The sequence below is a fragment of the Ammospiza nelsoni genome, chromosome 13 (genome assembly GCF_027579445.1).
Source record: "Ammospiza nelsoni isolate bAmmNel1 chromosome 13, bAmmNel1.pri, whole genome shotgun sequence".
Classification (NCBI taxonomy): Eukaryota; Metazoa; Chordata; class Aves; order Passeriformes; family Passerellidae; genus Ammospiza; species Ammospiza nelsoni.
The window spans coordinates 20,820,700-20,878,030 of NC_080645.1; the positions used below are offsets into that span (position 1 = coordinate 20,820,700).

The 57,331-nt window shown below is 61.6% G+C and overlaps 7 protein-coding genes across 7 annotated transcripts; 3 read left to right on the plus strand and 4 right to left on the minus strand.

Annotated features, from left to right (window-relative positions):
• Positions 1-2,565: 2,565 nt before the first annotated feature.
• On the plus strand, positions 2,566-4,305 carry IL17C (interleukin 17C). The gene is made up of 3 exons (XM_059481222.1): positions 2,566-2,571; positions 3,640-3,962; positions 4,056-4,305. Exons 1-3 carry the CDS (start codon positions 2,566-2,568, stop codon positions 4,303-4,305), a joined length of 579 nt encoding a protein of 192 aa, XP_059337205.1.
• Positions 4,306-5,479: 1,174 nt separating this feature from the next.
• Positions 5,480-9,310, minus strand: LOC132079172 (cytochrome b-245 light chain). The gene is made up of 6 exons (XM_059481655.1): positions 8,858-9,310; positions 7,587-7,656; positions 7,312-7,386; positions 7,123-7,206; positions 6,967-7,048; positions 5,480-6,728 (listed from the first exon to the last, which is right to left on the minus strand). Exons 1-6 carry the CDS (start codon positions 8,913-8,915, stop codon positions 6,549-6,551), a joined length of 549 nt encoding a protein of 182 aa, XP_059337638.1. The 5' UTR covers positions 8,916-9,310; the 3' UTR covers positions 5,480-6,548.
• A 182-nt stretch (positions 9,311-9,492) lies between these two features.
• Positions 9,493-13,060, minus strand: MVD (mevalonate diphosphate decarboxylase). The gene is made up of 10 exons (XM_059481654.1): positions 12,980-13,060; positions 12,513-12,583; positions 12,320-12,434; positions 11,704-11,847; positions 11,219-11,418; positions 11,060-11,134; positions 10,498-10,716; positions 10,294-10,409; positions 10,094-10,202; positions 9,493-9,749 (listed from the first exon to the last, which is right to left on the minus strand). The coding sequence occupies exons 1-10, from the start codon at positions 13,047-13,049 to the stop codon at positions 9,669-9,671; spliced, it is 1,200 nt and encodes a 399-aa protein (XP_059337637.1). The 5' UTR covers positions 13,050-13,060; the 3' UTR covers positions 9,493-9,668.
• Positions 13,061-13,631: 571 nt separating this feature from the next.
• RNF166 (ring finger protein 166) lies at positions 13,632-20,076 on the minus strand. The gene is made up of 6 exons (XM_059481712.1): positions 19,899-20,076; positions 18,636-18,792; positions 17,779-17,891; positions 17,013-17,127; positions 16,209-16,316; positions 13,632-15,513 (listed from the first exon to the last, which is right to left on the minus strand). Exons 1-6 carry the CDS (start codon positions 20,069-20,071, stop codon positions 15,448-15,450), a joined length of 732 nt encoding a protein of 243 aa, XP_059337695.1. The 5' UTR covers positions 20,072-20,076; the 3' UTR covers positions 13,632-15,447.
• Positions 20,077-20,162: 86 nt separating this feature from the next.
• Positions 20,163-24,606, plus strand: CTU2 (cytosolic thiouridylase subunit 2). Its single transcript, XM_059481479.1, has 15 exons — positions 20,163-20,459; positions 20,834-20,908; positions 21,548-21,626; positions 21,706-21,765; positions 21,860-21,920; positions 22,424-22,533; positions 22,615-22,883; positions 22,961-23,096; positions 23,196-23,327; positions 23,423-23,514; positions 23,591-23,682; positions 23,827-23,878; positions 23,978-24,044; positions 24,118-24,176; positions 24,268-24,606. The coding sequence occupies exons 1-15, from the start codon at positions 20,380-20,382 to the stop codon at positions 24,314-24,316; spliced, it is 1,413 nt and encodes a 470-aa protein (XP_059337462.1). The 5' UTR covers positions 20,163-20,379; the 3' UTR covers positions 24,317-24,606.
• Positions 24,553-49,610, minus strand: PIEZO1 (piezo type mechanosensitive ion channel component 1). The gene is made up of 50 exons (XM_059481478.1): positions 49,455-49,610; positions 43,737-43,832; positions 42,672-42,794; positions 42,374-42,416; positions 42,136-42,292; positions 41,281-41,416; positions 40,157-40,370; positions 39,773-39,938; positions 39,478-39,570; positions 39,316-39,388; positions 38,579-38,664; positions 38,217-38,477; positions 38,053-38,146; positions 37,792-37,970; positions 37,570-37,718; positions 37,239-37,418; positions 37,056-37,144; positions 36,277-36,434; positions 36,029-36,205; positions 35,813-35,938; positions 35,367-35,567; positions 35,081-35,285; positions 34,899-35,003; positions 34,132-34,285; positions 33,337-33,580; positions 32,769-32,865; positions 32,513-32,681; positions 32,349-32,438; positions 32,162-32,241; positions 31,899-31,970; positions 31,127-31,224; positions 30,955-31,045; positions 30,388-30,560; positions 30,188-30,309; positions 29,970-30,101; positions 29,634-29,892; positions 29,368-29,556; positions 28,895-29,168; positions 28,665-28,767; positions 28,428-28,575; positions 28,125-28,339; positions 27,844-28,002; positions 27,619-27,766; positions 27,324-27,512; positions 27,144-27,236; positions 26,869-27,041; positions 26,670-26,792; positions 26,507-26,586; positions 26,068-26,263; positions 24,553-25,388 (listed from the first exon to the last, which is right to left on the minus strand). The coding sequence occupies exons 1-50, from the start codon at positions 49,516-49,518 to the stop codon at positions 25,139-25,141; spliced, it is 7,296 nt and encodes a 2,431-aa protein (XP_059337461.1). The 5' UTR covers positions 49,519-49,610; the 3' UTR covers positions 24,553-25,138.
• A 2,589-nt stretch (positions 49,611-52,199) lies between these two features.
• Positions 52,200-56,557, plus strand: CDT1 (chromatin licensing and DNA replication factor 1). Its single transcript, XM_059481553.1, has 10 exons — positions 52,200-52,595; positions 52,998-53,162; positions 53,249-53,463; positions 53,679-53,873; positions 53,986-54,134; positions 54,368-54,471; positions 54,664-54,852; positions 55,295-55,429; positions 55,601-55,802; positions 55,887-56,557. The coding sequence occupies exons 1-10, from the start codon at positions 52,236-52,238 to the stop codon at positions 56,048-56,050; spliced, it is 1,878 nt and encodes a 625-aa protein (XP_059337536.1). The 5' UTR covers positions 52,200-52,235; the 3' UTR covers positions 56,051-56,557.
• The last annotated feature ends 774 nt before the right edge of the window (positions 56,558-57,331 follow it).

Sequence of the window (57,331 nt, forward strand, 5' to 3'; positions counted from 1 at the left end):
ATGTAAATAATATTATGTAATATGTATATAATATAATATAATATAATATAATATAATATAATATAATATAATATAATATAATATAATATATTTTACCTTAATATTTAATATACATTAACATTAATGTATTAATATTATATAAATATATTAATATAACATTTTAATACATAATATATTAAATTTCTAATATATAAATAATATATAATATATTATAATATATTAGTATACTTTATAATTATTTTTTAATAATTCTATATAGATATATATTATATATTTCTATCTTTTTTTTACCTAAGTGCTTATCTGTATTTCTATCCGTGTGTGTGCTGAGTGTGGGAGCTCAGCCCACACTCCTGTGCAGCCCTGCACACACAGAGGGATCCAGGGGTGTTTTTGGCAGCCCTGAACACAGGGGCTGCTGGATGCTGTCCCTGTCCCTGTGTGTGTGCACTGCCAGCACGCACAGATTTATATTTATTACTGCAGGGATGATATTTAATATGCAGTTATATTCAAATTTATGTTATCTATATCCCATTCTATGATATTTTTGTTATTTTAATTTTCTATTTTATTCTCATTTTCTATGTCTATGTATACTCTTCATTTCTTTACTTTATCCTTTTCTTTATATTACCTATTCCCTTATTTATTTATTTACTTATTTATACTTATTTTTATTTTATATATTTACATTTAAAAGTATTTAAGTATATAAATTTATATCTTGCTATTATGTTTGTTTCTAATTTATTTAAATCCATTATTTTTTTCCATTATTTATTTTCATTCGAGGGGTTGTTTATCCTTGATTTAATATTTCATTCACACACACAAACAGATGATTTCTGTGTCTGTGTGGGTGTGAGTGCACAGGATTAGCTGCAGGTGTGTGCACAGATATTTCCTACTCCTGTAGGGGCAGGGTGTGCAGACTCTGCTAGATGTATGTATGTAAATATAGACATATATTTTTACATAAATATAAAATATAGAAATAAATATAAACCTATATATAAACATATATACATGTATATAAATATAGACATATATTTTTACATAAATATAAAATATAGAAATAAATATAAACCAATATATAACCATATATATGTGTATATAAATATAAAAGTATATAAATAAATAAAAATAAATAATATAAAATATATGTGTGTGTATATATATAAATTTATTTGTACACTGATCTATACGTACATATGAAAATATATAAATCAAAAATATATAAATAAATATAAAAATATACACATATATAACATATATATAATGTATATTCTGCTTTATATTAATATCTATACACGTATACATATATAATTTACAATACATAAGATTTTTAATATATTAATATATCCATGTGCGAGACAGTATGTTTATGTTAGTATATATTATATGTTATGTTATGTTATATTATATTTTATATTATATATTATATATTATATATTATATATTATATATTATATATTATATATTATATATTATATATTATATATTATATATTATATATTATATATTATATATTATATATTATAAAATATATAATATATAATATATAATATACAATATACAATATATAATATATAGTATATAGTATATAATATATAGTATATAATATATAGTATATAGTATATTGTAAATTTAAGTATATATATTATAGTTCATGTATATTATGTATATACTATGTAGATTTTATGAGACATAAACCATATGAGACGTTGTGTATATTATATTTACTTTACCATAATACATTACATATATTATACATTATGTAGGACACATTAGGCTGAGGGTCTATAGGTGTGTGCTCACCCTCTGCCTGTAAACACCTTCCCTTGGCCTTTAAATAAAAATTTAATATATATCTTTTTATATATTTTATATATCTAAATATATTTTTATATTTTTCTATAAATATATATACGTTTTATATATATTTGTGTATGTGCACTTATAATTTAGGTTTTATTTTTATTTATTTTTATATATTTATATAAAATATATATTTACTTTTCTATAAATATATCTCAAAAATTATGTATACATTTTATATATATATCAAATATTTTTACTATACATATATATATACTTTAATATATTTTATATAAATATACATTTTTATAGATACATTTGCGTGTGTGTATTTATAGTTGTATTTTTTTGTTGTTTATTTTATATACTTACATAAAATATTTTTCTACAAATATAAAAATGTTATATATCTTTTTATATATATTTTTATATATAAACATATATTTTGTGTGTGCATAGTTTTATATTTTTGTTTATATTTCTCTTATATATTTATATAATATATTTATTATATAGATATAAAAATTATATCTATTTTATATATAATATCTTTTTATATATATAAAATAGATGTATTTTAATAGAAATATATAAAAAATTAATATATTTTTGTGCATATGTATTTATAGTTTTCTATTTTTATTTCTCTTTCTTTTTCTATATTTATATAAAATACATATTTATATATGTGTGTGTGCGCGTGTGCAGTGTGTGAGTGTGGATATTGAGCATATCCAAGCACGTATGCACGTGGGTGTGCTAAGTTTTTAGGGATGGGATACATATACATATAAATATATAGATCCTGTATATATATATATATAAATATAGATAGATATAGATCGATACAGATAGAAGTAGAAATATATACATAGCTAGCTATATCGATATATTGATATATAGATATAGATAGCTATAGATACAGATGGCTATAGATAGAAATAGCTAGCTATATTGATATATTGATATATAGCTATAGATATACTGATAGAGACAGAGATACAGATATAGATAAAGACAGATACAGATAAAGACAGAAATAGAAACAGAAATATCGAGATAGAGACAGAGATACAGAGATGCTCTAGAGACATCTATGTACAGATAAAAATGTACAGATGCTCTGTAGACAGAGATATGGAGACATCTATAGATATAGAGATTATACGGATAGAGAGACGTGTGGAAATAGATAAATATATAATGGCAGGAAATAGATAGATAACGGATGGATTATGGATAGATAATGGATGGATAACAGATCGATACACGGGCACACACCTGCCCAGGCCCCGGGGCTGCGCGCTCACATTTTGGGGAGGGCTCTGCTGGTCCCTGCCTGTCCAACCCCCCTGTGTGTGTGTGCCTGTCCCTTTGGTGTCGCTGTCACTGTGCTGTGCGTCCCTGTCCCTTTGGGTGTCCCTGTCATTTTGGCTTGTGTGCCGGTCCCTTTGGGTGTCTCTGAGCCCCCTGGTGCGTGTGGCTGTCCCTTTGGGTGTCCCTGTCACTCTGTCCGTGTGTCCCTGTCCCTTAGTGTGTCCCTGACGCTGTGCTGTCCCCGCAGGGCTGGCTGTGCGTCCTGGCCGTGTGTCCCTGTCCCTGTGTGTCCCTGACACTGTACTGTCCCCGCAGGGCTGTCTGTCTGTCCTGGCCGTGTGTCCCTGTGTGTCCCTGACACTGTGCTGTCCCCGCAGGGCTGGCTGTGTGTCCTGGCCGTGTGTCCCTGTGTGTCCCTGACACTGTGCTGTCCCCGCAGGGCTGTGTGTCTGTCCTGGCCGTGTGTCCCTGTGTGTCCCTGACACTGTGCTGTCCCCGCAGGGCTGGCTGTGCGTCCTGGCCGTGCTGGCGGCGCTGGGGCAGTGCCGGGGGCTGCGGCGCGCCGGGGCCGGCTCCGCTCACTCCGCCGTGCGCTGCTTCAGCGGGGCCGAGCTGGGGGACGAGGCTCCGGCGCAGCTGCTGGGCCGCAGCCTGCGCTGGGACCGGCACCTGTCGGTGCAGCTGGTGCCGCAGCTGGAGCGCCTGGAGGCGGCCGGGGCCCGGCGGCGGCGGCGGCAGCGCCCGCCCGCCTGTCCCGCGCCGTCGCTGCGCACCGGGCTCCGCAGCGAGCCCCACGAGCGCTCCATCTCGCCCTGGCGATACCGGTGAGTGCCCCGCTCCCCGACGGCCCCCGCGTATCCCCTTCCCAGCCGGTTAGAGCTGCTGGCACAAGCGAAAGCGTCGCCGTGTCCCCGCAGCATCGACGAGGACGAGAACCGCTATCCCCGCAAGCTGGCCTTCGCCGAGTGCCTGTGCAGCGGCTGCGTGGACGTGAAAACCGGCCGGGAGACCACGGCGCTCAACTCGGTGACCATCCAGCAGACCATGCTGGTGCTGCGGCGCAAGCCGTGCCCGCGGCCCGCGGGGCTGGGGCTGGTGGCGCTGGAGGTGGATTACATCCGAGTGCCCGTGGGCTGCACCTGCGTCCTGCCCCGCACGGCGCACTGAGCCCACGCCGTGTCGCCCCCGGGACCGTGTCACCTCCGTGACCGTGCCACCTCCGGGACCGTGTCACCTCCGGGACCCTGTCACCCCCGGGACCGTGTAACTCCGGGGACCGTGTCACCCTGATGACCGTGTCACCCCACCCGTGCTTGTTTTAGAGCACCCGACCCCGCCAGGGTGGCCCCTCCCTGGTTATTTATCAGTTATTTATAAGTTTTGCTGCCGGGGGGGTTTTGTACCCTCTGTTATTTATTGCTGACCCCCCCCGGCCACGGCTGTGCCTCCAGGGCCAGCATCGCCCCACGGCCAGACCCTGTGAGTGCTGCACTCACTGGTTATTTATTCCCCCAAAAATGTATTTATTGTCTCCTTCCTAGTGCTATTTAATGCTGCAAATAAAAGCCAACAACTCCTGGTAAGGTCCTTGCTCTGTTCCCAGCCAGGGCATTGGGATGTGGGGAATTGGGGCACAGGGACAGAGGGACAAAGGGACAGAGGGACATCGTGGGACAGCCCTCAGCCCCTGCACGGCGGGCAGAGCACCAGAGCAGCAGGGCAGGATGAACTGGGAGGTGACAGGGAGGGCACAGGGTGCCCCACACCCCCAGCCTGGGGGGGACCCAGCCCTGGCACCCCGACACCCACACCTTTCCCACGGCTCTGCCCCCGGGCACCGCGTCCCACGGGCCTGGTGCCACCTGCCAGGGCCACCCCACCTGTGCTGGCAGCACCTGGGGACCCTGGGCCACCTGCAGCCCGCGAGGGGCAGGGTCTGTGTGGGGAGGGGGCAGAGGGGGCCTGGAGCAGCTGCTGATCCCAGTGGGATCAAGGATTTGGCACCCACGTCACACTTGCAGCAGCCACCAGTGGGATGGGCAGGGAAATGCTCCCCACATTCCCTGATGGGGGTGCCCCAGGTTTTGGGGGCTCCTTTGGGACCCCCTCTGCAGCTCCAGGGTGGGGCCCTCCCAGTTCCTCCCAGTCCCACCCCACTGTGGGCTCCACAAGGATTTTGGGAGGGGACCCTGCCCTGGCCATACTCTGCACATCCACATCCTGGATTTGCCCATAACGGCACTGTTTGTCCCCAAAACACCTCCCCAGTCCTGTGCCAGCCCCCCAGGAGTAGGGCAGGGCTGGGAGGATTCCCCTGGAGCAGGAGGCAGGGGCAGCCAGGGCCTTTCCCACTTTTTATTGCAACAGCAACTGCAGAAATGACAAAAATGACAAAAACCAGGGAGAGCGGGAGCAGAGCTGCCTGATCCCCCTGGGAGCTGGGGATTCCCCCTGAGAGCTGCACTTCCACAGGGATTTGGGGATCCCCCAGGGAACTGGGGGTGCCTGGAGAGCTGGGACCCTCAGGGAGCTGAGCATGCCCAGGGATTTGGGGTTTCCCAGGAGCTGAGGAGCCCCTGGAAGAAGGAGACACAGGGAGCTGAGAATCCCCAGGGATTTGGGGGATCCTTAGGAGCTGGGAAGGCCTTGGGGGCTGCAGACCCCACAGGAAGCTGAACGTTCTTGGGATTTGGGGAGCCCAGGAGCTGGGGAGTGCCTGGGAGCTGGAGACCCCACAGGGAGCTGAGCAGGCCCAGGGATTTGGGAATCCCCAGAAGCTGGGAAGCCTCCGAGGACTGGGAACCCCACAGGGAGCATCACATCGCTGGGAAATTGGGAGCTGAGCATCTTAGGGGATTTGGGGATCCCCAGAGGATGGAGATGTTAGAGGGAGATGGAAATCCTTCAAGCAGCTGAGCATCTTAGGGGATTTGGGGATCCCCAGGAGATGAAGATCCTACAAAGAGCTGAGCATTGCTGAGGATTTGGGGATCCCCAGGAGATCCTACAGAGAAATGGAAATCCTACAAGGAGCTGAGCATTGCTGGAGATTTGGGGATCCCCAGGAGACGAAGATCCTACAGGGAGATGGAGATCCTACAAGCTGAGCATCTTAGAGGAGCTGAGCATCTTAGAGGATTTGGGGATCCCCAGAGGATGGAAATCCTACAAAGAGCTGAGCATTGCTGGGGATTTGGGGATCTCCAGGAGAGCTGGGGACCCCAGAGCATCACTGGGGTTTTGGGGATCCCCTGGGGAGCCCAGGGGAACTGATGATCCCAGGAGCTGGGGACTCTCAGCAAGGCGCTCCCAAGCCCCAGGGTTTTGGGGACCCCAGGAGCCCAGTGGATGGCTGCAGCGGATCCAGGAGCAGCTGGGGAGCAGGAGCAGAGCAGGGCAGGGGATCCCCATTACTCCACCTCCACGGGGATGGGGTTCACCTGCCCCCCCAGCTCCGGCTGCTTCCTGCGGGCGTCGGGGGGCGGCCGGGGCGGGGGGTTGCTGGGGGGCGCCTTCATGGTGCCCCCGCCTTGGGGCCTCTCCCGGGGCTTCTGCTCGATGGGTCTCCACTCCTCCCCTCGCACCGCGGCCTGCGGGGTCAGAGCAGGGCCGAGCATCAACCCCCACCCCAAAAAGGGGCAGGGAAAGCACAGTGGGACCGGAGGGGAGGATGCGACGTGACCCCTGCCCACCCCGTTTGGGACAGGCTGTTCCTGCAGCCCCATCTGGGAATGCTGCTGGAATTCCCATGCAGACACTGGTGCATGGGTTGAGGGGTGGCCTCCCTCTCCCAGCCCCCCAAAACCCCCAAAACCCCTGTGCTCTCACCAGCAGGTAGATGCCGCTGGCAATGCCCAGGCAGACAGTGCCCAGGATGGTGGAGAGGAGGAATCCAGCAGGGACAGCCAGGCTGTGACAGAGATTTGGGGTTCAGAGGGAGCTGGGGGGGCTCAGCCCCCATTCTCAACCCTGCACCCCACTCACGCAGCGTGGAGGATGGCTCGGATGTAATAATTCCTGGTGAGGGGCCCCAGCAGCTTCACCACGGCTGTCAGGTACTTCTGGCCACTGCAGGGTGACAGCAGGGGGGTCACTGGGGGTGTCCCCACCCTCGGGGGACAGCCAGCCCCCAGGGACCCCCATGGCTGCAGGGTGGGGGGACCCAGCACTCACCACCTCTCCATGGTGGAGCCCTTTTTCCGTTTGCTCCTGGGATACTCCAGCAGGCACACCAGGACGCCTGCAGCGCTGCCGGGGCGTCAAGGAAAGGCGGGATGGGACGGGAATGGCCCCAAGGACACCCCAAAAGGGCTGTGTGGGGCAGGGAACGCACAGCCGGGAGCAGGGTGAGGAGATGAGGATGTGACCCCTGCCCGGTCATGCCTCCCACCCGTTCGGGACGAGGTTTTCCCGCAGCCCAGCCCCGGGAATGCTGTCGGGAAGGATACATGGAGTACGCCGCGAAGTACCAGCCCTTGAACTGCCCCGCCACGGCCACGATGCCGCCCGTCAGCAGGACTGCGGGAACGGAGGGGATGGAGCGGTCACAGCGGGCCGGGATAGCGACCCCAAACAGGGATACCGAGCCCAAACCGGGATACCCACCCCAAACAGGGATACCGAGCCCAATCCGGGATAGCGACCCCAAACAGGGATACCGAGCCCAAACCGGGATACCCACCCCAAACAGGGATACCGAGCCCAATCCGGGATACCGACCCCAAACAGGGACACCGAGCCCAATCCGGGATACCGACCCCCAAACCGGGATACCCACCCCAAACAGGGATACCGAGCCCAATCCGGGATACCGACCCCCAAACCGGGATACCGAGCACAATCCGGGATACCGAGCACAATCCGGGATACCCACCCCAAACAGGGATATCATCCCCTAAACCGGGATAGCGACCCCAAAACAGGATACTGAGCCCAAACAGGGATACCGACCCCAATCCGGGATACAACCCCTAAACCGGGATACAAACCCCAAACCTGGATACAGTCTCCCCAACCCGGGATACCACCCTCCAAACCAGGATACAAACCCCAAACCTGGATACAAATCCCCAAACCGGGATAAAACCCCCAACCCGAGATACACCCCCCCCAAACCGGGATACAAACCCCAACTCGGGATATAAACTCCCCAACCCGGGATACAAACTCCCAAACCCGGGATGCAGCTCCCAAATCCCCAGTTACAGCCCCGAGATCAGGATATGCCCTCCCAAACTCGGGATCCAGCCCGGGTCATGGCCCTGGGGACACACGGGACCCCCAGCCCGGGGTTACGGCCCTGGGGGTCCCCGGCCCCGAGCGCTCCCAGAGCGGACGCGGGGGCGATGCTGGCGCGGGACCCCCGAGCTGGGGAGCTCCGGGGCCCTGGGGGAGGTTTTTGGCCTCGGGAACGGCCTCGGGGGAGGTTTTTGGCCTCGCGGCCGGAGCAAGAGGAGAGCGGAGGAGGAGAGAACGGAACCGAAGAAGAGAGGGCAGAGGAGGAAGAGAAAAGGAGGAAGCGGAGCCTCCAGCCCCGCCGGGCCGGGACTTCCCGGCCGTCTCCCGCCCTCACCCTCAGCCCGGTGGGACCGGGACCCTCCCAAATCCCATCCCAGCCCATTCCCGGGGCTCGGCATCCCCAGCCCGCGGGGCGCTCACTCCTTCAGAGCCCGGGGACTTCCCGGAGTGCCCCAAACCCCCCAAACCCCCTCACACTCACTGAGCCCGGCGGCCAGCGCCTGCTCGTTCGCCCACATGGCCCACTCGATCTGCCCCATGGCCCGACGGAACCGGCCCGAGCGGGTTCGGCTGCTCCGCTCGGCTCGCTCCGAACGGGTTCGGCTGCTCCCGGCTCCGCTCGGCTCGGGCCGAACGGGTTCGGCTGCTCCCGGCTGCTCCCGGCTGCTCCCGAGCGCCTTCGGCCGCTCTCGGTTCCGCTCGGCTCGCTCCGAGCGGGTTCAGCTGCTCCCGGCCCGGTCCGGTTCGGCTCTGCTCAGTCGGGTTCGGCTCGGCCCGCTGGAGTTCGGCTGCTCCCGGTGGGCCCGGCCCGGCCCGTCCCGGTTCGGCTCCGCTCGGACGGTCCCGACCCGGAAGGCGGGTGCGGCGCTACCCGCACAGGCCACGCCCCATTCGTATTGACCACACCCTTTTTAGAATGCCACACCCATCCGTATTAACCACGCCCCTTTGGAACAGGCCACGCCCCCGAGGGGACACGGCACCGGCCCGGGGCCACACCGGGGACACGGCGGTGACACGGATGAGGCGGAGGGACAGGGACAGCTCCAGGGACTGTCCCCATCCTCTGTTCCTCCCCCAGCCCCACACACAGAACGCGACACCCCAAAACAGCACTGGAGACGGGAACCCTCTATTTCCTTACAAAAGATTAAAAACCAGCCCCGGGTTGACATCCTGCCCCAGGGCTGGGGACAGCTCTGCAGCAGGGCTGGCTCAGGGTCCCAAGGCCCGCTGGTGGCACCGGCAGAGTTCCCTTGGTGTGTCACGGCTGTCCCAGAGTGTCACCAGGGTCAGGCACGGCTCCGGGGCAGCCCATCCGGGCCCAGCAGGTGCTGGCTGGGGTCATCCACGAGCTGGGGACCAGGGCCAGGCTGTGGGACAGGACACAGGTCAGGGACACCAAGGAGCTCCCACTGCCACCCCACCCACTGTGGGTGGGGGCAGCTCTGGGCCCCACGGACCCCAAAAGGGAATGTGTCGAGAAATGGGGTCCTGCACCCCCACCTGGGGATGGGGACAGGGATGGGGTCCCATGCAAAGCCCCTGGGGATGGGGACAGGGCCTTACACACCCACCTGGGACTGAGGACAGGGATGGGATCCTGGACACCCCTGGGAATTGGGACAAGGATGGGGTCCCACACACAGCCCTGGGGATGGGGACAGGGATGGGGTCAGAGCCCCCCCTCCCCAGGCCGTGTCCCCCCCCAGCTCACCTTGGTGTGCAGGATGTACTGGACAGCCCCGGGCACGGGCTCGCTGAGCACGGCAGCCTCCAGCTCCGGCGGCAGCACGGCCGAGCCCGCCGGCAGCCCCCGCACAAACCTGTGACACAGAGAGCGCTCAGTCCCCGTGTCCCCAGTGTCCCCAGCACCCTCACCCTCCCCAGTAAGCAGGGGTTCCGGGGTTCCCTTACTGGTCCCCGTTGGTGGCGGGGGGGAAGCTGCGCCTCACCACCTCCACAAACTCAGCCACGGTGTCGGCCAGCGCGAAGATGACGGCGTTGGGGCCGGCGTCGAAGGAGTAGGCGACCTGTGGTGGCATCGTGGGGACATGGGGACGGATGTGGGGACCCAGTGAGTGCCACAGTGCCATGGCAGCTCCGAGGCCCCGCGGGTACCTTGGTGTGGCCGTGGTGGGCGTTGTAGCGGTGCGCCAGCGCGATGATGCGGCGCGACACGTCCGTCAGGTAGAAGATGGGCGGGAAGGTGTCCAGGCAGGTGGCGTGGAACTGGTTGCTGTCCCTCATGGCCAGCTGGCCAAAGCCCTCGAAGTCACGGTCACGGATGTGCCGCATCATCTGGGCAAGGCGCTCGGGGACCACCACCTCTGCCCGGTGCTGCCACAGCAGGGTCACCATCAGCCCGGTGACACCCACGGCAGGAGGGTCATGGTCACCCCGCATCAGTGACAACCACAGCAGGCAGGTTGTGGCCACCCCAGTTTAGTGACATCCATAGCAGGAGGGTCATGGTTACCCAAATTTGGTGACCACCACAGCAGGTGGGTTGTGGTCACCCCCAATTTGGGGATACCCACAGGAGGAAGGTCACTGTCCCCGCAGTTTGGTGACACCCACAGCACCATGCCCCTCTGGGTGCCACTGCACACTGTCCAGCCCCATTCCAAGTGAAAGGGGATCCTGTCCCTGCCCAGGCAGGACGAGTCCCGTGTCCCCCTACCTTCAGCAGGGGACTGGTCTCCACGCTGGTCTGCATGCCCGCCGTGCTGCCCACCGGCTTCTTCTCCCCACTGACCTGTGGGGACACAGACGCTGGGACACGGCCCCTCCTGACGCCCCCGGGTCCCAAATCCCACCCAAATCCCTGCCAGCCCCTCACCACCAGGACGAGGACGCGCAGCTCCGGCCAGTGCGTCTCGGGGGCCACCTGCAGGGCCAGGCTGTCGGTGCCATCGGGGCGCTCCCCGCGCTGCCACTGCACGAAGCCACCGAACATGCTGCGACAGGCGCTGCCCGAGCCCCGCCGCGCCACCTCGGACAGCTCCTCCTCCAGCCCATAGAGCCGGGCCAGCGCCGACACTGCGGGGACAGGCACAGGGGACAGCCCTGTCACTCCTCCTGCTGCCACCATAGAGCCGGGCCAGCGCCGACACTGCGGGGACAGGCACAGGGACAGCCCTGTCACCCCTCCTGCTGCCACCACAGAGTCAGACCAGCGCTGACACTGCAGGGACAGGCACAGGGACAGCCCTGTCACTCCTCCTGCTGCCACCATAGAGTCAGACCAGCGCTGACACTGCAGGGACAGGCACAGGGACAGCCCTGGCACCCCTGCCAGCCCCGAGGGGACAGCCCCACACGCACCCAGGCAGGCGTAGCCGGCGGCAGACGAGGCCAGCCCCGCGGCCGTGGGGAAGTTGTTCTCGGAGGCGATGTGGATCTTGTAGGACAGGCTGAGAGCGGCCGCGTCCTCACCGCCCCCGCGGCGCTTCCGTGCCAGGCGCCGCACTGCGGGGACAGCGGGACAGGGGGTCAGCGGGGACAGGGACAGAGGGGTCAGTGGGGACAGTGGGGACAGGGACAGTGGGGATAGCAGGGACAGCGGGGTCAGAGGGGGCAGGGACAGGGGGGACAGAGGGGTCAGGGGGGACAGGGACGGCAGGGACAGTGGGGACAGGGACAGAGGGGTCAGAGGGGACAGTGGGGATAGGGGACAGCAGGGACAGAGGGGACAGTGGGGTCAGGGACAGAGGGGACAGGGAGTTAAGGGACAGCGGGGACAATGGGGACAGCAGGTCAGGGGTCTGGGACAGTAGGCTCAGGGACAACAGGAGCAGTGGGGACAGCAGGGTCAGGGATAGAGGGGACAGGGACAGTGGGGACAGCAGGGACAGAGGGGTCAGCGGGATCAGGGACAGCAGGGACACTGGGGTAAGGGACAGAGGGGACAGCAGGGACAGCCCCAGCAGGGGACACGCACCCTCGCGCAGACAGGCCTGCACCCGCGGGTGCCCCACGTCCGCCTCCTTCCCATTGAGCCACAGCCGGTCCTCCGTGAAATCCCGGCTGGCGGCCGCCGTCGTGGTGGTCTTGAGCTGTGGGGAGAGAGGGAGGGGGGTCAGCACCCCTGGGGGCTGGTCCTAAACCTGGTCCTGGTCCTCATGCTGACCCACCTGGTCCTGGTGCAGTGTCACGCTCAGGGAGGAGTTGATGGGCAGGATGAGGTCGGTGTCTCGCTTGCCCCCTGCAAGAGAGCACGGCATGGCACGGCTTGGAATGGCATGGGATGGGTAGGAATGGCATGAAAGTTTGAAGGCACTGAAGGACCAGAAAAGCATGGCACGGCACAGCCAGGAATGGCATGGCATGGCATGGCATGGCATGGCATGGCATGGCATGGCATGGCATGGCATGGCATGGCATGGCTAGGAGCGGCATGGAACAGCTCCGAATGGCACTGAGAGACACAAAGCAGAGCATGGCATAGCAGCGCTTGGCACGGCTTGGAATGGCACGGAACAGCACGGTCAGCAGGGACACAGCGCAGCCCAGCCCGGCCCGGTCCGACCGGACACGGCACACCCAGCCCAGCCCGGAGCCCGTGTCCCCGTGCCCGCCCCGGCCGTATCCCGGCACTCACAGTACTTGATCACGGCGATGTTCACCGGGGCCGTGCAGGTCGCCATCGCCAGCGCTCGCTCCGCCGCCATCGCTGCCGGCCGCACTCAGGCCCCGCCCCCGCGCCACGCACATCACTGTGGGCTGCGGCCGGTCCCGCCTCGCTATTGGTGGAGACCGCAGCGCCCGGTTCCCAACAGCCAATGGCAGCGATCAGACCACGGGCGGCCCCGCCCCCTGAGCGCGCTGGGCGGGGCCTGCGGGGCGCCATTTTTGAATTGGGCAAGGCCTGCGCATGCGCAGATGCTCCCGGTACCTTCCCGGTTCTCCGGGTACCGCTCCCGGTTCCGTTCCCGGTACCGCTCCCAGTGCTCCCCGCACCGCTCAGTGTCCAGCACCCCGCTGCCCCAGCACCGCCCCAGTGCTCCCAGTACACCTCCAGTGCTCCCGCACTCCCTGTCACCTTCACACCCCAAATATCCAAATATCCCCGGTATAAAAGCACCGGATCCCTGCAAGTGTCCGGGGACCCACGGATCCGAATGTCCCCAGGACATTCTGAGTGCCCCCACAGCCTTCAGGGCCACTGTATCCCAGTGCCCCGGCATCCCAGTGCCCCAGTATCCCAGTGTTCCCAGTATCCCTCCAGTGCTCCCCCCCCCAGAGGCCACGCGTGGATGAAACTGCCTTTATTGAGAAAAATGGTCTGCTACAAATACGTCATCGAGTTAATTCCTTTTCAAAAAACAGGACGGCTCGTTAAAAGTTCTAATTATGCAAAAAAGTGGTGGGTGATGCACTGGTGGGCACGGCCAGTGGGGTATCCATGGACCCCTGGCACAGAGGGGACCCCTGGCACAGCCCGGTGTGGCCCCTCACACCCAGGGCCTTAAAGTGCTTTACAAAAGCAGCTCTTGCTGCCCCTGCTCTGTCTCTGTGGGGCAAAAAGGAGGAGGAAAAGGAGGAGAGAGGGAAGGAGCCCGAGGTGAACAGAGCTGGATCTCTCATGGAGGCTGCTCCACGAGAGCTGAGCACAGCACAGGGAAACGCTCCTGGGTCCCTCCTGGAAGATTGCAGCGCTCTCCATCCCACAGGAACGTCCCCCAGCACTGCTGGGCAGCTCAGAGAAGGTCCCATCCCTTTCCCTGCCCTGCCAGGGGAGCTCAGGGCTCCTCACAGGGCTGCAGGTCCCAAAGTCATCCAGCACTATGAAAACCAGAACAAACCCCAAGGCAGTATTGCTAGAGCAGAGCTGGAGCCAGGTTTTGGATAAAGCTCAGGAACTCCTCGAGCAGAGGGGGCCTCTCCCAGCCCTTCCCTGCAGGAGGGCTCTCAGGAACCACCCCGTGGCTGGTGCCATCTCCCTGCCAGCCCCTCCCAGCCCTCCAGAGCCAAGCCCAGCAGCAGCAGCAGCAGGGCTGAGAGGCAGGGGCCGGGGGAAGGGGGCTCCAGGATGCTGTGGATGGAGCACCTTGGATGAACAGTGCCCCATTCCCCGGGAGGGATTCCCACAGGGAAATGCAGTCCCTGACTGCTGGGGGGATCAGCAGCTCGGGGCTGGGATCCTGCAGGGACAGCCATTCCATGGGCATCCAACCCAAGCATCCTGCCTGCTCCCTCACAGGCAGAGGATTCTGCTGAGGGAAGGGAAAGGCCCAGAAATATCCAGGGATCTCCCAGAAATATGCAGGCATGTGCCAGAAAGATCCCTGCACCTCCCCCTACCTCAGAGTCCGACCTGCTCCAGGATCCAGCTCCTGCCCCACTCCCAAGCCACGTGCTCGTTTGCTTGGGTTATCTGTGTAAAAAATAAACTTTCTTGATAATGTTCCATAAAAATACTCTTGTCCTGGGTGGCAGATATTGCAGAGTGAAGGGGAGCAGCTTCTGAGACCGCTCTAGAAAACGTGGAAAAGGCTTCACTGCTTTGTGTAGAAAAAGGCAAGGATTTGGTGTCCCAAGAGCCCGTACAAAACGAGGAAGGGGAGGATTCCCTGGATGCCTCCTCCAGGCCTCCTCTGAACCACTCTTCAGTCCCATCCTGGGATTCAGCTGAAGGAGGCAGCTGCAGCCTCCAGCAGGGGGGTCAGGACAGCCTGACATCTCTAGAAAAATCCTTGGAGAGTTTAAAAAAAGAAGCTCTGTGCTGCCTTCCTCCTTTTTGAAAGGATGTGGCTGATTGCAGTCCCAAGGGAGGGTGTTAGGCATCCAATCCATCAGTTCCAGTACCTGTTCTGCTGCACCAGAGAGCAGGGACGAGTGTGCCAAAAAGCATCTAGCAATAAACAGAGCTGGACACAGGGCTAAGCTCCCAACAGGGATATTAAACACAATCCAAGGAGTGATCCCAGCCCTGCTCCACAGCTCTCTGCTCACTCACTGGGACAGCTGGAGAGGCTCCACCTTCTTCAACAAGGTGGGAATTGCAGTGGGAACAGAGAGGGTTCCTGGAGCGTCCAGAAGGAGCCAGGGCAGGGAGAGGGATCAGCCTCAGTTCTCAGAGAGGGACAGAGCCAGGGCTGCCTGCAACGCTGCCTCCTCGTCGATGTTGTAATCCTGAAAAGCAAAGAGGGCAGCTCAGAGAGCTGGCACAGCCAGGGCACGCTGTGCCCACGGTGCTCTGCCTGCTCCTGTGCCATGGAGCCTGAATTCCCCTGGCACACGGATCCCAGGAGCGCCACCCGTGCTCTCTGTGCCCACACCACCCCTCTCCTGCCCAGGATCCCACGCCTGGCAGGAGGGATGGAACCTGCCCACACAAGCTGAGGCCAAAGGGTGAAGCCTTCCAGCGAGGCCAGGGGTTTTGCAGAGCTCTGGGTTGGGATATTCCTCTGAAAATGCCTGGAGGTTCTTTTTCCTGACATCTCTCCAATGAAAGCAGGATGGGAACAGAGCCTCCCCTGAGGCCAAGGCTGAGCCATCACTGCTGCCCCCCACACAGGAGGGGTCAGGGACCCCCCACATGCAGCAACCACAACCCCAAACCCTGGGGCAGGGCTGCTCCCACCCCCTGCTCCCAAAACCTCCCAGAAAAGGAGCTTTGTGTTATAATCCTCAGGGGAAGAATTCCATGGAAAAACCCATATTGTGGAGTGCAGGAACAACCCCCTCTCCTCCTGGTGTGTGAGGAGACCCTGGTGTGTGTGGGGGTCTCGTGGGTGGGACATGAAGGGCTGGTTTCACCTCCTGGCATAGAACATGGGGAGGGGGATCCCCTTTTTTCCCCTTTTCTGGCTCAGGGTCAGACTCACCACGAAGGTGTCATAGGAGAACTTGTGCCTGTGCAGCAGGTGCTGCAGGAAGTTGGCACTCTTGTAGCTGGGATCCCCCCAGGGCATGGCCGAGCACACCGGGCACACCTGTGGGGACAGGGACACGGGATGGTGGCACCTGCACAGGCACCCAGAGAGGTGAGTGCTGGGTGCCCCTCCTCTGACAGGCTTCAAGCCCCATCCAGCCTGGCCTTGGGCACTGCCAGGGATCATGGGGCAGCCACAGCTGCTCTGGGCACCTGTGCCAGGGCCTGCCCACCCTCACAGGGAAGGATTTCTTCCTAATATCCAACCCAAACCAACTCTCTGGCAGTTTGGATCCATTCCCCCTCATCCTGTCACTCCAGGCCCTTGTCAACAGCCTCTCTCCACCTCTCCTGAAGGTCCTGGAAGGCCACAGTTAAGTCTCCCTGAGGCTTCTCTTTTCCAGGCTGAATAATCCAAATTTTCTCAGCCTCTCCTCATGGCAGAGCTGCTCCACCCCTCTGATCACCTTGGTGATCTCCATCAGCTCCAGGTCCTTCCTGTGCTGAAGATCCCAAGCTCCCCACCCTGGTCAACCCAGAGGGAACAGGGAGAGGAAATGCAGCACCACCTGGTTTGCAGGAACAGGGGAAGGGAGGCAGCTCATTCCAGGGAGCCTCCAACAAAGCAGACACAGATCCCCATCTCCCAAAGGGATTTAAACCATCTGGAACACAGCAGTGCCTGCACAAACATCCTGGGATGCTGCAGGGTTGTGGCTGGTTCCCAGAGCTGTCCCACACCCCCAGCAGCACTCACCACTTTGTTGGGGTCATTCCTGTGGTTCTCCATGCAGTGCTTCACCAGCTCCTGCTGGTCCAGGTTCCTTGCCCCGCAGTACGGACACACGAACGTGGAGCGGTTGGGAATGTTGCTGCAGAGAGCAAGGATGGGCTCAGAGCCGAGGGGAGGCTGCACTGCCTCCTTCCAAACTGACACACACACAGCTCTGTGGCAGCAGGAGCCAGCCCAGCTCACCTCCCTGCTTGGGTGGATCCTTCATCCCACCCCACACCCCAAAACCCAGAGCAGCAGTGCTGTCGCAGACATCTTTTCATGAAAATCCTTTCTTTAGGATTTTTTATTTTTGAGAAGCTGAGAGGCTTCAAGAACAAACTGTAAACAATGGTTATCTGCTGCTGTGGAATGTAACAGGTAGATCTTTCATTGGCTTATCTTGAATATTTATAATTAATAGCCAATCACAGCTCAGCCAGCTCACACTCTCAGCCCGAGCCACAAATCTTTGTTTTCATTCCTTTCTATTCTTAGCTTAGCTAGCTTTCTGAGATGAAACCTTTTCTTCTATTCTTTTAGTATAGTTTAAACGTAATATATATCAAAAAATAATAAATCAAGCCTTCTAAACATAAAGTCAACATTCTCATCTCTTCCCTCAACCTAAGCCCCCTGTGAACACGGTCACACAGCACCAGGAGGGAAGAGGTGCTGCTCCTCTGCCAGGACAGGCACAACACACACCTGGATTTTGGGGCATGCAAGGAGGGCCCCGTTTCAGGCATACCTGGGAATAGGCTGGGATGTGGGGACCACTGGAACAAACTTGGGGCAGTTGGCCATCTGCTCCTGCACCTTGGCGCAGGACGAGACGTGCGAGCGCATCTTGGCCAGGGTCACCTGCAGGAGGGGGACACGGAACACTCCTGGAGCTGTGGGGACACCTGCCAGGAGCCAGGACAGCAGCTGGGCTGGCAGCGACCTCTGCTCCACCACCCACAGCACTGGGAATGCTGCACCCATGGAGGGGCTGGGCAGCTGGCCTGCAAGCCAAGCTGAGTTAACAGCAGAAATAACAACTGATGGTTTTGGAGTGCATCCATAGCAGGGAAGGAGACAAGGCCATCAGCATGGAAACAGATTAGAAAAGACACATAAAAATCTTTGTAAGCTAGACCGTGTGCATAAGTAGATGCGTATACATGCCTTATTAAATTTCTGTAAAACTTTTGCCAATTACATTGACGTTAATTGCTTTGGACCAATGAATATAATAAGCTATTGTGACATAGTTAATGACTTAAAATCACACTTTGTTAAGAGTTTATAAGCTGGAGAACACACAGAATAAAAAACTTTTTTTCTTGGACCCTGATCACGTGCGTATGTCATGTCCAGCCTAACAGTGACATGCACCCACCCTGCAGAATGGAGATTTGGGGCTGCAGGGACCCCCAGAGGTTCTGTCCCCATTCCCTGGGGGCAGAGCCTGACCCTCCCTGGCTGTCCCCTCTGTGCAGAGCCACAAGGTGCCCCCTGAGCCTCCTTTTCTCCAGGCTGAGCCCCTTCCCAGCTCTGTTTCCTTGTCTGGACACATTCCAAGGAGGATGGGGACAATGGGGACAAGCAGCCTCACAGCTTTACCTTCTTGCTGCAGCCTCTGCAGGGAGCCTTGTAGGACGAGAGCTGTTTCTCCACGCTGGAAGCCTTCTCCACCTTCTTGGGGTCGAATGGCACTCGGCAGAGCGGGCACAGCGGGGAGGGCACCTGCAGGCAGGGCTGCAGGCATTCCCCACAGAACCTGCGGGCACAGGGGGGCCCTGAGCAGCCCGGGCACAGCAGCACCCCAGCAGGGCACCCCTGCTGCCCGGGACACCCCAAAACCCAGCTGATGGGGTCTAGCTTTTTAGCATTTTTAGGTTTTGTATTTTCGGGTTCTGCACTGCATTGGTACATAACTCTGAACTCTATACACAGTGTCAGCAGCTCTCCTCACAGCTCAGGCACACAGAACAATCCTTTTCCTCTCCTCAGTCACACAGAACAATCCTTTCCACCCCCAGAACCAAGGACACCGCTGCAACTTCAGGCCCAAAAGGTGCAAACAACAAAAAGGCCCAAAAAGTGCAAACAGCAGGGAATTGAGCAGAGCAAACTGTGAGGATGGGACTGCATCACCTGGAGCTGGGACTGGACAATTAACCCCAATGTGGAAATGGACCAAATCTTATAAAAATGTGAAAACCTGTGGCTCAGAGTCCATCCTGGGCTCTTGTACTGCCCAAGGTGCATCCTTTGAAGGCTTCTTAACAAATCCCTATTTTATTTCTTTAACTCTGTTCTGGGCAGTCTCTCAGGGCACCACAGGGATCAGCAACCCTACTGGGAGAACTGGGATAACTGGGAGCAGGGGAGCCCCCAGGGAGCTCCTGCAGGCTCAGACAATTCCCCTGCTCCAAGGCTGGATCTGAAAGGAGCCCGAGCCCGTGCTGGGTATCCAGGCCAGGCAGGAGCTCATTCCAAGGTCCTTACAGCCCCAGGAGCAAAGGAATCCCGTCCCCAAAATCCCATTATCCCGGCATTCCCGGTCCCTCCTGCTCACCAGGAACCCTAAATGCCCCCGAGATGCTGGGCAAACACGGGGGGCCCGGGGACAGCAGCGAGACCTGGGAGCTGAGGGAGGGGAGGGGGAGGGATGGGGATTCCGCTGTGGGATGGGCTGAGGGCCCCGGTACCGAACCATCCCCGGTGTGGGCCGGGGGTCCCGGTGCCGGCTGCGGTCACCGCGAGGATGATCCCAGGGCCGGCACAGCGCCCAGCCCCGGGTCCCGCGCGTCCCCGGGGCCGCCTCAGCCCGAGGGTCCCCGGGGGTCCCCGCCGCCCCCGCCCGGGCCCCGAGTGTCTCACGTGTGGCCGCAGCCCGCGATGCCGACGGCGCGGTGGAAAACCTCGAGGCAGATGGGGCAGCTGAACTGCGCCTCCAGCGCCTCGGCCGCGGCGCCGGGCCCGGGGGCGGCGCGGGGGGGCCCGGCCGGGCCCTGCGGCCGCTGCGCCGCCGCCACCAGCAGGCTCCGGAACATGGCGGCGGCGGCGGCCGGCGGGGCGGGCACCGCGTCACCGAGCGGCGCCAACGCGTCACCGCCGTGCGACGGGAGCGCGCCGGGACGCGGCGGGACCGAGACGAGCCGAGTGCGAGGCGAGAAGAGCCGAACCAGGCCGAGCGGAGCCGAACGGGACCGAGCGGAGCCAAGCGGAGCCGAGTGAGAGCCGAAAGAGACCGAGCGGAGCCGAACCAGGCCGAGCGGGGCCCGGGCCGAGCAGGACCCACCGGGACTCACCGGGACCTACCGGGACCAACCGGGATACACCGGGACCAAGTGGCGCCGCCATGTGCGACGTGGAGGGTGGCGGTGGCGGCTGCGGGGCGGACGCGGAACCGCCGCGGCGCCGCCGCGCACCGGCAGACAGGTGTGAGTCCGGTCCGGCCTCGGATGGACCCGCGGGGCCGCTCCCGGTACTCCCCGGTGTTCCCCCGGGCATCCCCGGTACATCCCTGATGTGCCCGCCAGCACCCCCCGGTACCGCCCCGGTGTCCCCCCGGTACTGTCCCCGGTGTCTCGCTGGAATCCCCCGGGGCTGCCTCTGCTGTTAACCCCGGTAACATCCCCGGTATCCCTGCAGTGCTCCCCATTGCCATCCCCGATCCCCCGCTCCCGGTGTACCCCCGATATCTCTCGGTGCTTCCCCCGGTAACATCCCGGTATCCCTGGTGCCGCCCGGGGACCGGGACCGCTCCCGGGGGTCGGTGCCGGTGTCCCCGGTGACCAGCCGTGTCCCCGCAGCCAGCCCCGAACGTGCATGAAGTGCCGGCAGAGCACGGCCGCGCTCGTCATCCGCGTCGGGGACCCGTTCTGCCGGTGAGGGACCGGGGGCGGCGGGGCTGGGGACAGCAGAAATTTGGGATATCAGAAATTGGGAACATTGGGGCTGGGGACATTGGAAATTGGGGAGATCAGAAATTGGGGGCATCGGGACTTGGGGACATCAGAACTCGGGGACATTGGGGCTGGGGGACATTGGGACTTGAGGACATTAGAACTTGGGGACATTGGGACTTGGGGACAATGGGGCTGGGGGACACTGGGGCTTGGGGACATCAGAAATTGGGGACATCAGAAATTGGGGTCTTTGAGTCTCCAGAGGATGGAGGCTTGGGAACTTTGTGTCTTGGGGACATCAGGGATTGGGGACATTTGTTCTCAGGGACGTTGTGTCTGGAGCATTGGGATGTTGGGGACGTTAGATCTCTGGGACTTCAGGGCTTGGGGACATTGGGTGTCTGGGACAGCAGGGCCAAACAACATCAAGGCTTGGGGACGTTGAGTGTTGAGGATGCATAGGAGGGGGGACAGGAACGTTTGGGGACGTAGCTCATCGGGATCATTGGATCTTTGGGACACTGGTCTGGGGGACATCTGTGGGACTTTGGGGATGTGGGGTCTGGGGGTATGGGCCCAGCTGTGGCTCAGGAGTCCCCATGTCCCCGTGTCCCCCAGTGGCTGCTTCCGTGAGTACTTTGTGCACAAGTTCCGTGCCATGCTGGGCAAGAACCGCGTCATCTTCCCGGGAGAGAAGGTACTGACAGGCAGGGGGACCCACAGAGGGGACCCGGGGGTGGCCCCACGACTGGTGACTGTCCCTGCTGTCCCCGCAGGTGCTGCTGGCAGTGTCGGGGGGCCCGGCCTCCAGTGCCATGGTCAGGCAGGTGCAGGAGGTGAGTGGGGACTCGGAGGGGTGCACGGCTCGTCCCCCCTCACCCCACAGCTCACCCCACAGCTGACCCCACTCCTCACCCCACTCTTCTGTAGGGGCTCAGCCGGGAGGCGGCCAAGAGGCTCCGCTTCATCCCCGGACTTGTCTACGTTGAGGGTGAGGGAGCCCCTGTCCAACTGCCCATTCCAACCCCATCCCTGCTCTACATCCAGCTCTCCAATCCCTGCTCCACATCCAGCTGTCCATTCCAACCCTATCCCCTGCTCTCTGTCCAACTGTCCATTCCAACCCCATTCCTTACTCCTGTCCAACTGCCCAATCCCTGCTCCTGTCCAGCTGCCCATTCCAACCCCATTTCCTGCTCCAGCCTCGTTCCCTGTTCCCTGCCCCGTTCCCAGCCCCAGTGCCTGTTCCCTGCCCATTCTGGCCCCATACCTGTTCCTGCCCCACTGCCAGTGCTCTATCCTGCTGCCAGTTCCCAGCTCACTGCCTGTTCCTGTCCCATTCCCAGTTCTGCTGCCCATCCCCTGCACATTCCCAGCCCCACTCCCTGCTCCCTGCCCAGTGTCCCCTGCACTGTGCCAGGGCTGTGGAGCTGCCACCCTGTCCCAGGGATGTGGCAGTGTGGCAGCAGCCCTGGCAGTGTCCCCTCCTTGCAGAGGGAGCCGTGCGCAGGCAGAGCCCGGAGCAGCGGCAGCAGACCCTGGCCCAGATGGAGACCCTGCTGCAGGCCACCGGCTTCCCGTACCACCTGGTCCACCTGGAGGAGGTATTGGGGTGACATGGGACAGCTGCTGAGGTGAGGGGAGACTTCTGGACAGCTTGCCCTGTATCCCTCTCTGCCCCACAGGCGCTGGAGCTGCCCCCATCCATCCTACAGCCGGGGCCGGAGTGCACCGGCACGTCCGGCCCTTCCTACAAGGAGGCTGTGGACAGCTTCATCCAGCAGCAACGACAGGATGGGGACAGTGGCACCTCCCTGCCTGGTCACAGCACCCCGGACAGGCCAGCAGGAGCCACCCCCTGCCTGCCAGACGCTGCCCAAACCCAGGAGCTGCTCCGCAGCTTCGAGGCTGCGACAACAGCGACGGCGCGGGAGGAGCTGCTGGAGATGCTGCGGTGAGGGACTGACCCTGCCTGGCACCACTGCCAGCTGGGCACAGGGTGGCTCTGACCCGCTGTCCCCTCGTGCCCAGGACCCACCTGATCGTGCAGACAGCCCGGGACAAGGGCTATGCCAAGGTGATGATGGGCGAGAGCCTCACACGCGTGGCCATCAAGCTCCTCACCAACCTCTCGCTGGGGCGCGGCGCCTACCTCGCTGTGGACACGGTGAGCTGGGGACAGCCACCCACACCCCAGGGGTAACACGATGCCATGGGGGATGTGGCTTGGTGGTGGCACAGTCCCCTGGCAGCCCTGCACCCACAGGGTTTCACGGACCAGCGCCACGGTGACGTGATGGTGGTGAGACCCATGCGGGACTACACGGCCAAGGAGATCGCCTTCTACAACCGCTTCTTCAGCGTCCCCACCGTCACTGTGCCACCCCTCTTCACCAAGGTAGGGGTGTCCCGTGGTGGGGAGCCCACGCTGGGTGTCCCCAGGGCAGGGACAGGACCCTCAGTGCTGCCCTGCCCTCCCTGTTGTTCCCTCAGCGCCGGGAGAAGCTCAGCATCCACCAACTGGTTGAGCGCTTCCTGCTGGGGCTGCAGGAGGAGTTCCCCTCCACCATCAGCACCGTGTACAGGTATGGAGGGTCCATGGGGGGAAACTGGGGGTGTGGAGGGATTGGGGTCTACGCACAACCCTCATTTTGGCCGCAGGACTGGAGAGAAGCTGAGCTCGGAGCCAGCCAAGGCCAGCAGTGAGTCCCAGCGCTGCTTCCTCTGCCTCTGCGGCCTGGACACCATTGGGGGTGAGTGGGGAGGGCTCTGGGGGGATTTGGGGAGCAGCCATGCACCCCTCGGTGACCTGGACACCATTGGGGGTGAGTGGGGAGGGCTCTGGGGGGATTTGGGGAGCAGCCATGCACCCCTCGGTGACCCCCTGGCTCTTACAGAGGAGGAGCTGGCTCTGGAGCCCACGCTGATCTGGGAGGAACCAGCACCAGGGTGAGCACATGGGCTGGGGGCATTCCAGGATCCCACAGCTACCCCCAGGCCACCAAGATGGCACCGCTGAGTGTCCCTGTCCCCATCCCTGTCCCACAGGGTAGAGAGCAAAGCCGCCTACATCCCCCTGCTGTGCTACAGCTGCCGCCTCACCTTCAAGGAGCTGGTGAGGTTTTGGGGTGCAGAGGGTGGGCCTCGGGGGTGGTGGGGGTCCCCAGGCTCACAGCCCTCTCGTGCAGGGTCCCCTTGACACGCTGCCACCCTACATGCGCGCCGAGGGCCAGCGCAGGATCCGCAGGTACCGGGGCTGGGGGTCCCTGGGGCTGGGGGGCTCCTCCCCACCTGCTCAGCCCCCAAGGCTGTGTCCAGCCAGTGTCTGTTCCCTGCAGAGCTGAGATGGAGCAGAACCAGGAGAACCAGGAGTCTAGTGAGAACTGAAGGGGTTGGGGACAGCAGGGGACACATCCCACTGCCACTCCTCAGGGCTACATTCCTGACAGCCAGGCAGCTGCTTCTGTACCCCACTTCTGCTGCTTTTATACCCCATTTATGTGCCAGCCAGGAGCAGGGAGAGCCCCCATCCCCATTTATTGGGGGTTGGTTGGGGTGCAGGTCCCCAGTCCCTCCCACCTCCTTGCCCCAGCTGCCTGCCAGCCAGGGAGGCCTCAAGTTTGTTTTATTCGGTATCTGTATAAATAAAACATTTGAATTATTAAAAAAAAAACAAACCCAAAGTCACAAGTGTCTAAAGTCCAACTGGGGCTGCCAGACCTCCTCAAACGTGGAGGGGCCACAACCCAGGACCCCCATCCTGGAGCTGGGGCGGGGGGGGGGGGGGGGGGGGGGGCTATTGCTTGAGTTCAGCCTGGTTCTGGAGCAGGGCTGGGGCCGGCAGGGAGGGGGCACGGGCTGGCTCTTGACCCCCCCATCCCCACCTGGCAGCCAGGGGTGCCCAATGGGCGGGGTGGGGGTGGCACGGGCTGGCTCTTGACCCCCCCATCCCCACCTGGCAGCCAGGGGTGCCCAATGGGCGGGGTGGGGCTGGCACCTCCTGTCCCCCCTCCCCGGGAAGGCACAACGCGGTCTGTGCACGTCGGACGGCTTCAAAGCAATGTAAGAAAAACATCCAGAAAAAGGGAGCGCCCAGAACCCCAGATCCCAGTGCCTCCCGGGCCGGGATGCAGCCCCAGCCTGGGGGGCTGCTTAAGGCACTGGCGGTGATGTCCCTGCCCGGGGAGGGGGCTGCAGCCCCTTCCCCCCTTATTCCTTCTCCCGCGTCCACTTGATCATGGTCTCGGGCGAGCGGTAGAGGAAGATGAGCTTGGCGTAGAGCTCCTCCTCCAGCTCCAGCTCGCCCGTCTCGCGCACCAGGAAGATGTCCTGGCACAGCTTCAGGATGCGATCCACGTAGGGCAGCTCCTCGAACATGATGGAGTGCGACACCTCGCTGAAGAAGTCCCGCACGAACTTGCCGATCACCAGCACCACGGACACGTAGAGCCCCATGATCCTGCCAGAGGGGGGCACATCTGGGTCACACCGGTGTCACAGGCATCCCAGTTCTTTCCCCAGGTGTGCCAATAACCTCTCCCTTCCCCTCCCTCGCTCCCTGCTGTCCGTCAATCTTGGCATTCCAGAAAGGGTTTCGAGTGATTGGCCAAGTTCAAAAGATGCCTCTCATCCCTGGGGACGCTGGGCCATCCAGGTGTCATTTGTCCCCTGAGACTTCCCCCGCCTTACCTGGTTGGTGGGATCCCTACCCCTTCCCTGCCCCTCTCCCCAGGGTTAAAAGGAACAACCACGTGGTTTAGGAAGTTCTGTTGGAGGAGATGCTGAATTCAGAGGCCTGTGGGCCAGGAATAAAGCTCTGGATCCAAACCCTCCAGCAGAACTGACTCCTTTCCTTCACCATCGCCTTAAAGCTTCTCCAGCAGAGGTAAACCTGAGCTCCTGCATGCCTGGACTTGTCCCAAGTGCCCAGCTGCAATATCCAGCCAGCCAAAGGTGTCTCTGGGGTGAAACACCACACACCCAGCCAGCCAAAGGTGTCTCTGGGGTGAAACCACCACACCTGGCCCCTTTGGTCGAGCAGCGAGAGCCAGATGAGCCCAGGCACGTCCCACCTGGCTATACTGGTATTTAATTCCAATGCCTCCAGATCCCCCCACACCCTGGCACCCTCCACGTACCCGTAGCCAGCCAGGAAGCCCAGGCTGGGGGGGCTGACTTTGTCGTTGAAGATGACCATGGGGAGGATGCTGCCCACCTTGGATGGCGCGTCCTTCTGCCTCAGCACCCACCACTCCACAAAGTGCTCACCGGGGCCAGAGCCCCTGCGCTCCTGTTTCAGCTGCAGCTCCACGTCCAGGAAGTTCTCCTCACCATCTGCAGAGGGTGACACCGTCAGGGCAGGGCACAGTGGCTGCTGTGCTCTTGAGGACATTTTTTGGGTGGGAGTGACACGGCAGGACTCGCGTCCTCACTGTCCACAGGGGCTGGCACCACCAGGTGTGCTCCCAGTGCTGCTGCCTTAGGGAGGGACACACTGGGACTCATGTCCTCCCTGTCTTCAGAGAGAGAGGTGGCACCCAGTGCTGGTTTTCTTGTGGGAAACATGTTGGGACCTACCTGGCTGCAGCTCCTCGATGGGTTCGGCTTCGAGGCCAGTGGATGCCTGGATGTATTTGGGGAAGAGGTTTTGCAATGCCCTGCAAGAAAGCGGAGTGACAGGGGGGGTTACACCGTCCCACCGAGCCCAGGGGTCCAGCCACCCCCCTCAGGGGACACTCACACGGGCTCAGTCCTGGTGCCATCCAGCATCTGGGCCAGCTGCAGGCGCTCGGGCGTGCCGGGGTCCAGCTCTGTGCTGTGTTTGCCGTAGGCGTTCTCCACCGTGCCCCCCTTGCTCAGGTCCCTGCGGGCACCAGAGGCTCAGTGCGGGCACGGGGGCGCAGGCAGGGCTGGCTCCTCCCTGGCCGTGCCCGAGGTACCTCTGCAAGGTCCAGCTGAGGTGCAGGGTCATGTCAGAGGAGCCGTTCTGCAGCTCCAGCCGCATCTGCTCGCGGCTGGGGGGGCTGATGCTCCACAGCGAGCCCGAGCTGCCCTCGATGCGGGCGGTCACGATGTCCTCCACGTCGTAGATGGTGATGAACTGCATGGCCAACTGCCACCGAGGGGGACAGAGCTCAGCCCCTGCCCTGGGGGCTCTGCCAGCCCCCACCCTGGGCAGCCAGCAGGGATTTTTTGGGGTGAGGAGGGGATTTACCAGCTTGCCCTCAAACTCTTTGGTGAGGTCCTCGTACTCCTTGTCGGTGAAGGGCTTGATGTATTGCTGCTGGGAGCTCGCGCTGAACAGAGGCTGAGGAGGGGGACAGGGGGACATCAGCCAGGCAGGGCACCCTGGTGCCCCATCTGGGCAGCCCAACAGCCACCCCCACATCCTCACCTCGTACCCCCCCAGCTTGAGGGTGACGGTGACGTCGATGGGGTGGTTGATGATGCCCACCACCGAGCGCACCAGAGACATGAAGAGCAGAGGGAACCAGATGATGCCCACCAGGAAGAGGATGATGAGGCCGCCCATGCCATACTTCACCACCTTCTTCTTCTTCTGCCCCCTGGGCTGGGGGAATTTCTGGGGTGGGGGGAGACAGTGCACGGTGTAGGGCGGGCTCAGGGAGACCCCAAGAAAGCCCCTGGAGGGGTTTAGTGAGGGACCCTTCCTGGCACAGGGGCTGTACCTTCTCAGTCTCCCGGCTGCACTTGATGATGAAGATGTTGGCGTAGATGTCCTCCACACACATCCAGTCGGGCAGGGACAGCGTGGTGTCCGTCCACACCCAGTCCATGACGGCACGCAGCTCCACCAGGAAGGGCACGAGGCGGAACCTGGGGGGGACACGGGGACAGGGCAGTGGTACGGCACCCCCGGCGTGCCCAGGGCTCCCTGCGGCCCCGTGCCCTACCCCTGGAAGAGGAAGAGGTTGAGGTAGTTGTATTTCTTGGTGAAGAAGTTGCCCAGGATGCGGGTGGGGTAGCCGCAGCGGATCTGGTAGGCCGACAGTCCAAAGTAGATGCACTTCACAAAGTACCAGAGCTGGGCCACCGTGTTGTGGCGGAACAACCTGCGGGAGGGACGTGGCACCACCCTTCAGCCACCAGCCTGGGCCACCACGTGGGCTGAGGGACACCAAGGTGCCACGCGAGGGCCACGCCGTGCCGCGGCAGGGAATCCTGTGGGACATGCCTTTGGGTGACGTAGGGCAGGATGAAGAACATCCAGATGTGGATGCCGATGACCAGGATGACCTGGAAGACGAGCTTGCCCAGCACGCTCTTGCGGAGGTAGAGCGCGCGGTCGATGACCATGGTGGTGAACTGGAAGAGCAGCATGAACAGGAAAGCCTCTGGCACTTGGTTTTCCAACAGCGAGGAGGTGATGTCGGCGGCCGCCGTGTATTTCTGGGGGGCAGGAGAGGTCAGGACCCGGCCCAGCCTCACCCCGTGGTGGAGGCAGGACAGGCAGGGCCCTGTGGGACTCCCCGCTCACCCCAAAGGCCCAGAAGCCGAAGATGATGATGATGAAGCCGACCACGTCGGCCAGGAACATGTAGGCGTAGACGTCGGTGGCCGCACGGCTCTGCGTGTCCACGATGTCCCGAAAGAACTTGCACACTGGCTGGTATATGTCGCGTGCCCTGCAGGGATGGGGACACAGGGAACAGGGGACAGGTGACAGGGACTGCACCCCACAGCCCCCACCCCAACCAACACCCCCACAACTCACATGGTGAGGAAGAAGCCCTTGACCTGCAAGCCAAATGCCCTCAGCTTCCTGTGAGCGTGGCTCTCTTCTGACTCCTCCTCCTCTTCCTCCTCCTCCTCGTCCCCTTGAAGTGAGGCACAGCGTGGGTGACAGCCAGGGTCCTGCACAGCCACATCCTGCCCGACCCCAGCACCCTGGGGGTGGCAGCTTTGCTACTCAGCAGGACATGAGGGTTGGGAACTAGTGCTCACCTTCCACCAGAACCACCTCCGTTGTCTTCCTCCCCTGCTTCTTCCTGAAGCGGAGCTGCGTGGCCTCACTCTCCTCTTCCTGCTCCACAGACTCATCCTCTGGCTCCAGCTCCAGCCCCGTGGCTGCTCCCAGTGCTCCTGGCTGGGCTGGGGCCTCCAGCCCTTCCTCAGCCACTGCTGATGGTGGGGACACGGCTTCCTCCGGCTTCTCCTCCCCTTCCACGCTCCGCCGCTTCTCGTCCGTCATCTTCTCCTGGTCCCACAGCCCATAGGACTGCAGAGGGACACGGTCAGGGGTCCTGCTGCCCCCCCGCCTCACACACCTCACTCCCAGGATCATCCTGCAGCATCAACTCCCACCAGCACTGGTGGGAAACCACGGCAGAGCCACCCAGCACCTGCTGGGTTCTGCCTGGAGCCCCCAGGAGCAGCTCCAGCTCCCCCCAAGTGCCCACCCACGGCCCAGGGCTCACCAGCAGCAGGGAACGATGGAAGAAGAGGGCCAGGAGCTGCAGGAGGTCATACTGGATGTAGTAGATGGACTTCTCCAAGCCAATGATGCGCGGTGGGAAGAAGGGCTTGCCCTCGTTGCGCAGCAGGGTGATGTAGCCATTCCAGGGGAAGAAGCCAAACTGGAAGAGGTATTTCACCACCACCGTCATCTGTGGGGATGCTGGGGTCAGTGGGCGGCAGCGGGGGCCGGGTGGCACCGTCCCTTCACTGGCCACCCCCTGCCCACCTCGGTGAAGATGATGGCGGTCACCCAGAAGCGCTTGGTGGGCCGGGGGTTGGAAAGCATGGCCCAGAGGAAGACGAGGATGGGCAGGAAGAGGGAGATGACAGAGCCAGTGACCATGTTGTTGAGGACGATGGTGAAGTAACAGAGCAGCTCGGAGCGGCCGGTCCCGAAGCGGTACCCGGCCAGCAGCAGCTTCAGGAACCGGTTGTGGGACTGGTAGAACCGTTGTGACTCATCCAGCTCAGCGACACACAACCTCCTGCAGGATGCAAGGCTGGGGTGAGCCCCCCTGCTGCCCCCCGCCCCATCCTGCTGTCCCCATGTCCCCCTGTCCACCTGCTCCTGAGGAGCTCACTGGCAGTCCGCTTGCGCTGCTGGGGAACGGTCAGGAACTGCTGGGCATCAGCCCCGTCCTCCACGCTGATCTCCTGCTCCTGGCTGCCAGAAGAAGGGGCAGCTCTCACGTACCTGTTGGGGATGACAGAGGGACAGGGGTGAGCCCCCTGCCTTGCCTGTGGCACTGCCAGGGTCCCTCAGGGTATCTATGCACCTGCCTGGAAGCGCGGAGGAGGGACGCTGCAGCCAGGGAGGTGGGCGGGCTGGGCTCCCGCAGGAGCTCCTCTGGCGGCAGGTCGTACAGCTCATTGGCGAACTCCTCCTCGTTTATCTCCTCTCCCTGTGGCAGGCAGGACGTCAGTGCCACCCCCGTGGGCTGCCACCCCCACGCCGTGCCCCGGTGTCCCCCCGGGCTCACCCTGGCCAGCCGCTCTGCCATGACAAACCTCTCGAGGCACAGCACCCGGGACATGTCCGTGTGCTCCCGCGTCTGTGTGTCCAGCCACTGGGCCAGCCCGTCCATCAGGGCCTCGCACAGCAGCCACAGGAACTTCAGCGTGTTCACTGCCCGCTGCAGGGCTGTGCTGCGCTCTGCCAGGGCAAGGAGAGGGCACGAGGGTCACCCCAGACCTCCTCAGCACCCCCAGTGCTGCAGTCCTGCTGCCCACCTACCAGCTCTTTCCACGTTCTCTTCCTCCCAGCCTTCAGCCCCCTGGGCAGCCTCCACCCCTCTCCTTGCACCTCATCATGCCCCGCACCAAATGATGAACATCATTTCTGGGGCTCTCCCATCCCCTGTCCCCCCACATCCACCTGAACAACCAGGGTGGGCACCGAAGAAGCTGCACAGCCTGTGCCAAACCCCACTGTGCCACCAGAGAGCCCTCACACATGCTGGGAGTGCCCTGCCAGGGCACACAGCGGGCATCAGGCAGGGCTGTGTCCCCTCCTGCCCCCCAGCCCCATTTTGGGGTGTCACACCCACCTGTAGGGCTCTCAGTGCCCGTTGGCTGCTCAGGCTGCTGCTGCTGCCTCAGCACCGCGTTGGGGTTGGTCACCCAGGCCTGGTAGGCCAGCTGGAGGGGGACAGGGGCCATCAGCAGCCTGGGGACACTGCCAGCCCTCGGGCTGCTCTGCAGTCCCCCAGCCCTGCTCACCTGGAAGGCGCTCGGCCTCCCCGACTGTGGCTCCTCCTGCACCTCCTCCTCCTCCTCGCTGTCCGACTCAAAGAGAAAGTAGTCCCCAGAATTCAGCACTGCCGGGGGGCACAGGGCGTCACAGCACAGCCAGGGCCATGGCAGGGGTGCCACACTCCAGGCTGTCCCCGCTGCCATCTCCCAGGGTGCTGCCTGGCACCGAGGACACCCATGGGGGACATCAAACCCAACGACTCAACTGCCACGTCCCCAAAGTGGCGCCAGCATTCAGAGGTGACCGACGTCAGTGACCCCAAACCCAGCCTGGCACCCCCAGCCCAACACCCCGTGAGTGCTGGGGAGCAGAGAAGCTGTGGTTAGTGCTCTGAGGCTGAGCCTGGGGACAGGGGACACGCGGGGTGTCCCCCTGGCTGAGCAGTGTCCCTGCAGGTGTCAGTGCAGTGTCCCTGCAGGTGTCAGTGCAGTGTCCCTGCAGTGTCCCTGCAGGTGTCCCTGCAGTGTCCCTGCAGGTGTCAGTGCAGTGTCCCTGCGGTGTCCCCGCAGGTGTCAGTGCAGTGTCCCTGCAGTGTCCCCGCAGGTGTTAGTGCAGGGTCCCTGCAGGTGTCAGTGCAGTGTCCCTGCAGGTGTCAGTGCAGTGTCCCTGCAGGTGTCAGTGCAGTGTCCCTGCAGTGTCCCCGCAGGTGTCAGTGCGGTGTCCCCGCAGGTGTTAGTGGTCCCACGGAGGGACCTCTCGAGGGCTGAGCCCTGTCATGGCCCCGTGCTGGGGCTGTACCTGTAGCATGGTCTAACCATGGCCGCCACCAGCGCTCCCTCTGCCGGGACGGGTCTGCCGGGCCACCAGGAGCTGTGGGATGGCAAAGGGGGCTGAGAGGGGCTGAGAGGGGCCCTCCCTGCTCAGGGCACCCACTCAGGGCACCCACCCTGCCCAGGGGGACTCCACAGGGCTCCACCACGATGGGCGTCAGCAAAGGGTCACAGTGCCACCCGTATGTCCAGAGAGGGTTGGGGACACGGGAGGGACCCCCCGGCTCTCACCTGCTTTGTCCCCTTCCTGCTCCGCGCTGACAGCCTGCTCCTGGTGGTACTTCTGCTGCTTGGTTCGGATCCGCTCCATCCTGGGGGCACAGGGTGCTGCAGAGCCCGCTCCCCAAGGGGCACCCCATACTCAGGGGGGTCCCAAGGTGCAGGGAGAGGGGTCCCAGTGCCCCCCAAACCCACTCACTGCCGCTTCAGCTGGTCCAGAGACTTCTTCTCGGCCTGCTGGTGCGAGCGCAGGCTCTTCATGATGCTGGCCTTGAACAGTGCCACACCCCTGGGGGACAGGGACAGCAGAGGGTCAGGGGGGCCCCCCAAACCCATGAGGACCCTCCAGGACCCCAATCCCACCTGGAAGCCTGCAGGGCAGTGGCTCGCAGGTCCCACATGACGTGCAGGTAGTAGGAGCTGAGGAAGACGCGGCGCTGGAGCAGGAGGAAGAAGAAGCAGATGCTGTCCCACATGATGCCGGCCTCCTCGATGGGCAGCGTGCAGTCGTGGTCCTTGTGCATCGCCTTGGCTGGCAGGCAGAGGAGCAGGCGGGTCAGGCAGCAGCCCAAGCCTGCAGCCCCACGCCCCCCAGATCTCGCCCAGAGCAGAAACTCACGGTTGTAGTAGCCCTTGACGGTGCAGACGAGGCTGAAGAGCTGGATCACCCAGCAGAACCTGCTCTGCATTTGCTGCACGAAGACACAGGACAGGAGCTGCGGGCAGAGAGGGCACACACGGCTCTGTCACCACCCCAGGGGACAGCCAGGGCTGCTGCCACATTTCTCTTCACAGAGAAAAGCAAGGCACAATTCTTCCCAAGGATTTCTGAGATTCACATCCTCTGAACCTCAGAGAAAGGGCAAACACAATTCTCATCACTTGCTGTGCCTGTGTTGTGCCAAAGCAGAATGCAATATGGAGATTGTTTATCCAAAGTGAGGATGTTTTGTTTCCTTGGCCTGTCTGGGCCAGGTGTGTGTGTGTGGTGACAGTCACGAGATTCTGGGCAGTGTGAGCAGAGTGAGTGCTTGGCAGATTCAGCTTAGATGAAATGTATATGGTACAGTATAATAATGCAATTAATCAGCCTTCTGATATCAACGGAGTCAGATGCATCATTGTCTCCCCTTTGATGTACAACACAGGGTGACCCGAGGAGGAGCCCGTGGGGGCTCAGCACGCACCGAGAGCATGTTTTTGGAGATGATGACGGCGATGTTGTAGAGGATGAGGCAGTCCCAGAGCGCCAGGCGGGCGCGGGCCGACTTGCGCAGCATGGCGGTGCCCGAGAGCAGCAGGTAGAAGCAGGCCAGCACGTAGCCCAGCCCAAAGAGGCTGATGCGGGTGGTGCCGGTGATGAAAACCACCACCAGGACCACCCAGAAGAGGTAGTGGAACACCACCACCTTCACCATGTCCAGGTAGGACCTGTGGATGCATTGGTCGGAGCAAGGCCTTGTCCCTTCCCGACACAGTCCCAGTGCCCCCCACCAGTCCTATCATGGGGGACAAAGGGTTTTGTCCCAGTTTATGGCACAAAGCCTGTGAGGGTCCAGCACCGGGGGTATTCTGGACCACCTCATCTCCTTCTAGAAGAGGCTCAGAGTATCCCTGCTCCAGCCATCAGGGGAGTCAGGTCCAAAGGAACCCTGGCCCAAAAGGGTTCCAATCCCATTCTAGAGGATCCCAGCCCAGCAGGTCCCATCCCACCCACACCCCAAGGGGTCCCATCCCAGGAGACTTGCCACCCTAAGGTGGGATCTCATCTTGTCCCTACCCCAAAGGGTTCCATCCCAGGGGGGAAGCCCATCCATACCCCAAAGTCTGGCATCCCAAGGTTGGAATTCCAAGGCTGGGATCCCATTGTGCCCACACCCCAAGGGGTCCCATCCCAGAGGAGCCCCCCATTCAGTGCCCACAGCGGGGATCCCGTTCCCGCAGCCCAGCCCCGGTGGGGGTGCGGTGCTGGGGACACCCACTTGCAGTAGATGAAGTTTGGGGTGGGGTTGTGGTGGTCCTTCTCGCGGTCCAGCCGGTCAGAATTGCTCCCGGCCGCCCGCAGCCACGGCTCGGAGCGCTCGGCCTCGAAGACGCGCCACTGCTGGGCGGCGCACAGCAGCAGCAGGAAATCATCTGGGGAAACAGGGCTCAGCCCGGGCCACAGCCCCCCTAAATGCTGATACCACCCCGCAAACCCTTCCCCCAGGCGTGGGGCACCCCCCTCCTGCCCAGCATGGGGAGCTGTTCATTCCCTCCAGGCAGGTGCAGCTTTCCCTAGCCCCACCTCCTCTTTAACCAAGGGTGGATCCCTCCAGGTCCCTTCTTTTCCCAAAAAGGGGTGGGATAACAATTAAGGACCCCAAAAAGGGCTGGGATAACAATTAAGGACCCCAAAAAGGGGTGGCATAACAAAACAATTAAGGTCCCCCCAAAAAAGGTGGGGTTTGCCATGACTCCTTCTCCAGCGGGGTGTGTGATTTAAATTCTACCTCCAAAAGAGTGGGGCTCTTAAAGCTCCTCCACCCCTCCTGTCTGTCCTTCCTCCTTCCTGGACCCAAAGGATGGCTGGGGAGGTCCCAGAGGCTGGGACAGGGGGTGGAGTAGGGGGACAGGGCACCCCACGGGCACAGAGGTGCCAGGGGCCGGAGCAGGGGGGCCAGGGGGCTGCCGTGGGCTGTGCCACCCCATAAGCAGGGACTGCCAGGGGCTGGAGTAGGGGGCACCCCATGGGCAGGGGGCTACTCACTGATGAGGTTGGTGGATTTGGGAGCCTGGAAGAAGTCGGGCAGGTAGAGCCACTTGACGAGGGCCGAGTTGAGGGGAATGGCACGGCTCCAGCGCCACGGATAGTCTGGGGGGGCAGGGGGCACCATCAGTGCCAGGCCTCTCCTGCAGCCCCTTCCCACAGACAGGCAGGGTGCCCCTCACCTATGCAGAGGGCGGGCGGCATGCCCAGGCACAGCAGGTACTGGTAGAGGAAGAAGATGACGAGGAAGAGGCAGTACTTGGGCCAGAGGCGGGCGATGGCCGCGCGCCGCCGCCGCGTCAGCATCACCACGAGCCAGCAGCCGTGCAGGATCACCAGGAAGTTCATCCGCTGCCCGATCACGTTCACTATCATCAGGAAGCAGATCTGGGGGCGCAGGGGGTGCAGGGCTCAGCAATGGGGTGCTGTGAGCGCCGGGACCCCAATCCACACAAGGGGTGCCCCCACCTCCAAGCCAAACTTGTAGTAGAAGTAGTTGATGAAGTATTTGGCGCAGTTGGCGAGGCTGAGGTCGAGGTGCTCGCGGGAGATGTCCTCAAACACGGTCTCGGTGACGGGGGCCACCAGCTGGTGCTGCTTGCGGTGGTACTGCTGGCGCCGGTACACCACGGCCTCGAACACCAGCAGCAGCAGCACCTGCAGGTGGTTCTGGGGAACAGGCCACGCTCAGGACCACGGGGTGACACCAGCAATCCCCCCACAGGGCGGTCCTCATACAGAACATCTCCCCAGGTTCTTGGAAGACACCTCAGAACCATGGTGTGAAGCCAAGAATCCCCTCCAGGTGGTTCCCAAAAAGAGCATCTCCCCAGGTTCTCAGAAGAGATGCTCAGGACCACGCTGTGACACCAAGAAGCCCCTCCAGGCGATCCCCAGCGTGTCCCCGTGCCCACCTTGACGTATCCCCAGTTGGGGAAGCCCTTGCGGATGCCGAACCAGTTGGCGGGGTCCACGGGGCCGCGGTACAGCGTGGAGTTGCTCAGCTCCTCTGGGGTCAGGTTGGTGCCGTTGGGCAGGGGCTGCAGAGGGGAGCACCGGGGGATGGTCAGCGCCCTCAGCCCCCCCATCCAGCCAGGGAGCCCCCCAAGAACCGGCCCCGCTGGGCACACCTGGGTGCAGTTGCTGAAGTACTCGTGGGGGTCCACGACCTCCAGCTGGTAGAGCATCTTGCAGACGATGATGATGCAGGTCCAGACGGTGGAGAGGCACGAGGCCATGTGGCGGAAGCGGCAGTAGGGCACGGCCAGGGTCCACAGCAGCACCAGCAAGAAGTTCATCACCGAGACCTGGGGCAGAGGCTGTGTCAGCACCGTGGGGAGCCCAGCAGAGCCCCCCAACCCTGCACCCTCAGGGGTACCTCCTCCAGGGCCACCCAGACAGCGTAGACAGCCACCAGCTTGAGGACGTGGAGCTCCAGCAGGCGCCTCACGAACACCTCGCTCCGTGTCATCTTGTCCGAGAAGGTGCGGCCCAGCACCACCAGGCGCTCCAGCACCAGCCCCCATTTGTTGGACACTGTGGGACGTGGACCCTCATGGACACCCCCACAGCCTTGCTGGCTCTGAGGACACCCAACCCCTCCCCTGTGTCCTCCCCAGTCCATTCCCACAGCACCCCAGCCCTGGAGAACACCCCAATCCATCCCTGCATCCCCACCCATCCCTGCATCCCTCCAGACTTGGAGGAGACCCCAATAAATCCTTGCACTACCCTGGTCCTACCCTGGCTTTCAGGACACCCAAACCCACCCTCATGCCCTCCCAGCCCATTCCTGGCTCAGAGAACATCCCAGACCATCTCCACACCATCCCAGACTTGAAGGACACCCCAATCCATACCCTGAAAGGCTCTTCCAGGCTTGGAGGATGCCCCAGTCCATCTCCACACCCTCCCACACTTGGATATCAACCCAAATCCACCTCCTTACCCAGACATCAACCCAAATCCATCTCCTTGCCCAGATATCAACCCAAGTCCATCTCCCCACCCAGATATCAACCCAAATCCACCTCCCTGCCCAGACATCAACCCAAGTCCATCTCCCCACCCAGATATCAACCCAAATCCATCTCCCTGCCCTCCCAGGTCCCTCCTGGCTTGCAGGACCCCCCTCCCAGCCCGTGCCCATCCCCATACCCAGGGATGCCGTGTCTGAGTCTCGGGAGTGGGTGGTCTCAGAAGCAGCTGCGTCCCGCAGCAGGCGGCTCCCGTGCAGCTCCTCAGACCTGTGGGGAGGGGGTCAGAGCAGGGATGGGGGGGGTCACAGAGCAGGGACAGGGGGCTCAGGGTGCAGGGGGGTCACTCAGCACCAGCCCCTACCTGTGGATGTAGGAGGAGGCCAGAGAGGGGGGCCGGATGTGCTGCAGGTCGGTGATCTGCATGAAGGGCTCGTGGAAGTAGTGGAGCTGCAGGATGCAGGCCAGCAGGAAGAAACCCATCATGAGGATGCTGGAGAAGAGCTTGGAGACGCTGAACTGCTGCAGGCCCATGTCGCTCAGCCTGGGTGGGGACAGGAGGGTCAGCACGGGGTCCCATCCATCCCACCCCAACCAGGCACCAAGGTTGACCCACACCAGGGATCAACCCCAACCTGCTCCGTGCCTTGGTTTCCCCAGCCCTTGCCCATGCCCAGCGAGTAGGGGACACTCACTGGTCATCGTTGAGCCCTGTAATGTTCCTCCAGTACATGGGGAAGTCCTCAAACTGGTATGTGTAGGTGGCGATGAGCACCAGCATGGTGTAGGCCACCACCAGCCACCAAAAGCCCTTGAGCACCTTGCGCCACAGGCTGTAGTACACCTGCGGGGACAGGGACATCAGCAGGGCCACCCCGGGCGTGGCACAGGTCCCCAGGGGTGCCCAGCCCCTCCACCTGGAACAGCATGAGGCACAGGAGCAGGAGGAGCATGTAGACGATCTTGTAGAGGACGAGGCGGCCGGCGAAGGTCACTACGATGAACTGCACGGCGCAGACGCAGATCCAGAACTTGGCAAAGAAATCCCTCAGCACCTCGCCCAGCTTCTGCAGCACGTCCCGCATCTGGCTGGCTTCTGTGGGGCACACAGGGGCTGCAGGAGCTGGGCAGGGACACCGGGGTCCCCCCACAGGCACAGCGACGCCAGGAGCCCTCACCTGTATCCGTGACAGAGGTGGCCATCGCCCTCCTCGCTAGCACCTCGCCAACGAAGCCCCGCAGCAGCATCCAGAAGGTGAGGGTGAACAGGAGCTGTGGGGACAGGCGGTGAGCGGGGTGCTGGCAGCACGGGGGTGGCACGGTGCCGCGGTGCCACACTCACCTTGGCCCCCAGCACCATGCAGGGGTAGCTCGGGTGCACCAGCCCCAGCGGCTGCAGCTCCACGAAGCTGAAGCGGGTGGGCAGCTCGGCGGCCACGTCCATGGCCCACACGTACTGCAGGCCGCACAGGCCCATGGCGTAGAGCACCAGGAAGGGCGAGCACAGCATGGCAAAGTGCCGGCGGCTCCGCACCGTCCAGATCAGGCACGCCCACAGCAGCAGCACGAAGGTCAGCCAGCTGTGGTACGTGATGCTCCACACCTGCGGGCAGGGAGGATGAGGGCCCAGCCCACCGGGTGACCCCCCAATGGCTGCGTCCCCTCCCCAGGGCCGTGTCCCCGTGTCCCCTGCCAGCTCTTTACCATCATGGCGATGAGGGCAGCCACGTAGCTCTGCTTCATGAGGAGGTGGCCCACGGTGTGCAGCCACGGCGCCGGATGCCTCCTGCCTGGCATGGGTAGAGGGAGCGTGAGGGACCCCGGGATCCAGGCAGGGTTTGGGGAGGGGGAGCACAAAGCACCCCCAGGGATCCCAGCAGGGCTTGGGGAGGGGGAGCACAAAGCACCCCCAGACTGCAGGCAGAGTTTGGGAAGGGGGAGCATGAGGGACCCCAGCGATCCAAGCAGGGTTTGGGGAGGGGGAGCATGAGGGACCCCAGGGATCCAAGCAGGGTTTGGGGAAGGGGAGCATGAGGGACCCCAGCGATCCAGGCAGGGTTTGGGGAAGGAGAGCATAAAGGACCCCAGGGATCCAAGCAGGGTTTGGGGAAGGGGGAGCATGAGGGACCCCAGCGATCCAAGCAGGGTTTGGGAAGGGGGAGCATGAGGGACCCCAGGGATCCAAGCAGGGTTTGGGGAAGGGGGAGCATGAGGGACCCCAGCGATCCAAGCAGGGTTTGGGAAGGGGGAGCATGAGGGACCCCAGGGATCCAAGCAGGGTTTGGGGAGGGGGAGCATGAGGGACCCCAGGGATCCAAGCAGGGTTTGGGAAGGGGGAGCATGAGGGACCCCAGGGATCCAAGCAGGGTTTGGGGAGGGGGAGCATAAAGGACCCCTGGGATCCAGGCAGGGTTTGGGGAGGGGTTTGGGGTCAGGCTTACGTGGGTTCAGGATGTGGATGGTGCAGTTCTCGCTGCTGGTGCTCCGTTTCCCAGTGTTGGGGTACAGCATGGGCTGAGGGCAGAGAGGGCTCAGAGGCCACCCTGGCACCCCCATCCCGCAGCCATTCCCTGCACAGCCCCCCCAAACCACCCCAGACCCACCTTGGTGTCCTCAGCCACATGGGGAGTGTCCTGGGGCCAGCTCTCCAGCTCCACCAGGTCCCTCGGGCGCGGCCGTGCCGGTGCCGCAGCTCTCTGCGAGGGGCGGGAGCCAGCTCAGGGCACCACTGGCACCACCGGGGAGCAGGACATGCCCCAGCCCCCTGCCCTGGCACCCCGCACTGCGGGCACCCCACTGCCCCCCCTGCAGCAGGGCCGGGGCGGTCACAGCCAGGCACATTGTCACCATTGTCACCGCTGCCACCACCGGGCTGTGGCTCAGCCCTGCAGCCCTCACCTTGACCTCCCGCCGGCGCAGCTTCACCAGGGTGGCCAAGGTGTAGTAGAGCAGGAGCAGGATGCCAGGGTTGGCGTAGACAGGCCAGGGGTGGCTGTTGTTGAGATCCAGGATGTTGGGCTGCGAGCAGTTGTGGTACAGGATGATGTCCTTGAAGCCAAACACCCTGCGGGCACAGAGGAGCTGGCATCAACCCCCAGCCAGCGCCAGCAGCCAGGCTGGCATCCCCGTACTGGCACCAGCAGCCAGGCTGCCATCCCACTGGTGGCACCAGCAGCCAGGCTGCCATCCCAATGGTGGCACCAGCAGCCAGGCTGCCGTGCCTGTGGGTGGCTGCCCTCCCCAGGGTGGCTCCCCCTGGCACAGCTCCCCCCTGGCACTCACCGTGCCCAGATGGTGGGGGGTGGGAACAGCCCCTGCACGAAGGGGGTCTGGTAGGCATAGAGGCAGAGCAGGTGGCAGGCGCTGTAGATGCCAAGCAGCACGCAGAGGACGTTGAAGGCCTGCTGGCTGGAGGGCAGGTGGCAGGCCCACCACGTGCACAGCCCCATGAAGAGCAGGAAGTAGACGCTGGAGGAGGCGGAGGGCAGGGTGATCCCTGGGGAGCAGCGCCCCACGGGCGGTCAGTGCACAGCCCGGCATCCCACTGGAACCTCCATCCCATTGAGAGCATCCTACTGAACCCCCCCATCCCACTGAGAGCGCCCCACTGCACCCAGCATCCCTCCTCACAGCAAGCATCCCCTCCCCTTGGACAGTTTTCCACCTTGCAGCAAGCTCTCCTTCCTCTTGGTCCAACCTTTTCCCCTTTGGACTCCGAATCTCGCATCACTCCTGTTTGGAATGAGCATCGTCCCTCCTTGCACTGAGCATCCTCTCCCTCCCCAGACCAGGCATCTCTCCCTCCACAGATCAAGCATTTGGCCCTCAGAGTGAGCAGCTCTCCTCTGGACTGAGATTTATGCCTGGGATTGAACATTTTCTCCCCTTACACCAAGCATCCCTTCTCTTTTCACTGAGATTTACCCTTGGATGGAAAACCCTCCCCACTGCACCAAGCAGCTTTCCCTCGGACTGAGCATCCCCACTTTGCACCAAGCACCTCCTCAGCAGCTCACCCATCCCCGTGTGCCCCCCAGGCTGTGCCCTCCTGTGGGTGCCATGGCACAGAGACAGAGAAACAAGAGTTTCTCATAGAGGCTTGTGAGAATTTTCAAGGAGTTGTAAAGATGGGATAACTTGTTAAATATAAACAATCCACAACTAAATATATGTTAAATATAAACAATCTACAATTAAATATATGTTAAGTACAAACAATCTACACTCTTTGTCTCTCTGTTCTTCTCAAGAACAGCGTGTGAGCAGGATGTTTTTGTTCATTAACCAATCAAACAGAATCCATCGTATCTCTCTATAAAAACTGCGTTCTCTGGAATAAAGCCTTTACAGCGCTGCCTGCAGCCTGTCCCCGTGTCACGCCCAGCACCCCAGCGGCACACACGCACCTGCCAGGGCCAGCAGCAGGAATGCCAGGCCCTTGCCAGCCTCCCAGAGCAGGGAATGAGCCTTGTCCCGCAGGCGGCTCCGCAGCCTCGAGTCCCTCCGCGCCCTCCGCTGCCGCCCCGCGTCCTTCTCGTCCCTCTGCCGGGGACAACAGCGCGCCCTGAGCCCCGAGAGCCGGCCAGCTCCGCCGTGCCTCAGTTTCCCCAGCCACAGAGGGCAGGCTCAGTGCCCGCCTGCAGAGCTTTGCCTGCTCGGGCCGTGTTCGCCTTGGCTCCGGGAGCTCCCAGCACGGAGCTTTTTCCTTTTTCCAGCTCCCTCCCGGGCTCACGGCAAAGGCGTCCGTGCCTGCAGTGCTCGGGTTACACCGGGGCTGGGTCTGCCCCGTGCCACCAGCACGGTGTCCCTGTGACCGGGTGGCACTGCCAGGTGGGGCTGGCACGGCACAGCACAGCATGGCACAGAATGGCACAGCACCCACCCTGCACCAGCGAGCTCCAGCTGGGGGCCTGTACCCCGTAACTGCCCACCCCACAGCTGCCCACCCCATAACCACCCAACCCCATAGTTGCCCACCCCCATAAATGCCCACCCCACTGTCCCAGCTGTTTGCCACGATCCCTGTGGCACTGCCAGAGCAAACACAGACACTCCTCCACGGCTGAGTCACCCTGAGCTGTGTGACAATGACCGAGCCCTCCAGCCTGGCCAAAACCACCCCAAACTGGGTCCCCAACCATGGGGATGCCCCCGTGCCAAGCCCCAGGCCGTGCCCAGGGAAGGGACAGGGACAGCCATAGACGGGCACCCGGTGGCACGTGCATGGTGGGATGTCCCCGTGGCACGGGGGCGGCTCTCACCCACTCAGAGGACTCCAGGACCTCGGGATTCCCTCTGGAGGCGGCAGGGGCAGGGCTGAGGCGGCAGCACAGGCACAGGGACACGGACGAGACCAGCAGGATGCCAACGTCGGGTGCCACCAGCCGCACCGAGTTGGGAATGTCACTCAAGTCCAGCCTGGGGGGACATTGGGGCAGGGCAGGGCTCAGGGGTGACCCCCCCAGCCCCTGCCAGCCCCACGGGGGAGGGTGCCCTTACCTGGTGACCCCAATGTGCCGAGCAAAGACCTCCCAGGAGCTGCCTGTGGGGAGGAGGGGGCACTGAGAGGGGCAGAGCCCCGTGGGCAGGCACTGAGCACCCCCAGCCATGGCAGGAGGGGCTCTGTGCCCAGGGCACTGGCACCCAGCATGGCACAGGTGAGGTGGCACACGGCTGGCACACCCTGCAGAGCCTCAGCAGCCCCAGGATGGGTCACACACGGCACCAGCTGGAGGGTGCACAGGGAGCAGGGCTGGGGGTGGGTGGGTGAGGGTGGGCACGGGCACCCCCTACTCACAGCTGGGCCCCAGCAGCTGGTCCAGGGCGGGCAGCGTGTACAGGCAGATCTGGAAAACCAGGTGGGCGAGGAGGAAGAGGATGCTGATCCCCAGCAGAGCCTTGAGGATGCGGCTGCTGTGACCTGTGACACGGGCAAAGCTGTCACCCCCCAGCCAAGGACAGCGGGAACCCCAGCAGGGACCCTCAGCAAGAGCTGGGAAGGGAGAACAGCGCCCAGAGATGCCAGGGCTGTGCCCAGGGTCGGGATCCCAGCAGGGCTCTGCCCTCACCCAGCACAGCCCAAGAGCCAAAGGCCTGGGACCACCCTGGGGCGCAGCCAGCGTCCCCATCCCTGCTGGAACACCCTGTGGGAGGCCCCAGGGTCTCCATCCCTGCTGGAACACCCATGGGATGGCTCATGGGGTCCCCCCCTCCAAACCCCCCCACCACCTGGCTCTGCCCCCATTCCCAGCCGGCTCCCCGGGCCCTGTGCCCATTTTCCTGGCCAGGGGTGGGCTGGGCAGCGAGCCCACCACAGCTGTGAGCTTTCCCTCCTCTTGTTTTTTCCTGTAAATCCAGGCAAGGCTCTGGGCAGTGCCGGGATCCATGCAGGGCCGTGCAGCCCATGAAATATTCAGAGGGTGAAGCTTGGGTAAAGCTTTTATCTGTGGCCGTGCCAGGCGCTGGCGGTGGGCACAGAGCCGGGCACAGGGGGGCTGCGGGCACCTGCCCATGGGGTGGGGGTGACCCCTGAGGCCACCACACACCCCAGGCAGGGCGGAGGGGCTGCTCGCGGTGTGCCCACACAGCCCAGCCCTGAGGTTTTGGGTTAAAAAAGCTCCAAACCGGCCCTTGTGGAGCAGCAGGGCTATTAATAACCCCCCTGGGCTATAATTAACAGACAGAGGCTCCACACGGAGCCACTGCCCAGGCGGGGTGAAACCACAGCCAAGGTGCCCACGGGAGGGGGGGCAGCTCCCCTGTGCCCACTGTCCCCTGTGCCGTGCCCACCCCCTGTCCCCTGTGCCCACTGTCCCTTGTGTGTGCCCTGGGGTACCCTGTGCCACCCCCTGTGCCCCCTTACCTGTGGAAAAATGTGAGGAGGGCCCCGGGAACCAGGGCAGGAGCAGCAGGAAGAGCAGGTACACCAGGGACAGCACATTGTAGCGGAAAAGGCAGGCTGGGGACAAAGGGACAGGGTCAGTGACAGGGATGGGGCACAGGGGGGATCACAGGTGCACCCTCCCCACTGCGGGGATCCCCTAAAGAGGGGCACCCCGAAATGCCAGATAAGGGGGGCAAGCCCCAAAAAAGTGCCATCAGAAAGAGGGGCACAGGCAGAACATCAGGCTGTGCCACTCTGGGTGACAAGTAGAGGGGACACCAGAGGTCCCAGACACGTGGGGTGACAGGGGAAGAAGAGCCATGACAAAAACCTGCAGCGTTTCCACATCATCCCCACCAAACCAGGCTGAGCGGTGCAGGGACCCCCAGCCATGACCTCTGCAGGGCTGGCACAGCACCTGTCCCCTGTCCCCTGCCCTGCTCTGGGCGTGCCACCAGCCCAGCACCTTCCCCCTCACTTATTTTTAGCCCTAAATTACAGCTCGTCTGCAGGCACGAAACTACCGGAGGAGCCAGCGCCCTGCGGGGACAGACACGGGGACAGGGATGGGGACAGGGACGTGGGAAGGCACCTGCCACCCCGGCTGGGGACTCAGCGTTCCTGTCACCTGTGTGACAGTGACAGACACCAGCACATGCAGGGGCAGGGGCTGGGAGCAGCCAGGGCAGCACTGAGGGTGCAGGGATGGGCAGCACCACGGGGACAGCCCAGATCAGAGCCTGGGGACAGGGGACAAGCCTGGGACACCCCTGGGATCAGTGCCCAGGGACCTGGCACTGGCCTGGGACACCCCTGGGACACCCTGGGATCGGTGCCCAGCTGGGCACAGGGCAGTGAGCTTTGTCACCGTGCTGTCCCAGGAGCTGTCCCCATGCCCTGTGCTGCAGACCAGGGGGACACGTCCCACCAGCATGGGGGGTCCCTTTGGGAGAGCCCAGGGAGGGGACAGCCCCAGGGGACAGCTGTTTGTCACCCAGGGCAGGAGCCGCTCCCCTTGGCTCCACAGCCGTGAAGGAGGTGACAAAGGGGGTGGGTGACACGGAGGGTGACACAGGGGAGGTGACACAAGGGGGGGTTCAACTCTGACCCCGTGGCACCGGGGGGGGTGAGGGGGGCCCGGCCCGGTGCCAGGGCCGTGCTCAGCCCGGCCCGGCCCTTCCTGTGTTTACTTGGTTTCAATGGGACAGCACATCCTGGGGATGGGGACACACGGCACAGCCCCGGGGACAGCGGGGCACGGGGGGGGGACACGGCCCACAAGCAGCTCCGGTCCCCGCGCGTCCCCAGAGCGCAGCCCGGGCCGGGGACAGCGGCACTGCCACAGCCGCCACCTCCCCGCGGTGAGCCCGGGCCGGGCCGGGCCGCTGCCGAGGGCTCCTGGCTGTTCCTGGCTGGTTCGGCGCAGGATGATCTCATGGAGCAAACATTCCAGCCGAGAGGAGCCTTCCCGGCACGGGGGCGAGACGCTGCTGCTGCTGCTGCGGGAGCCGCGCAGGGCCACTGTCCCCTGTGCCACCACCCCTGTGCCACCGTCCCCTGTGCCACCGTCCCCGCGCCCACCGAGAGCCCCCGGCCCTGCCACGGCACCGAGGGCACGGCTGGCAGCTCCAATGAGAGCACGGATCACGCTGGGCACTGGGGGTACCCATCTGCCAACCCCAAAATTTGGTGCCACCAGGACCCTCTGCTTGGTGGCACCCCCTGCAGCCCCCAGGCACCACCGGGAGCGCTTGATGGCTTCCACCAGGACGGCAAGGAGGGCAAGAAGGTCACGACAGCCGGGTTTGGGGGCACCCCTGGGTTTGGGGACACCCCCGGGTTTGGGGACACCCCGGAGCCCGGCCTGGCACCCCCTTTCCCCGGGTGCAGCGGGCGTGCCGTGCCCGGTGCGTGGGTGCGCGGAGGGAACCGGTTCCCCGCAGTGCTGACAGCGGGAAAGTGCAGCGCAGGGAGGAAAAACCAGTTTGGCGTGTGGGGAGAGCAGAGCCCAGCAAAGCCGGGCAAAGCCGCCCTCCAGCAGCCACCTGGGGGTGGGCACAGCCCTGTGGCACCCACAGCCCCCTGCCCGTGCCCTGCCCTCACCAGCACACCCCGGCTGTGTGTGGGCACTCACCATGCCCCCTGAGCCAGGCACCCCAGACTGGCACCCCAATTGCTGCCCGCCCAGCCCGTGACCCCGGAGCAGCTCCCGGCATTAACGTGAAATATTAATGACATTAATGAGGTGGGAGGAGGCTCAATCACAGCGCCGGGGCTGCTCCACGCCAGCCCTAATTGAATCTCCCCGTGGGAGGGGATTGGGGTCACTGGGCACCGCTGGCAAAGGGGGCAGCCAGGAGGAGCGGGCACCGGCGCCTTTCCCTGGCACTGCGCTGGGAGGAGATTTGGGGTCTGGCACAGCCCCCTCCCTGCCCGCCAGGCACCATCCCACACCCAGGCAGCTTCCAGCATGGATCCATTCCCAGCTGAATGGGGAAAGGGGGATCCCAGACCCCCCAAAACCGGGCGAGCCCCACAGAGCAGCCCTGTGGCATCGCTCTGCATCCACACCATGCTCAGTACCTGCGGCCACTCAGGGTTAATCAGCAAAGCTCTTTAATTCCTGCCCTGCTCCCTCACACAGCCTGGCCCCAGCAGCAGGTAACGGGGCCAGGCACACCTGCCAAGCTGCCTGCCAGGTCACCAGCCCCAGGTGGGGACCCCAGGGACCCTGACAGGGTCCCCAAGGTGTCACTTTACTCCTAAGACTCGACTCTGCACCAGCTGGATGAAAACCAGAGGTAGGGTGAGGAACCCAGAGGCCTCATCCCAAAATCCCATCAGTGTTGTTTTCCCCGTCCCAAAATCCCGTCACTGGGGCTCTCCCTGTCCCCAGATGCCAGCAGCCCCACAGCCACAGCCCTTGGGCACGCAGACCCGGCCAGCAGCACATTCCCAGCCCCACTTTCCAGGAAAGAGCAGCCCCACCGGCTCACCCTCCACATCCTGTTTTTGTGGAAAGTTCATCCCGCCAGCTCCGACCCTGCCCCCGGGAATGCCGCAGGAGATGCCCCAGGAGGGCTCCGGGCCCGGTGCCAGCCTGGCAAAGCCCAGCTGGGAGCCAGGAGCTCGTGCCAGGGCACGGGGAGCTCAGGGGCCAAGTGTCACACACTGGCACATGCCAGGAGGGCACAGGGAGCTCAGGGGCCAAGCGTCACACACTGGCACATGCCAGGAGGGCACAGGGAGCTCAGGGGCCAAGTGTCACACACTGGCACATGCCAGGAGGGCACAGGGAGCTCAGGGGCCAAGTGTCACACACGGGCACATGCCAGGAGGGCACAGGGAGCTCAGGGGCCAAGTGTCACACACGGGCACATGCCAGGAGGGCACAGCCCGTGCCACAGGGCTCCTGGAGCTGCAGGCTCACACTGGGACACACGAGGACACATTCCCAGGGCCACCAGCATTCCCAGCGGGGCCGTGACCGTGGCTGCCACATGGCAGTGCCAGCTGTGCCCAAACCCTGCTGTCCTCACCCAAAGGGGACCCGCTGCACCCCTGGGGAGCCCCTCACGGTGTCCCCCACCTCAGTGGGGCTGTGGGGGCTCAGTCCTGGGCACCTGGTCCTGCACCTCCATCCCATCTCATCCTGCCATCCCCTCCCCCTGCCCGGGAGGAAGCAGCAGTTATTGCTCTTGGAGACAGCGGTGCCTCTGCTTTTCTTTTTTTATTTTTTTAAATAGTTTTTTTTTTCCTCCTCTATTCTATTTCCCTGGGTTTTATAAAAAGCACCTGACCGCAGCAGGCAGCAGCTGCAGCCCACGCTGGCACCCGGCTGGGCTCCAGCCCCGTGGCACCCCCAGGGACCCCCAAACACCCTGGGCAGGCAGGGGGGGCTGTGTGCCCACCCCAGGGGGCTCGGGGGGCACCGCAGCCCCAGGGGGAGGGGGCGCCACCCTCACCCATCACCCCTCCCCACGGATCACCATGGGCAGGACCGGCATTGGGAGCGCAGGGCAGGAATTAAAGGGTGCCCCCACAGCACCCCAGAATCCCAGCAGGAAGGACGGAGCCGAGGTGGGCACACAGCCCGGGGCTGTGCCAGCCGTGGGAAGCCGGGGCTGCCCCAGCCACGGGACCCGAGCCCTGCGGCCGCAGCGGCCCCGGGCTGGCCGGGAGCCCCGAGCAAACATCCTGCGGACGTTCGGGGAGAGCCAAGCTGCCCGGGAAGGAAGGGCCGAGCTGGGGGCAAACCCTCCCGGCCAGGTGCGGCGGCACCGGCCACACCCCCCGTGCCTCAGTTTCCCCCGCGGCTCCTGCGAGCCCCCCGGGCGCTGCTGAGTCACCCCCTCCGGGCAACGAGCGGGACGGAGTCACCGCCCAAGCGGGGCCCCAAATTCAAACACGCCACCCACGAGCTCCGCGGGGGCGGTGGGGACAGCAAGGCCACCAGTGTGTCCCCAGCTCTGGGGGAGCCGCGCTCCCCAGCACACCCCGTGCTGGAGCGGGGGCAGAGCCGAGCGAGCCGGCAGGATTTGGGGTAAATCGGCATCACTGGAGCAGCAGGGCCCCGCGGGAGGCTGGCCCGCAGGCCACGTGTCGCCCCGGGCACCCATGGGATGCCCCCGGCAGCTCCCGCGCCCCGGCCCGGGCAGCGCAGCCCCGGCTGGGCTGGGTTATAATTAACATGAACCTCCTGACATCCTGCGCGATGCTCTGAGTCACTCCCCGGCAAAGCAGAGGAAAAGCAGCTTTTTCAAGAGTCACCGACTTCCTCCGCCAGCGAGGCTGCGCCCGGAGCCAGCACCCCGAAACCCGACCCCGCTCCCCAAAACGCGGCTGGGAACGGGGCTGGCTCGGCCGGGCGCGCCTCCCTCGGCCGGCAGCGTGTCCCTCTCTGTCCAGGGGACAGTGTCCCAAAAGCCCTTCTAGGGCCACCCCAAAGCCACCCCAGAGCTCCGCGGGGCTCGGGCCCCCAGCACGGCCGGTGCGAGCGGCAAAGAGCCCGCACAAGGAGCCCGTCGAACAATCCTCGCTCTAAGGAGGATTTTCCTTTGCGTCTACGCAAACGCAGCGTCCCCGAAGAGGCTCCGGAGCAGGCGGGCTTCAAAGAGCCGATTCTTGTCCTGCGCGTCCCGGGACACGGGGATTTTCCAGGCCGGTGGCCAGCCGGTCGCCTCGGTGGGTGGCACAGCTGCCATCAAAGGCCGACAGTGCTGGCAACGGGCTGGCGGCAGCCTGGGCACCGCAGAGCCACGGGGGCACCGGATCCACCCGGGCACGGGGACGGGATGGGCACAGCCGCCCCCGGGCATCGCCCACCCGGCCGGAGCGAGCTCCTCGCCCCCAGCAGCACAGCGGCGGCGGCTGTGACCCAACCGGGCCACCTGCACCCGGACAGCTGCGGGGACAGGGGGGACACGCACGCACCGTCCCGCCCGCGGAAAGCGGCAGCGCTGCCCGCCGGCCGCTCGGTCACGGGCGGAGCCGCGGGGTCGCGGGTGATCCCCGCGGAGGGAGGGACCGCCCGTCCCGGCTCCGGGATCGCAGCCCCGGTTCCCGCTCGCCTCCGGTTTCCCGGAGCTCCCCGGCGCTCCCCGCCCCACGTGCCGGGACAGCCCCGCGCCCGCAGCCACCGGCGAGCGGCGGCAGCCCCGAGGCACGCTCCCCGTGGCGGGGGATCCCCGCACTCACCGGCCAGCAGGGCGAGCGGCAGCAGCAGCCAGTAGAGCCCCTGGCAGAGCCCCCGGCGCTTCATCCCGCCCGGCCGCCGCGGCGGGGGGGCCCGGCCCGAGCCGCTCCGAGCCGTTCCGCCCCGCCGGGGCTGGGCAGGCCCCGGTGCCGACGCCGCTGCCCGGTCCCGCGGCGCTCCGAGGCGCTGCCCCCGCCCCGCGCCCGCCGCTTTATAAAGCGGCACCGCCCGCCCCCCACCCGCGGGGCCGGCGCGGCCCCAGCGCCTCCCGCCGGCACCGCGCCCGCCGCTCCCGCCGCTCACACGGGCTGGCCGGGCTGGCCGGGCTCTGCGCGGGCCCCGCAGCCCCTCGGGCTCCGCTTTTTGCCGTCGGGAAAAAAAAATACCGACTAGAAAAAAAAAAAAAAAAAGGGAAAAAAGGAAAGAAAGATAAGCAGATGTGCTTCGTGGTTTTTTTTTGTCCGAAAATGAAATGAAGAAGTCAGAATTTGTTTTTGTTGAATGTTTGTTGTTGATACCAGGGCTCAGAGCTGCTGCGTGGAGTGGGGAGCTCGGGAGGGGTTCATATGCAGCCCTGGAGCTGGGTCATGATCCCTGGCACTGGGGAATCATTCTGTGTTCCTGGAGCTGGATCCATGATCCCTGACACCAAGGAATCATTCTGTGTTCCTGGAGCTGGGTCCATGATCCCTGGCACTGGGGAATCATTCTGTGTCCCTGGAGCTGGGTGCTGTGTCCCTGGCACCAGGGAATCATCCCATATTCCTGGAGCTGGACCCCCAGTCCCACATTCCCAGAGCTCGGTGCCCGCTGCAGAGCCAGATGCAGACCCACACCCCCATGGAACTGGGAGCCCAGGTCACATCTGGAGCTGGGCTGTCCCAGTCCCAAATCCCACCCCAGATCCCGGTGGGAAGGTGCCAGGCACAGCTGGTGGCACGGGCAGTGTGGCTGGTGACACCTGGCAGTGCTGGTAACCACCAGCCTGCAACAGGAACCACCGGCCCATGAAATTCTCCACATTCCTTGGCTCCCCTGAGCTTGTTTTCCCAACACGGTTCATAAACTGGCATCCAGCTGGCACACTGCCACACTGCTCCCCACTCTCCTCTGGGCTCCCTCCAGAGTTCCAGGGCCTCTCCTCCCCACCCCAAATGTGCCCAAGCCCCATCCAGGCACGCCTGCCCACCCAGAACCCCCAAAGCAGGATGGGTCTGATGGCTCCCAGTGTGTGATCCATGGGATCAGTGGGCACAGGATGGGTCTGATGGCTCCCAGTGTGTGATCCATGGGATCAGTGGGCACAGGATGGGTCTGATGGCTCCCAGTGTGTGATCCATGGGATCAGTGGGCACAGGATGGGTCTGATGGCTCCCAGTGTGTGATCCATGGGATCAGTGGGCACAGGATGGGCCTGATGGCTCCATACTGTGTGGAACCCTGGGATCAGTGGGCACAGGATGGGTCTGATGGCTCCCAGTGTGTGATCCATGGGATCAGTGGGCACAGGATGGGTCTGATGGCTCCCAGTGTGTGATCCATGGGATCAGTGGGCACAGGATGGGCCTGATGGCTCCATACTGTGTGGAACCCTGGGATCAGTGGGCACAGGATGGGTCTGATGGCTCCCAGTGTGTGGATCCCTGGGATCAGTGGGCACAGGATGGGTCTGATGGCTCCCAGTGTGTGATCCATGGGATCAGTGGGCACAGGATGGGTCTGATGGCTCCCAGTGTGTGGATCCCTGGGATCAGTGGGCACAGGATGGGCCTGATGGCTCCATACTGTGTGGAACCCTGGGATCAGTGGGCACAGCCCCTCGTGGCACCATCCTTATCACGGGGACTCAGCTGCACCCACCCTCAGCACTGGGATCTGGAGGGAGCTGCTCGTGTAAATGAAACCCTGCGCATCACAAAGATGAAGTTCAGCACTAACACGGTGTCTGGAGATGGGAATTACCCCTGCCCACCCCCACCAGCAGGGATCCAGGAAAGGGCGGTGCAGCACCCGCAGCAGCCCTGAGCACGCACAGCCAGGCAGGGAATGGAGGCAGTGGAAGCAAATGGGCACCGGAATGGCACCCCAGAGCCCTGCCCTGCCCGCCTGGATCCGGCCCTGCTGCTCTTTGCCAGCCTCGCTCGGGTTTTACGAGGGATGGGGGAGACACGTGAGGCTCCGTAAAGTGCTGTGGGCACGGCCTGAGTGCCTGGTCCGGCAGCGATGGGCCAGAGGCTGCTCCCAGCTCCGGGCACTGCCAACAGCACAGGGCAGGGAATGGCGGGCAGGGGGCAATGCAGGTGCCCCACAGCTCCTCGTTCCCATGGCTGCGCCCTGGAGGGTCCCCATGGAGCTCCAAGTCAGGGCTTGGCCTCGTGAGCACTGGGGAGAGCAGATCAGGGATGACCACCAGCACCATTCCAATGGAAATTCCCAGATTTTACCCCACTGAGCCCAACCTGGAGTGGGCAACCTCCATCCCTGCCCATGGTGCATCAACTGGTTCCTGACCCAGCAAGGCCAGAGCCCCTCGTCCCCCGGAGCAGTCCCGGCCCCCCGGAGCTGTCCCGGCCCCCCCGGACCCCCACGTGCAGCACGGCTCCGAGGGGTGCGGCCCCTTTAAGAGCCGAGTGGCGCCAAACCCGCCTCACGTGACCGCTGCCCGCCCCCCGGTGGGCGGGGCCTCGGCGCGCGGGCTCCCGCCAAGAGAGAAGCGCGCGGGACCGACCCCACGTGTTCCTGGGAGCGGGACCGGGACCGGGATCGGAACCGGGACCGCGGCCATGGCCCAGCTCCGCCTCACCGACTTCTTCGGCCAGACCAAAGGGACCACCGGAGCCCCGGCCAAGCGCAGCGGCGGCCGCCCGCTCAAGGCCGCCCTCGCCGGTGCCCCGGTGCACCGGGAGGAGGAGGATGGTGTCCCGGCGGGGCTCAGCGGGCGCTCGCTGCCGCTGCCCGGCTCGCCGCGCACCCCGGCCCGCGGGGGCTCCCCGGCGCTGCGGGGCCTGGCGGGCAGGAAACGGAACCGGCGGGAGATGGAAGCGGGGTCGCCGCTCGGGGCCCGGTTCGGGGAACCGAGCGGGAAGTCGGCGCGGAAGAGGCTGGAGCTGCCCCCGGATGCGGAGCCGGGGTCTCCGGGAGCGGTAGGGACATGGAGGGGTCGGGGATGCGCCGCTTCCTCGGGGATGCGGCCCTGCAATGGGGTGGGGGAGGATAAGGGGCGGGGGAGCGGATGGGTGCGTGTGGAACCAAAAAACAACAACCCCGCAAGCGTTCCACCCCTTTTCCCCGTGCAGGACCCTCCAAACTCGCCTCCCCTTCTCCTGATTCTCAATCCCCCCTCACCCGGACTGACCCCGGCCCCAAGCGCGCGAACCCCAAAACTCGCCCCCTTCAGCCCCTCTGCCCCTATTGCAAACCCCTCCATGGCTCCCCTTCCCCATGCAGGACTTTGGGGGGCACAGGGGAAGGGGCGCCGGGCGGGTGGGTTCCCCGGACAGTCCCTAAGGACCCCGGACAGTCCCTAACTCTCCTCTCTCTTGCAGGCCACCAGCTCCTCGCCTCTGGCCACTCCTCGACCCCCGACACCGCTGTCACAGGACCCGGCCGTGTCCCCCCCGGCCAGCAGCAGCGGCTCCCCGGGCCGTGGGCAGGACACGGGGACAGAGCCCGGCCCAGGATCCCCGGGACCGGCCCGGCGCCTGCAGCGGGTACGGGCTGATCCCGGCTCCGCTCCCGGCTCTGCGGATTCGGTGCCGCCTGTCCCGCTCTGACCCTGTGTCCCCTCCCTGCCCAGGAGGACGTGGCCGAGCTGCAGGGCCGCCTGCAGAGGATGAAGGTGATGAAGGTGCCGGGCCAGGTCCCCTCTGTCCCCAGCGGGACCAGCAGTGACCTGCGGAGCCGCCTGGAGCGGGTGCGGCAGCTGGAGCAGCGCGTCCGGCAGAGGAGAGCGGCCACCGGGGCTGGGGACACCAAGGACACTGGGGTGGCAGCTCCAGAGGGAGAGACCGGGTGAGGAGCAGCTGCAGGGGCGATTTGAGGGGGCTGCCACTGCCCTGAAGTGGTTTTGTGAGGGTTTGAGGGCTGTGGGGGCTCTGAGTGGTGTGACACGGATGCCACAGGTGACGTGACCCCGATACCGACCCAGAGAAGGGCTTTGGGGTGGGGTGGGAGGTGGGCACGGGGTCAGCAGCAGGGCCCTGACCCCGTGCTGTCCCTCCCCACAGGCAGAAGCTCCCGGCGTACCAGCGGTTCCACACGCTGGCCCAGGAGCTGCCCCCGGGGCTGACGCTGCCCTACAAGTTCCGGGTGCTGGCAGAGATGTTCCGCAGCGTGGACACCATCGCCGGGATGCTCTTCAACCGCGCCGAGACCGTCACCTTCGCCAAGGTCAAGCAGGGCGTGCAGGACATGATGCGCAGGTGAGCTGGCCCCTTTCGGGGTCCCAGCAGCCCCTTTCGGGGTCCCAGCAGCCCCTTTCGGGGGTCCCAGCTGCAGCTCTGGGCGTCCCCAACCCCCGTGGTGCTGTCACAGGCAGTTTGAAGAGCAGCACCTGGGGCAGATCAAGGCTGTGTATCCCAGCTCGTACCGGCTGCGCCAGGAGAAGAACGTCCCCACCTTCGGCAGCGGTGGGAAGAAGAAGTCTGAGTATCAGCTCACGCTGGAGCCAGTCCTGGGGGAAGGTATGGATGGTTTTGGGGTACTCTCAATCCTGCCTGATCCCTGAATCCATAGGGATGCTCTGCTTGGTCTGTTAATTTGACCCCCTGAGCGTACTGGAAGTGGGAAACAGGTTTGGGACAGGAGGGAGAACGTCCAGGCAGCGACTCAGCTCCGTGGCAGGGCTGTGATCCTGTCCTGCCGTGGTTTGTGCCCTGCTGGGGCGTGCGGGTGACACTCGTGTCCCTCCTGGCAGAGGAGAAGGTGGATGGGCGCCCGCACCTGTCGGCGTCGCGGCTGCTGGAGCGCAGGAGGGAATTCCACCGCAACCTGGTCAACATCGTCAGGGAGCACCACAAGGTGAGGGGCACCTGGCACCCCCTGCTCTGGCCTCTGGGGCTGTGCCTGGTGCCATCCAGGCTGAAGGACACGGAGATTCCTCTTGGAGCTGGGCTCTGAATCCGCTCCCTGTGTCACCAAGCTGTGCTGGGAGCGCAGGGCAGCGGCTGCCTCTCCATCCTGGTGCCATGACACAGCTCTCACCCTTCTCAGGCATTCCTGGCTGCCCTCAGCCCTCCCATGGTGGTGCCAGAGGAGAAGCTGACCCGGTGGCATCCCCGTTTCAACGTGGACGAGGTGCCGGACATCAGCCCCGCGGAGCTGCCGCGGCCGCCGCAGGAGGAGAGGCTGAGCACGGCCCAGGAGGTGCTGAGCACGGCCCGGGGCATGCTGAGCCCCAAGGTGAGCCAGGGCACCCTGTCTGTGCCACCTCTGGGAAGGTGTGGGTGGCTTCCCACTGCCAGAGGGCAGGGATGGATGAGATATTGGGAAAGAATTGTTCCCTGTGAGATGGGCAGGCCCTGGCACAGGTGCCCAGAGAAGCTGTGGCTGCTCCTGGATCCCTGGCAGTGCCCAAGGCCAGGCTGGACATTGGGGCTTGGAGCAACCTGGGCTAGTGGAAGATGCCCCTGCCATGGGGACTGCAAATGAGAACTTCCAAGTTCTTTCTCACCCAGAACATTCCATGATTCCATGAAGCACTCCAAGCTCCTCTGTGCAGGCAGGATGGATCAGGATCACTGGGCTGGGCTGCCGGGTGACAGCGGGGGCGGCAGAGGGGAAACTTCTCCTTCCTCCAGCCTGAACTGTAACCCAACTCCTCCTCCCTCTTCCACATGAGCAGATGGAAAAAGCTCTTGCCAACCTGGCCCTCAGAACGGCCGAATCCAGCGCGGGGGAGCCGGCACTTTCCAAAGCCCCAACCCCTGCCAGCACCTCCAGTGCGCTCAGAGGGGTGTCCCAGGGGCTGCTGGAGCGGGTGAGTCACCGTGCTGGGCCTCACAGGGGGCTGGGGGCACTCCCTGTGCCCATCCCCTCTGCTGGGGGTGCTGCCCGTGCTCAGGGTGGGGGTCCCAGGGGCTGCTGGAGCGGGTGAGTCACTCTGTGCCAGGGCTGGGGGTGTGGCCGTGCTCAGGTGTCCCCGTTTCAGGTGCGGGCGAAGGAGGCGGCACGGCTGGCGGCGCTGCTGACGCGGGACGCGGGGCAGGAGCAGCGGGCGGCGCGGCTGGCGCGGCTGCCGGCCCTGGCGCGCCTCCTGCGCGGCGCCTTCGTGGCCGAGAAGAAGGCGGCGCTCAGCATGGAGCTGCTCTGCGCCCGCCTGGCCGACAGCTGCCCCGAGCTGGTGGCGCCAGGTAGGGAGGGATTTTGGGGGGTCTCTCTGTGGGAGGAAGGCGATGCACAGAGCTGAGCGCTGACCCCGCTGCTCCCCGCTGCAGGTGAGATGGAGAAACACGTGCGGCTCTTCGCCGAGCTCCTGCCAGACTGGGTGGGCATCCACAACCTCAGGACGGACGTCTACGTCAAGCTGGACAAAGAGAAGGACCTGGGCCTCGTCACTGAGAGGCTCAACAAGGCGGCCAAGGAGGCTGGAGCCCTCTGAGCCCCCCTCAGGGTTGGGGTTTTTCTGTGCAATCTCCTCGAATGTAGCAAATCCCGACAGCTCTGGGTTCTGGGCTGGGCTGGAGGGAGGCTCGTCCTCGGGTGTCTGAGGAAGGGCAAAATGCCTTAATTTAACTGATCCTGTGGTGGGAGCTGTGAGGAATGTAGGTCCCCTAGTCCTGGAGCAATCCTGGGGTGGTGATGAAAGCAACCCTAACCTGAGGAACCTTTTCTTCTCCCTTTCCCGGTTCTCCTGAAGGTCCAATTTCAGAGGTTTCTTCCATTAACTGGGTCCTGGTGGGGTGAAGGCAGAGCAGGGCAGGCTGAGAGGGTGACAGGCAGGAAGGAGTGAGAGAAAAAGTCACAAATTGATGTTTCTGGAGCTTTGGGCCTCGTTCTGTTTTTAAGGGAGGGAAAACGCATCTTCCAGTCCTCACTGGAAACAACTGCAGGACTTGTCAAAACACATTTGTATTAAATGTTTTAAATATAGCTGACTTGTGTTAACCCAGTGCTCTTCCTCGCTGCCTGTCTCGTGGTTCTCCATGGCAATTGGCGCCGGCAAGGGCTGGCTCCCCATCCAGCTCCTGGAGAAAAACTCACTGGAAAAAGTGAGCGTGGGCTTGCAGGGAGCTGAATGCAGCTTTTGTGGATGGGGCTGGGGGAGCAGCTGCTGCAGGACAGGGGCAGGCAGGGCTGACGGGGATCCAGGGTTTGCTTTTCCCAGGGGAAATCCCAGGCCACTCAGGCTGAAGTGGCTTGGCAAGAGGGACAAAGAGGGTGAGGATGGCACAGAGGTGCTGGGCTGGCACCGTGCGCAGGTTGGGGTGGGAGCTGCCCAGGGGCAGGGCAGGCACAGCTCACAGTGCTCCCCAAGGTAGGCTGGGGACACCAGGGAGCTGCAGGGAAAGGGGGCTCCCTCATCCTCTCATGCCATGCTGGAGTCTGGCAGATCCCACAGCACTTCCTGAGGGAGCAAGAGGCCTTCCTCCTCCTCCTCCTCCTCCTCCGCCTCCTCCAGGCCCGTGCTTGCCTGTGCAGGAGCGTGCCCATTTTCCAGAGAGGAGGAACAGGGATTAAACCCAGCCCAGGGTTTGGGTGTGAGGCTGGGGGCTCCTGAGGCAGGCTGGGCTCTCAGCCACGCTCAGGGACCTCACTGAGGTGGGAAGGAGCTGGATTGCAGCAGCTGGAGTGGAGCAGGACTGGAAAGGAGCTGGAATCAGCAGCCAGGCTCACATCCCAGGAGAGCTCCTGGCGAGCTCCCGTTCTGCTCCTCGGGGTA

Coding starts and splice junctions, on each gene's coding strand:
- CTU2 (XM_059481479.1), top strand. CDS start 20,380: ATGTGCGACGTGGAGGGTGGCGGTGGCGGCTGCGGGGCGGACGCGGAA. Junction 21,921..22,423: donor CGGACTTGTCTACGTTGAGG/GTGAGGGAGCCC, acceptor CCCTCCTTGCAG/AGGGAGCCGTGCGCAGGCAG. Junction 24,045..24,117: donor GCCTCACCTTCAAGGAGCTG/GTGAGGTTTTGG, acceptor CCTCTCGTGCAG/GGTCCCCTTGACACGCTGCC.
- PIEZO1 (XM_059481478.1), bottom strand. CDS start 49,518: ATGAAGCGCCGGGGGCTCTGCCAGGGGCTCTACTGGCTGCTGCTGCCG. Junction 39,939..40,156: donor CCCCCCACCATCTGGGCACG/GTGAGTGCCAGG, acceptor CTGTGCCCGCAG/GGTGTTTGGCTTCAAGGACA. Junction 27,042..27,143: donor AAGAGTTTGAGGGCAAGCTG/GTAAATCCCCTC, acceptor CCTCGGTGGCAG/TTGGCCATGCAGTTCATCAC.
- CDT1 (XM_059481553.1), top strand. CDS start 52,236: ATGGCCCAGCTCCGCCTCACCGACTTCTTCGGCCAGACCAAAGGGACC. Junction 53,874..53,985: donor GTGCAGGACATGATGCGCAG/GTGAGCTGGCCC, acceptor GTGCTGTCACAG/GCAGTTTGAAGAGCAGCACC. Junction 55,430..55,600: donor CCCAGGGGCTGCTGGAGCGG/GTGAGTCACCGT, acceptor TCCCCGTTTCAG/GTGCGGGCGAAGGAGGCGGC.
- IL17C (XM_059481222.1), top strand. Junction 3,963..4,055: donor ATCTCGCCCTGGCGATACCG/GTGAGTGCCCCG, acceptor GTGTCCCCGCAG/CATCGACGAGGACGAGAACC.
- LOC132079172 (XM_059481655.1), bottom strand. CDS start 8,915: ATGGGGCAGATCGAGTGGGCCATGTGGGCGAACGAGCAGGCGCTGGCC. Junction 7,657..8,857: donor GGCGCTGGCCGCCGGGCTCA/GTGAGTGTGAGG, acceptor CCGTTCCCGCAG/TCCTGCTGACGGGCGGCATC. Junction 7,207..7,311: donor GGCTCCACCATGGAGAGGTG/GTGAGTGCTGGG, acceptor GTCACCCTGCAG/TGGCCAGAAGTACCTGACAG.
- MVD (XM_059481654.1), bottom strand. CDS start 13,049: ATGGCGGCGGAGCGAGCGCTGGCGATGGCGACCTGCACGGCCCCGGTG. Junction 10,717..11,059: donor AGACCAGTCCCCTGCTGAAG/GTAGGGGGACAC, acceptor CTGCTGTGGCAG/CACCGGGCAGAGGTGGTGGT. Junction 9,750..10,093: donor AGTACATCCTGCACACCAAG/GTGAGCTGGGGG, acceptor CCTGTCCCACAG/CCTGGCCCTGGTCCCCAGCT.
- RNF166 (XM_059481712.1), bottom strand. CDS start 20,071: ATGTTCCGGAGCCTGCTGGTGGCGGCGGCGCAGCGGCCGCAGGGCCCG. Junction 17,128..17,778: donor ACATCCCAGCCTATTCCCAG/GTATGCCTGAAA, acceptor TGCTCTCTGCAG/CAACATTCCCAACCGCTCCA. Junction 16,317..17,012: donor GGAATGACCCCAACAAAGTG/GTGAGTGCTGCT, acceptor CTGTCCCCACAG/GTGTGCCCGGTGTGCTCGGC.